This window comes from Heterodontus francisci, chromosome 3, assembly GCF_036365525.1.
Source record: "Heterodontus francisci isolate sHetFra1 chromosome 3, sHetFra1.hap1, whole genome shotgun sequence".
Lineage (NCBI taxonomy): Eukaryota > Metazoa > Chordata > Chondrichthyes > Heterodontiformes > Heterodontidae > Heterodontus > Heterodontus francisci.
This window is the reverse complement of record NC_090373.1, coordinates 156,869,623-156,941,711: the sequence shown is the minus strand read 5'-3', so window position 1 is coordinate 156,941,711 and position 72,089 is coordinate 156,869,623.

Below are 72,089 nucleotides of genomic sequence, written 5' to 3'. Positions count from 1 at the left end.
AGAGTGCCTCTCTAGACAACATGACTATGACTCAGCATTGTGGCTGAGATACTGAACGCTTGCACTGCCACCACACAGCCAAACAGACAACACAAACCACAGCAGACTTGCATGTTGTGTCTTTCTTCTTATGCACACTGCATCTGCTATAAGCTTAAAATGATCATTACCCTCATCATACGATGAATCATAAGCGATTTTCCGCAGTATTCACTGTCACTGAAAGAAAAAGGACTTTACTGTAAATGATTTAATTACTTTCCTGTAACCCTGTTTACTGTCTGCCCTCTTACCTGTATACATGACAGACTGACCAAACAGGCACAAATCAGTACTGACTAATAAACATGATGGAAAAAATCACTGATGTGTCATAGCTTTAGTACAATTAAATGGAAGGTGAAAGTCATGGGATGGGTTTAATTGATGCTATGACAAAATCAATTAAAAGATAACAAATGCAGTAAATCTGAAATAAAAACAGAAAGCACTGGAAAGACACAGCAACTCCATCGGAATCTGGAGAGGGGAAAAACAGGTTAATAGCACAGATGTAAACAAACAAATAAGGGTAAGATTTAAGAACTTGCACTCTTGTTGGGAAAGCATATGAGAAATTCGGACATGCAGGTCAGTGACCTTGACAGCATTTTCTGTCCTTTCAAATTTACATGTAAACTTTATCCTGTGCTCTATACCTGATTCATCAACCAATCTTTTGCATGTTCAGAAGTTCTCAATGACTTCACCTTCCAACTTGTGGGGAAATGATATTTTGAAGAGTTTGGCCAAATATTTGGTCAGGTATGGGATAAGCTTCCCATAAAATTTTCATATCAATTTACTTCCATTATATAAAAATCCTCTGAGCTTACAAATTATGCTGACTTATTGTTACACCATTGATTCTGAGTGATTTCCAGGGTTAGACTTCTTTAAATTATTGGCTGAGGCCTAGCAAGATTCTCACCTCCTTTGAAGGTGCTGATTCATGTTGTGTTACGATTCCACAGCAGTCGTTGTTCAATAGGAATGAAAGGAATAATAAAATAACTTTGATTGTCACGTTCAATGCAGAGAAATGCAAAGTGATTCATTTTGGTAGGAAGAACATGGACAGACAATATAAAATAAAGGGTACAATTCTAAAGGGGGTGCAGGAGCAGAGAGACCAGGTGTATTTGTGCATAAGTCATTGAAGGTGGCTGGACAGATTGAGAGAGCGGTTAATAAAGCAAACAGTATCCTAGGCTTTATTAATAGGGGATAGAGTACAAGAGCAAGGAGGTTCTATTGAACTTGTATAAGACACTAGTTCAGCCTCAGCTGGAGATTTGCTAACATGATAGATAAGGCAGTGTTTATTGATGTTATTTATATGGACTTCCAGAAGGAATTCGATACGATTCCACACAAGGAATTGTTAGCAAAAATGGAAGTGAATTTAATATGTGGCAACCTATTGACATGGGTGGGGAATTAGTTAGGAGGTAGATGAAAGTACAAATAATGGGTACACACACCAATTGGGAGGACGTGACGAGTGGTGTCCCCCCAGGAATTTATACTGGTGCCTTAGTTTTTCCCAATATTTAACAATGACATATGAGATAATAGTCGTATAGAAAGTCATTTTCTGAAAACACTAAGTTGGTAGCACAGTAAGTAGTGCAGATGGGAGCAGAAAGTTGCAAAGAGGCATTGATGGATTAAGTGAGTGGGAAAAACTGTGGCAGATGGAATTCAAAGTGTGAGGTCATCCACTTTAGACCTATGAAAGATATGTATTATCTAAATAGTGAGAAGCTATGAACTACGGAGGAGCAGAGAGATTTCAGGTCCGTACACAGAAATCGCCAAAATCGCAATCACTGACCTTGACCATTTGTATGAGGTCATTAAACTTCTTTCAGCACTGCATCCAGGTCCTCGAGGCTAGACTGCCGGCATTGACCACAGCAGCCATCTGCTCCCAGTGCCTTCTTAGGATCTGCCTGCAGGGTCTCCTGTGCACCTCTTGCACCAAAGCCTCCAGTGTGACATCCAAAAACCTTGGGCATGTTCTCTGGCCTGTTGCACTATTTCTATGGATTCTTTCTTATCCTCAACTCTTCTGTAACCAATTCCAGCCCCTGCTGCAACAAGAATGCATCTTGCCTTTAAGAGTAAAACAGTTAATGTTTCAAGTCTGTGACCTTTCATCAGAGGCAGTTCTAATTTTTTTCTCTCTACAGATGCTGCCTGGCCTGCTAAGTATTTCCAGCATTTTATGTTTTTGTTTCAGATTTCCAGCATCTGTGGTATTTTTCCTTTGTCTTTAAGAATTGGAATTTGATTTTAAGTAGTACAGGATAACATTGTGTTGCGAACCTCACACGAATTTGAGCCCCTTACTGAGGCGTGCAGCTACTCAACAGTGCATTCATTGCTGGGCTGCATGCCACAATCATGATTTTTAGCAAGCAACATGTCATTACGTGCTGCTAGTATCAGTTTGAACAGGCCGCAGGTTAATTGTGCATCACAGTCTCCACTCCCGATTTTGGGGGCTTTTCAACTTCTCCCCCCTCGTGTCTAGGAGTAAAACCAGATTGTCAGTGGGCAAGATTACTCAGGTCAGTTATACTACACACAGAAACACCAAGTTATGGAAAATTCTATTAGGGTTTCATGAGATCACAGATGAATATGGATAAGGAAAGCCATTCAATTCGTTTTAGTTTATCCATCAAGGAAATTCCTCCATTGCAACTTGCAATTGTTTTGTAAATAATTCTAAGGTTTTTGACTTCACTTGAAAGTTATATTCTCTGTGGCATCAATACTAAATTTACCTTTACTTTGTCCTAATCTCATATTTTATTTTGAAGAAATAGTTTGGATTTATATTTTCCAGACTGTCATATATCTGTATAAGATAACCTCTCAGTTAGGGACCTGGGTGGGAAGCTCTGACGAACAGATTGGCCTCCTGATTTTACTTTATTTGATTTCAATGGTCAGAATTATCCCCATACTTTCGAGGTTGAAAAGCCCAAGTCATTCCTGCAATTCATCATAGGTCTGATGTCTGACTAATGATCAACCTTGTGGCTTTTTTCTAAACTGCTTTCAGTGTTTGTATTTCTCCAGAAGTGGAGACAGTGCTCAAAGTGTAGTCTGACCAGAGAACGATACAGCGTGAGCACGACTTCCTCTGACCTGTACTCTACTGTTTTGGCTTTATCCACAAGCAAGGCTCTGAACTACCTCATAAAATAAAGGGTGTGATGTGTTCCTGGATGTGATACCAAATGCTGCTGCACTTCCTACAAAGTAAATATAGGGTTAAAATTCTCCAAAGCTGTCAATAATAATTGAAGGTGTTTGAGAAACACTCGTGGGTGGTGTGGCAATTGCATTTGACAGCAGTTTTATTTCCCCATCACTACACCCCTCTGGACACTGGAGAAACTTCCATAGTTTACCAATTACTTCAGCAAGTAAAGACTGTAAGTGTTAACAGAAAGGGAGCTTCAAATTTATTTAACAAGGTATATGGGTAGCAATTTGTAGAAATTAAATTTCAGCAATTACTGGATAACAGGTAGTAAATGTTTTGGTAATTACCAAGTCTTTAACCATAAAAAATACAAATAGGAGATAATCAATTATGCATCTTTGATAGCAAATAATAGATATAGCTCCAATTTTCTCTGTAATTGAATATCCTCGACATCTTTTGCTTCCATTTTGTCTTTAGACAATGTGACAGTGGTTGGGAAGCTTTGGTTTATAGCCAGGTTCAGCTTTGGAGAGTTCACTGGTATAGGAACCTATATGTTGTTCAGCGTCTGAGTCTCCATTCAGATCCTCATGGCTCAAATTGTGGTGACATCCTTCTTCTGCTCCATTGGGAAGTGGAGGTCTCTGGCCAACTTTTTATAGTGTTCATATATTATAGTAAATCCTGCAAATTTCCATACCAGCATATGAAAATGATGGACAGGAACAGGCATACTGGTTAATCCAGCCTGTCCTATTCAGTTGTCATGCCATATATCTAGAAATACATTCACTTCCCACCTGCCCAAAACCATGTAACTTGAACCCAGGAAAATTAGGCAATAAAACATAAATTCCTCTCTGCTCCTCTTATGCGATTGAAACTGGCTCAGGAGATAACATTAGCCCCAATTTACGTTATAGGAACCCTCCTAGATATCTGCGCTCCTCCAATTCTGGCCTCTTGCACACCTCCGATTTTAATCAGTCTACCATTTACGGCTGTGCCTTCAGCTGCCAATGACCGAAGCTCTGGTATTCCCTCCATAAACATCTCCACCATTAAGATGCTGCTTAAAACCTATCCCTTTGGCTAAGCCTGTGTTTGTTCCCTGATAACGTGGTTCAGTGTTTGATAACTTCCCTGTGAAGTGCCTTGGGACATCTTACTGCATTAAAGACGTTAAACACAAGTTGTTGTTGTTGATGATACCTACCTCTTATATGAGGTGAGTCAGAAGCAGATCTAGGGCTGACTATCTGTTCCACATATCCATCATTCCCTGGGTAAAGAACTATTGCCTAAATCCTAACTAATTTGGCCCTCACATACATCCTGGAATAACTGCTCGACATAAACACAATCTAGCCTCTTCGTTATTTTATAAACCTCAATTATACAACCCCAAGTCTATACTTCTTCAAAGTATAGTGACCCAGCTCATTGAGCCTATCTGGGTAATTAAGGTGTTTAAAACTAGAAATTAATCTTGTGGTCTTCCTTTGCACCTTTTCCAAGGCCTCAATGTCCCCTCCATATGAGATCAAAAATAGGCACAGTATTCCAATTGAACTCTAACCAAGGTCTTGTACAAGGACAAAATGATATGCTTTAATGATGCCCAGCACACACCTTTTTAAGTCTACAATTTGTTGTAACAGCCAGCTTGTGCTTTCTTGTTATAATTTTTCATGTAAGCCTTTCTGCTACTACAGCGGCTCTTGCTACAGTTTTCTAATACATCTTTGACTGTTTGCAACTCTATTTTTCATGTTAGGTTGATAGCTTCACAATTGCCTTGGTCCTGAATGGTTGACTTTTGGGACAAGCAGCCATAATTTCACATCTGATTTAATTCCTGTCCCCATGTTCTTTACTTATGCTGGAGTGTGGTTCCAGCCTGAAGGGAGAACATGAAGGCAGGATGTGTGAATGAGGACAGTGAGTATAATCAGCCTATTTTTCCATGGTGGGCATCAGAGTCAAGCCTGATCATTTCAATATTTTACAGCTACAGATGTGCATTTCCAGCAAGGTTCACTTAGGATGGCAATCAGGAGCAGGAACCCAGGAACATTTTTGAGATGACATTGCATTACTGTGTGAGGCTAGGGTCATTGGACATGGATGCCTGCAGCACCTGAAGATCATTATTGACTTCGAAGTTTGGTATTTCGACTTCTGGCCCCACTATAATGAACTAATTCAGCACAGACCAAGAGTTGAATTTGAGGCATTTTGGTCTGCATTGCTTAGCATCAACTAACCTGCTGAAGCTCCTGGATGCAAATTTGCTTTTAAGATTGGAATAAAAGTAATACAGATGTATAATCATACATATATTTTATAAAATTAGCATTCTGTTTGATGCAGAGCTGATCTTCAAACCCAATATTCTATCCACCACTTACTTTTTTTTTATTCATTCATCGGATGTGGGCGTCACTGGCTATGCCAGCATTTATTGCCCATCCCTAATTGCCCTTGAGAAGGTGGTGGTGAGCTGCCTTCTTGAACCGCTGCAGTCCATGTGGGGGAGGTACACCCACAGTGCTGTTAGGAAGGGAGTTCCAGGATTTTGACCCAGCGACAGTGAAGGAACGGCGATATAGTTCCAAGTCAGGATGGTATGTGACTTGGACGGGATCTTTCAGGTAGTGGTCTTCCCATGCATCTGTTGCTTTTGTCCTTCGAGGTGGTAGAGGTCGCGGGTTTGGAAGGTGCTGTCTAAGGAGCCTTGGTGCATTGCTGCAGTGCATCTTGTAGATGGTACACACTGCTGCCACTGTGCGTCGGTGGTGGAGGGACTGAATGTTTGTGCATGGTGTGCCAATCAAGCAGGCTGCTTTGTCCTGGATGGTGTCGAGCTTCTTGAGTGTTGTTGGAGCTGCACCCATCCAGGCAAGTGGAGAGTATTCCATCACACTCCTGACCTGTGCTTTGTAGATGGTGGACAGGCTTTGGGGAGTCAGGAGGTGAGTTACTCGCCGCAGGACTCCTAGCCTCTGACCTGCTCTTGTAGCCACGGTATTTATATGGCTACTCCAGTTCAGTTTCTGGTCAATGGTAGCCCCTAGGATGTTGATAGTGGGAGATTCAGCAATGGTAATGCCATTGAATGTCAAGGGGAGATGGTTAGATTCTCTCTTGTTGGAGATGGTCATTGCCTGGCACTTGTGTGGCACGAATGTTACTTGCCACTTATCAGCCCAAGCCTGGGTATTGTCCAGGTCTTGCTGCATTTCTATATGGACTGCTTCAGTATTTGAGGAGTCACGAATGGTGCTGAACATTGTGCAATCATCAGCGAACATCCCCATTTCTGACCTTATGATTGAAGGAAGGTCATTGATGAAGCAGCTGAAGATGATTGGGCCGAGGACACTACCCTGAGGAACTCCAGCAGTGATATCCTGGAGCTCAGATGATTGACCTCCGTCAATCACAGCCATCTTGCTTTGTGCTAGGTATGACTCTAACCAGCAGAGAGTTTTCCCCCTGATTCCCATTGACTCCAGTTTTGCTAGGGCTCCTTGATGCCATACTCGGTCAAATGCTGCCTTGATGTCAAGGGCAGTCACTCTCACCTCACCCCTTGAGTTCAGCTCTTTTGTCCATGTTTGAACCAAGGCTGTAATGAGGTCAGGAGCTGAGTGGCCCTGACGGAACCCAAACTGAGCGTCACTGAGCAGGTTATTGCTAAGCAAGTGCTGCTTGATGGCACTATTGATGACACCTTCCATCACTTTGCTGATGATTGAGAGTAGACTGATGGGGCGGTAATTGGCCAGGTTGGACTTGTCCTGCTTTTTGTGTACAGGACAGACCTGGGCAATTTTCTACATTGCCGGGTAGATGCCAGTGTTGTAGCTATACTGGAACAGCTTGGCTAGGGGTGCGGCAAGTTCTGGAGCACAGGTCTTCAGTATTATTGCCGGAATATTGTCAGGGCCCATAGCCTTTGCAGTATCCAGTGCCTTCAGTCGTTTCTTGATATCACGTGGAGTGAACTGAATTGGCTGAAGTCTGGCATTTGTGATGCTGGGGACTTCAGGCGGGGGCAGAGATGGATCATCAACTCGGCACTTCTGGCTGAAGATTGTTGCAAATACTTCTGCTTATCTTTTGCACTGATGTGCTGGGCTCCCCCATCATTGAAGATGGGGATATTTGTGGAGCCACCTCCTCCAGTTAGTTGTTTAATTGTCCACCACCATTCACGGCTGGATGTGGCAGGACTGCAGAGCTTAGATCTGACCCGTTGGTTATGGGATCGCTTAGCTCTGTCTATTGCATGCTGCTTACGCAGTTTTGCACGCAGATAGTCCTGGGTTGTAGCTTCACCAGGTTGACACCTCATTTTGAGGTATGCCTGGTGCTGCTCCTGGCATGCCCTCCTGCACTCTTCATTGAACCAGGGTTGGTCTCCTGGCTTGATGGTAATGGTAGAGTGGGGGATATGCCAGGCCATGAGGTTACAGATTGTGGTTGAGTACAATTCTGTTGCTGCTGATGGCCCTCATGGATGCCCAGTTTTGCATTGCTAGATCTGTTTGAAATCTATCCCATTTAGCACGGTGATAGTGCCACACAACACGATGGACGGAATCCTCAATGTGAAGGCAGGACTTCGTCTCCACAAGGACTGTGCGGTGGTCACTCCTACCAATACAGTCATGGACAGATGCATCTGCGGCAGGCAGATTGGTGAGGACAAGGTCAAGTATGTTTTTCCCTCTTGTTGGTTCCCCCACCACCTGCCGCAGACCCGGTCTAGCAGCTATGTCCTTTAGTACTCGGCCAGCTTGGTCAGTAGTGGTGCTACCGAGCCACTCTTGGTGATGGACATTGAAGTCCCCCACCCAGAGTACATTTTGTGCCCTTGCCACCCTGATTGCTTCCTCCAAGTGGTGTTCAACATGGAGGAGTACTGACTCATCAGCTGAGGGAGAGTGGTAGGTGGTAATGAGTAGGAGGTTTCCTTGCCCATGTTTGACCTGATGCCATGAGACTTCGTGCGGTCCAGAGTCGATGTTGAGGACTCCCAGGGCAACTCCCTCCCTACTGTAGACCACTGTCCCGCCACCTCTGCTGGGTCTGTCCTGCCGGTGGGACAGGACATACCCAGGGATGGTGATTGCAGTGTCTGTGACATTATCTGTAAGGTATGATTCCGTGAGTATGACTATGTCAGGCTGTTGCTTGACTAATCTGTGGGACAGCTCTCCCAACTTTGTCACAAGCCCCCAGATGTTAGTAGGGAGGACTTTGCAGGGTCGACAGGGCTCGGTTTGCCGTTCTTGTTTCCGGTGCCTAGGTCGATGCCGGCTGGTTCGTCCGATTTCATTCCTTTGTATTGACTTCTTTGTGGTTAGGTACAACTGAGTGGCTTGCTAGGCCATTTCAGAGGGCATGTAAGAGTTAGTGGTAGGGAAGCTGCTGGAGAAGATACTGAGGGATAGGATCTGTTCCCATTTGGAAGAAAATGGGCTTATCAGTGATAGGCAACATGGTTTTGTGCAGGGAAGGTCATGTCTTACCAACTTAATAGAATTCTTTGAGGAAGTGACAAAGTTGATTGATGAGGGAAGGGCTGTAGATGTCGTATACATGGACTTCAGTAAGGCGTTTGATAAGGTTCCCCATGGTAGGCTGATGGAGAAAGTGAAGGCGCATGGGGTCCAAGGTGTACTAGCTAGATAGATAAAGAACTGGCTGGGCAACAGGAGACAGAGAGTAGCAGTGGAAGGGAGTTTCTCAAAATGGAGACGTGTGACCAGTGGTGTTCCACAGGGATCCGTGCTGGGACCACTGTTGTTTGTGATATACATAAATGATTTGGAGGAAAGTATAGGTGGTCTGATTAGCAAGTTTGCAGACGACACTAAGATTGGTGGAGTAGCAGATAGTGAAGGGGACTGTCAGAGAATACAGCAGAATATAGATAGATTGGAGAGTTGGGCAGAGAAATGGCAGATGGAGTTCAATCAGGGCAAATGCGAGGTGATGCATTTTGGAAGATCCAATTCAAGAGTGAACTATACAGTAAATGGAAAAGTCCTGGGGAAAATTGATGTACAGAGAGATTTGGGTGTTCAGGTCCATTGTTCCCTGAAGGTGGCAACGCAGGTCAATAGAGTGGTCAAGAAGGCATACGGCATGCTTTCCTTCATCGGACGGGGTATTGAGTACAAGAGTTGGCAGGTCATGTTACAGTTGTATAGGACTTTGGTTCAGCCACATTTGGAATACTGCGTGCAGTTCTGGTCGCCACATTACCAAAAGGATGTAGATGCTTTGGAGAGGGTGCAGAGGAGGTTCACCAGGATGTTGCCTGGTATGGAGGGCGCTAGCTATGAAGAGAGGTTGAGTAGATTAGGATTATTTTCATTAGAAAGACGGAGGTTGAGGGGGGACCTGATTGAGGTGTACAAAATCATGAGAGGTATAGACAGGGTGGATAGCAAGAAGCTTTTTCCCAGAGTGGGGGATTCAAATACAAGGGGATACTTGTTCAAAGTGAAAGGGGAAAAGTTTAGGGGGGATATGCGTGGAAAGTTCTTTACGCAGAGTCTGGTGGGTGCATGGAACGCATTGCCAGCGGAGGTGGTAGATGCGGGCACGTTAGCGTCTTTTAAGATGAATCTGGACAGATACATGAATGGGCAGGAAGTAAAGCGATACAGACCCTTAGAAAATAGGTGACAGGTTTAGATAGAGGATTTGGATCGGCGTAGGCTTGGAGGGCCGAAGGGCCTGTTTCTGTGCTGTAATTTTCTTTGTTCTTTGTTCTTTAACCACTGTGGGTCTGGAGTCACATGTAGGCCAGACCAGGTCAGGACAGCAAATTTCCTTCCCTAAAGGACATTAGTAAACCAGATGGGCTTTTACAACAATCGACAATGGTTTCATGGCCATCATTAGACTAGCTTTTAATTCCAGATTTATTAATTAAATTCAAATTCCACCTTCTGCTGTGGTGGGATTCGAACCCATGTCCCCAAATCAATACCCTGGGTCCAGTGACAATACCACTAGGCCACCACCACCTCCAAATTCGATTTCTCCAGCATTCTATTACCAATTCTCTGAGCTCCACCCTCCATAAATTGAAAATCATTCAAAACTCTGCCACCCACCTACTGTCCCACACTAAACCTGCTCAACCCATTTTTGCATTAAAGGAACTATATAAGAGCAAGCTGTTGTGAATTTGTAATGAATTTGCTCTAATTTACTTTATGAACACACGTAACTGATATATTGATTGCTAACTTTGTTCAAACTATTTTAAGAAGTAATAAATGTGTTTCAGTTTTAAAATAATGTGCTTTAGTAGTGTTATTTAGCATACAGCTTTCAAGTGTTATACAGGGAGTGCTTATTTGACTTTTAAAGATATATAGACTGCATTTGACTTTTAAATTAAATAGTAATTTTCCTTGATGTTGCCACTGTATCTGAGCTTTTAATCAATCTTCTAATTACAAGATGGCTGGATTTCAGCTTTAAATTTACCTGTTTCACTGAGGACTTTCATTAACCAAGTTTACAATTATGAAACAAATTTAATAAGCTGTTAAAAAAGCGAACAAAGCACTGGGGTTCATTTCTGGATGGATAGAATTAAAAAGCAGAGATGTTATATTAAATTTGGATAGAACCTTGGTAAGACCACACTTAGAGGACGGCTCTGGACTGCATATCATGCCCTGGAGACATGAGTTCAAATCCCACAGCTGATGGAATTTAAATTCAATTAACTAATAAAAATTCATGTATTAAAAAAAATTTGGAATTGAAAGTGGTGAAATAGTGGTGCCATAACTATCATTGATTGTTGTAAAAACCTATCTGGTTCACTAATATCCTTTAGGGAAGGAAATCTTCCGTCCACACCTGATCTGGCCTACATGTGTCTCCAGACCCACATCAATGTGCTTGACTCTTAACTGCCCTCTGAAACGGTCTAGCAAGCCAGGCAATTAGGGATGGGCAACAAATGCTGGCCTTGCCACTGATGCCCACATCCCATAAAAGAATTTTTAAAAAATTATAAAAAGAATGTAGAGTCACAGAGAAGGTGCAAAAAAGATTTACCAGAATGATACCAGAATTGAAAGGTCATACCTATCAGGAAAGCGTGAACAGGCTGGGTCTCTTCTCTCCAGAAAAGAGAAAACTGAGGGCTGACCTGATCGAGCTCTAAGATTATGAAAGGGTTCGATAAGGTAGATTTAGAGAAGATGGGGGAGAAATTTGTTCATGTAGTGTTGCTTCTAGCAACGTTAGACTATGTCGACTCCCAGAGAGCAGACTACGCCACAGGCTGCTACCTGTGTGGACCAGGAGAAATTCATCAATGTTATCAACGAAGAAAGCTGCATGAGTTTACAGGTAGCGGCCTGCAGCACTGTCTGCTCACTGCTAGAAGCAACGTTGTGCAAACAAATTTCTCTCCCGAAGTTTTTGTTTGTGGGTGAGACCAGAACTAAACGATAGTCACTCATATAAATAGGGAATTCAGGAGCAACTTGTTGACCCAAAGAATAGTTCGAATATGGAACTTGTCACCACAAGGTGTAGTTAAAGTGAATAGCATAGATGTATTTAAGGGGAAGCTGGATAAACATGAGGGAAAAAGAAATAGAAGGATATACTGATATGGTTAGATGAAGAAGAATAGGAGGATATTCTTGTGGAGCATAAAAACCAGCATGGATCTGTTGGGCCAAATGGCCTGTTTCTGTATTGTAAATACTTTATAATACTTTGTAACTTCAGGGAGAATAGTTATATCAAGCTGAATTTTATTCGGGCGCTGCACTGCATGGCAGCACCCTTTAAACTCAGCAAGGTGCCTGCATTTAACGTCTGCTGCAGAGCCCCCATGATATTTCGCCTTGGGGCTCATTAGCATCACTGCGCCAAGTTGCCCCCCTCACCCAATATTACATGGGGAGAGGCAGGACATTCAGAGCAGTGAGAGACATTTCGACAGCCGTGCAGCAGGTGCTGGGGCCCTATTTAAAGCTCCCAAGCACCTGCTTCCTGACAGCTGTCCAAGAATACTTACCTGACTGCTGAAGAGTGGGGCTGCTGTTAATCTGGCAGCAAAGCAGAAAGTGCTGGATAAACCCAGCAGGTCAGGCAGCATATGTGGAGAGAGAAGCAGAGTTAACTTGTCCAAGTTCACAGACCTGAAAGTTAACTCTGCTTCTCTCTCCACAGATACTGCCTAACCTGCTGAGTTTCCCCAGCACTTTCCGCTTTGCTGCCACATACTTACCCTGCTGTGTTCCAGTGTCCTGTGAAGTGGCAATCCTCTTCTTTCACTCAAGTGTAACATTCCTTCTTGTAGGTTTACTGCACCTGGGTGAATAATCTTAAATTTGCACATTCCAGGACATGAGACTTAAATATACCATAAAAGGCAAATACACAACAGAAATAAAACCATAATTGAAGAATAATTACCGACTATGTGCATCTAATCATCTGACTGTGAAAAGCCGCAGACTAATATGCCTTTGGAATCCATATTCATTTCTCTGCTAACTGTTATGTAAAGATACATGTAACTGCAATTATACGATCTTTGTTCAAAAAAAAGAAAATATGTTCATATTCTAGCTGCATTGTCAACTAGAAATATTACACCAATAAATATGATCAGCTGCTGCAGAAGCAAAGAGTTTGTGAACAAGTGTCGATGTGTAATAGTTGAAAAAACATGACAACAGCACAATATCCCCACCAGTCCTACATTGGTTTTCAAACATGTGCAAGACAAACCTTGCAGCCAGAAGTTAGAACTGTTACATGGTGGAGTCACATTTACATTTAAAGGACCACAAACAAAAGCCGAGGATGGCAGAGGGGTACTCTAGGGTGGCCCCACAGTTCAGCGAAGTCTCCCTGTTCACTGTCCTCCAGGCTGTGCGGACAGGGTGGGAGGTCCTTTTCACCAGTGACAGTAAGAAGAGGCCCTCCCACCTGAGCACGGCAGTCTGGCTGGCGGTGGCAGAGTAGGTGAATAATCGTGGGGCCATCTGACGTCAAAGGATCTAATGCTGGAAGGGGATGAACGAGCACTCCTCCAGCCAGCCGGGCCCGCTAGGCCTCGTGTGCACAGGGTATGAGCGCCAAAGTCATCCACAGCCAAAGGGCAATCAGATCAGCAGCCTTCCTCCAGTCAGGCTGCTAATGCAGAAGTTGCACCAAGAAGGGGCAACTTCTCTGTTTACAGAGAACACACTGACACAAATGGGAATGCACGGGTGTCACAGCAATGTAAATATGTCTTTCAGTAAATGTTCCTCACCAATATATATGTCCTTTTCTTTGTGCGCATGATGTGTGCCAGCATGTAGCGCCAGTGTCACATCCCTTTGCACCGTTGGCCCTTCAGGAGAGCCAATGTATGCAATAACATTATTGCCATACCACCATTTTCATGAGCATCTCCACAGACTCAGTGACATTGACATTGGCTGAGTCAACTGCTGCTTCTAATGGTTTACACAGGGATGCTGCAGATGTGGACTGGTGAGCGAGGGTGATGTGTGGCTTGCAGAACTCATGTCGGTTCCTATGGAGCAGACAGTCTTTGTCTGATAAGCCACATCCGTACATCCGTACCTTACTGCTAGCCCTTCGTGCAGAGTCTGGGTGCCATCTTCCCCCCCATGCATACAAAAGTAGGGAGGTTATGTTTCAGTTATACAGGACATTGGTGAGACCACATCTGGAGTACTATGTACAGTATTGGTCTCCTTATTTAAGGAAGGATGTAAATGCATTGGAAGCAGTTCAGAGAATGATTACTAGACTAATACCTGGAATGGGCAGGTTGTCTTATGAGGAAAGGTTGGACAGGCTAGGCTTGTATCCGCTGGAGTTTAGGAGAGTAAAAGACAACTTGATTGAAACATATAAGATCCTGAGAGGTCTTGACAGGGTGAATGTGGAAAGGATGTTTCCCCTTGTGGGAGAATCTAGAACTAGAGGTCACTGTTTAAAAATAAGACAGAGATGAGGAGAAATCTTTCCTGTCAGAGGGTTGTGAGTCTTTGGAACTCTCTGCCTCAGAAGGTGCTGGAAGCAGAGTCTTTGAATATTTTTAAGGCAAAATTAGATAGATTCTTGATAAGCAAGGGGGTGAAAGGTTATTGGGGGTTGGCGGGAATGTGGAGTTGAGGTACAATCAGATCAGGCATGATCTTGTTGAATTGCGGAGTAGGCTCGAGGGGCCGAGTGGCCTACTCCTGTTCCTAATTCGTATGCTCGTATGTTCATGACCTCAGGACATTCCAAAGCACTTTACAGTTAATTAAGTACTTTTTTTTGAAGTGTAATGACTGTTGTAATGTAGGAAGTGTGGTAACCAATTTTCACACTGCAAGTTCCTTTCTGTAGAGCTTTAATATAGTAAAACATCCCACAGGAGCATGATCAGACAAATTTGACCAAGACAATGGAGGAGATATTAGGACAGATGACTAAAAACCTGATAAAAGAGATTTAAAAGGCATCTTAGAAGTGAATGGCGAGGTGGCAAAGGGAGATTTAGGGAAGGAATTCCAAATTTTAGGGCCCAATTAATTGTAGACATGGTGGAGTGAGAATTGAAGGAATGCAGAGACTTGAAGGGGTTTGTGGGGCAGGAGGAGGTTACAGAGATAGGGAAGGGTGATATCATGGTCAGATTTGAACACGAGGATGAGAATTTTAAAATTGAGTCATTGGTGAACTGGGACTCAATGGAGGTCAGTGAGCATAAGGGTGATGGGTGAACAGGATTTCGTGTGGATTAGGAAGCGGGCAGTAAAGTGTAGGATAAGATTATATTTATGGAGGATGGAACGTGGGCAGCTGGTCATTGGAAGAGTCGAGGTTGGACGTAACAAAGGTATGGATGATGGTTTCAGCAGCAGATGAGCTGAGGCAGGGATAGAGAAGGGTAATGTTACAGAGGTGGAAGTAGGCGCTATTTGTGATGTATTTTGTCAAATTATATTAATTTATTGTGCTTTACTGTAATACATTGGTGTGTTTGGTGTCAACGCAGCCTGCTTGATTGGCACCCCATCCACCACCTCAAACACTCTCCACCACCAGCGCACCTTGGCTGCAGTGTGTACCATCTAGAAGTTGCACTGCAGCAACTTGCTCAGACTTCTTCAACAGCGTCTTCAAAACCCATGACCTCTACTGCCTAGAAGGACAAGGACAGCAGGCGCATGAGAACCCAACACCTGCAAGTTTCCCTCCAAGTCATACAACATCCTGACTTTGTAATATATCACCATTCCTGCATAATCATTGGGTCAGGACCCTGGAACCCTCTACCTAACAGCACTGTGGGAGCACCTACACCACAGGGAGTGTAACGGCTCACCACCAACATCTCATGGGCAAATAAAGGCAGGAAATAAATGCTGACCTTGCCAGCGATGCTTTTCATGAACGAATTTTTAAAAAAACTACTTTTTACAGCACTAGCGAATGCTTAGTTGCCGAATGTCACAGTAATTCTGCCCCACCAACAGTCTGCAATACAATGAGGTGGTAATGAGGATGAAATTTGCCTACTGACAATTTCACAATGTTCAGCTCGATTCACAAGTCTTTCAATACTGCTGCGGCATTTGCCAGCTTACAGCAGGACCTGGATAATATCCAGCTTGGTTTGATGTGCGGCAGGTAACCATGGTGTCACATTAGTGGCAGGTAATGACCATATTGAACAAACAGAAGCCCAACCATCTTCCCTTGAACTTCAAAGGCACTACCATCTCAAATCCCTCACAATCAAAATCTTGGCCATTGACCAGAAGCTAAACTGAGACCAGCCATATTAACGCTATGGCTACAAGAGCAGACAGAGCTTGAATACTCTGCAATGAGTGATTTACCTTCAGACCTTTCAAAACCTCTCCACCATCTACGGGTTTCAATTAAGGAATGTGTCGGAATACTCACTACTCGTCTGGATGGGTGCAACTGCAACAACACTCAAGAAACTTGACACAACAGGACAGAGCAGTTCTGTCACCAGGCTCAGTGTCCAACTTTTCAGTCACTGGTGTATTGCCAACCGAGACAAGCTGTTGGCCAGGTTTCTGAACATCGTCAATAGCTGAATCTCTGAAGCACAATAATTGGTAGAACCAAAGTATATACAGAAATGTACATAACGAAAAGAATGAACTTGCGTGTGTACCGTGCTTTGCACATCTTCATGATGTCCCAAAGCTCTTCAAAGCCAAACAATTGAAACGTGTTCACTGTTGTTTTCTAGGCAAAAACAGCAACCAATTAGCAGACAACGAGGCCCATAAATAACAGGGAGATGTATAACCAGTTAATCATTTTTCTCATCTGATTGATGTATAAATGTTGACCAGAATATCAGGCATATTCCACTAAATAAGTGAAACCAAAGGCGAATTCTGAAAAGAAATAATTAGTTTCGTAAGGTTTTTTCCCCCAAAGTTTACGTCGGAATAACACCATTGAGGACCTCATGCTAAACCTGCTGGTATGAGGGGTGAGGGTAAGGGTATTTAATTTGCATGGGGCTCTTGGCAGACTGCTTGTCCTGAGTTGCCTTTATAATGGAGTTGCAGCTATAAAGATTTAAAAAAATAGCTTCTTGCCATCTTTGGGGGTCGAGGCCATGGTCCCAGCCTGCAACATTTCCCACCTCTCCAGACACAGATGGGCCCTCACTTCAGGCAGCCAGTATGCTGCCTCTTTTGACTCTGCTCAAACTTATGTCGGATGTCTTTAAGGATGAGGAAACAGGAATTCCCAATAGATCTGGATCCTGGTGGACTCAGTGGCTGTTCTGGTGGGAGAATCTGCTGGAAAGGACGAACAATTTTGCAATTTCTTTCCTCTGTCTGTGAGTAATGTCACGGGAGGTTACCCAGTTGTTAACAGTCTGGTGCTTGTAGCTGATCAGCATCAGACACTGTCTGCATTTGGAGTCTGTTTTTGGGCAATTTCTATACAGTTTCACATGCTACATGATGGCATGCTGGGAACTGACTCAGTAACTTCCTAAAATTAAAGTGTGTTCTGTCCTTCTACTGAATAAGGATTGTGGTATTCCAATCTACTGCACACATCAAAGTGATTCATCTTTCTCAAGATCTGACTCAGTTTTTCAAACTGCTTTTGAATACATGACTTTATATAAAATTTGTGTTGGTATGAAACAGCTCATTAATCATTGCATTCATTTTATTCTAATTCACAAGATAATTACAGATAAAGAAAGACAATGGGCCCATTTGCATGACCCTGAAGGCCCCCCCCATAACTGTATCCAATTGCTCCTTAAATAATCCCAGGGTTTCAATCTCCACCAATCTATGCAGGAATCCATTCCAAGTATTGATCACTCTTTGTATGAAGAAGAAATCCCTTTTACTAGTTGGGACCTGTAGCCCCTTGTCCTACTTTCACACTTCAATTAAAAGGCCCTGAATTTCCTTGATGTCAGTTACAGCACAGTTACGCCATTGTTGCGCCAAAAATTATGCCATTCACCAGCAGAGGGAGTTACATACAGGTTTCCTCAGTAATTTTAATAATAGATAAACAGGTGTAAATAATTCATGTATAAAATATGTGCAAGCAGCTCAACTCCTAAGAAAGTTGAGTGCAATAAAAAGCATAGCTGTTTGAAAGAAACTTTGCAGACTCCAGTCTTCAGTGCAGCCCTGAGAGACTGGCATGGTAATGTTGCACTTCTGCTTAAATTTCTCCATGCCATCTCTAACCCATATCTTTTTTCTACGTTGGCTGCACAATGGTACTACAAGAAATTCAATGACTTGACCAGGGCTGGCAAGGTAACACACTCAACACACTCTCCCTTTCTGGAATCACTCAGCAGGTCTGGCAGCATCCGTGGAAAGAGAAGCAGAGTTAACGTTTCGGGCCAGACCTGCTGAGTGATTCCAGCATTTCTTGTTTTTGTTTCAGATTTCCAGCATCCGCAGTATTTTGCTTTTATTACACTCTCCCTTTCTTCCTGTTCAAACACACAATGCAGCCTATTAAAGCAAGACTCATGTTATTAACTCTTCACACTACACTCTGGTTAAGGGGACCTACTAACTTTCTAGTTTGCACTATGCAACTCCCCATACATTCAAAAACAGTCCTGCATAACCCCAAAAACACCTTCCTCCGCTCTAACATCTTCACACCCGCCTCCCCCACATCTCCCACTTCACCCCTCCCATCACATTGCTCCATACCCAGCCTTACCCTATCACTGCAGGAGAAGCTGGCCCACAATACGAGGCAAAGGCAGGCCACCAAAGGGGACATACCAACACAGTGCTCTATCACCCACCAAGATGAGAAAGCCACGACTATCATGGGGACATATACTACTGTAGCTGTGCCAGAGACTGAGATCAACATCACCCTGCCAGGGTCAAGTCCGTATCCCTGCACTTATACCGACACCCTGTCAGCCCGAAGTACACATACTCATACACACAAACTTCCACTCCCTTGTCTCCTTTACAAAGGCATAAATTATTCAAGGACAGTAAGAATGGATTTGGTCAGGATAGGTGGTGTCTAACTTACTTAATTGAATTTTTTTTAGGAGGTAACAAGGGTGGCCTATGAGGCTAGCACATTTGATGTGATCTACGTGGATTTTAGCTTGGCTTTTGACAAGGTCCCAGATGGCAGACTGGTCAGAAAAATAAATACCTATGGGATCCAAAGGAAAGTGGCAAGTTGGATCTCAAATTGGCTCAGTGCAGGAAATAAAGGGTGTTTTTGTGACACAGAGGCTGTTTCCAATGGCATTAAACAGGACTCTGTACTGGGTCCCTTGCTTTGTGTGAGTTTTTTTATTCGTTCTTGGGATGTGAGCATCGCTGGCCAGGCCAGCATTTGTTTCCCACCCCTAATTTCCCTTGAGAAAAAGGTGTTGAGCTGCCTTCTTGAACCAGCACAGTTCATGTGGTGTAGGTACACCCACAGTGCTGTTAGAGAGGGAGTTCCAGGATTTTGACCCAGTGACAGTGAAGGAACGGCGATATAGGTCCAAGTCAGGATGGTGAGTGACTTGGAGGGGAATTTGCAAGTGGTGGTGTTCCCATGCATCTGCTTCCCTTGTCCTTCTAGATGGTAGAGGTTGAGGATTTGGAAGGCACTGTCTAAGAAGTCTTGGTGAGTTGCTGCAGTGCTTCTGCTACTGCGCATTGGTGGTGGAGGGAGTGAATGTTGAAGGTGGTAGATGGGGTGCCAATCAAGCAGGCTGTTTTGTCCTGGATGGTGTTGAGCTTCTTGAGTGTTGTTGGAGCTGCACTCATCCAGGCAAGTGGAGAGTATTCCATCACACTCCTGACTTGTGCCTTGTAGATGGTGGACAGACTTTGGGGAGTCAGGAGGTGAGTTACTCACCTCTGACCTGCTCTTGTAGCCACAATATTTATATTGCTGGCCCAGTTAAGTTTCTGATCCATGGTAACCCCAGATTGTTGATGGTGGGGGATTCAGCAATGGTAATGCCATTGAATGTCAAGGGGAGATGGTTAGATTCTCTCTTGTTGGAAATGGTCATTGCCTGGCACTTGTGTGGCGTGAATGTTACTTGTCACTTATCAGCCCAACCTGTTGTTCAGTCTTGCTGCATGCAGGCATGGACTGCTTCATTGTTTGAGGAGTTGCGAATGGTACGGAACACTGTGCAATCATCAGCGAGAATCCCACTTCTGACATTATGTTGGAGGGAAGGTAATTGATGAAGTAGCTGAAGATAGTAGGCCGAGGACACTACCCTGAGGAACTCCTCCAGCAATATTCTGGGGCCAAAATGATTGGCCTCCAAGAACCACAACAATCTTCCCTTGTGCTAGGTATGACTCCAAACAGTGGAGGGTTTTCCCTGATTCCCATTGACATCAATTTTTCTTGGGCTCCTGAAAGCCACATTCAGTCAAATGCTGTCTTGATGTCAAAGGCAGTCAGTCTTACCTCACCTCTGGGATTCAGCTCTTTTGTCCATGATTGGACCAAGGCTGTAATGAAGTCTGGAGCTGAATGGCCCTGGCAGAACCCAAACTGAGCATCGGTGAGCTGGTTGTTGCTGAGTCAGAGCTGCTTGATAACACTGTCAACGACACCTTGCATCATTTTGCTAATGATTGAAAGTAAACTGATGGGGTGCTAATTGGCTGGATTGGATTTGTCTTGTTTTTTATGGACAGGACATATCTGGGCAATTTTCCACATTGTCAGGTTGATGCCAGTGTTGTAGCTGTACTGGAACAGCTTGGCTAGGGGTATAGCTAGTTCTGGAGCTTAGGTCTTCAGTACTACAGCTGGGATTTTGTCAGGGTGCATAGCCTTTGCTGTATCTAGGTGCCTTCAGTTGTTTCTTAATATCACGTGGACCAAATCGAATTGGCTGGAGACTGGCATCTGTGATGGTGGGAACCTCAGGAGGAGGCCAAGATGGATCATCCACTCAGCACTTCTGCCTGAATATTGTTGCAAATGCTTCAGACTTGTCTTTTGCACTGATGTGCTGGGCTCCCCCATCATAGAGGATGGGGATGTTTTTGGAGCCTCCTCCTCCAGTATTCATGACTGGATGTGGCACTACTGCAAGATTTGATCTTATCCATTGGTTGTGGGATCACTTAGCTCTGTCTATAGCATGACGCTTCCACTGTTTAGCATGCATGTAATCCCATGTTGTACCTTCACCAGGTTGGCACTTCATTTTTAAGTATGACTGGTTCTGCTCCTGGCATGCTCTCCTACACTCCTCATTGAATCGGGGTTGGTTCCCAGGCTTGATGATCATGGTCAAATGAGGGATATGCCAGGCCTTGAGGTTACAGATTACGGGAGAATATAATTTTGCTGCTGCTGATGCTCAAGGCGCCTCATGGATGGCCAGTTTTGAGCTGCTAGATGTGTTCTGAGTCTATCCCATTTAGCACGGTGGTACCACCACACAACACAATGGAGGGTGTGGAGATGAGACTTGATCTCCACAAGGACTGTGTGATGGTCACTCCTACCATCTGTGACAGGTAGATCTGTGAGAACAAGGTCAAGTAGGTTTTTACCTCTTGTTGGTTCTCTCACCACCTGCCACAGGCCTAGTCTGGCAGACATGTCCTTCAGGATTTGGCCTGCTCAGTCCGTGGTGGTTATAAATCAGTGGTTTAGACTTAAAAATCGGAGGCATGATTAAGAAGTTTGCAGATGATACAAAAATTGGTTGTTTGGTTGGTCATAAGGAAGAAAGCTTTGGACTGCAGTAAGTTATCAATGCTCTGGTCAGGTGGGCAGAAAAGTGGCAAAGGGGATTCAATCCAGAGAAATGTGAGGTAATGCATTTGGCAAGGGAATGCACAGTAAATGGTAGGATAATGAGAAGTGTAGAGGAATAGAGAGACCTTGGAGTGCGTGTCCACAGATCCCTGAAGGTAGTAGGACAGATAGACAACGTGGTTAAGAAGGCATACTGGATACTTTAAAATAAAAACAAAAGGTGCTGGAAATACTCAGCAGGTCAGGCAGCATCTGTGGAGAGAGAAACAGAGTTAACGTTTCAGGTCATTGACCTTTCATCAGAACTGGCAAAGGTTAGAAATGTAATAGGTTTTAAGCAAATCAACTGAGAGTGGAGCAAAAGAAAACAAAAGGGAAGGTGTTGATAGGACAGAGGGTCACAGAGAATAACTGACCAGAAGATCATGGAGCAAAGGCAAAGGGTGTGTTAACGGTGTGGTGAAAGACAAAGCGTTAGTGCAGAGAGGGTTCTAAATGATAGGATAATGAACAGCCCTGGCCAAAAGCACATACATGAAAAAAAAACTGGGACAATGAGATGAAGAGTGAAAGGGTTTGCAAAGCATCAAACAGAATCGCCAACAATATCCCAGCACGGTATTCAGATGTTGCCCACCATGGAAGGTAGATTTTCTGATCAGTTAAGCTGCTATAATCAGGTGTGAATAATTTGAAAAGGAGTGAAGGGCTCTGGAAGATCTCTGTCCATTTTGTCCAGGGCCCAGTTTCCCAATAATAATTTTCAAGTGTGTCAGTTTACTGTTGGATCCAAGGGAACACCAATGGCCTAAATTCAAGAAATGTCATTCTCAGGTGTCCTGCACTCTATACAGATATTTTGGGATAAATTTCCATCTTCAGCAGTTAACATTAATGGATTGATAATCGTGTAAGGTACACACCTTCATCCTGATATGCAAAAACTCAAGAACAGAAGGGAGCTCAATTTTACAATGTTGCTGAAGTCCCAAACATGTCCATCCAGTTTCCTGGTGATTATGCCAGAAATGCACAGCTGCATCAATTTAACCATATAAAACAGATACCCCCATTTGCTAGATGCTGTTTTGGAAGAAAATCTAATTTAAGTAGACACATAGCTAGCTTGATAACAGGGTGGTGAGTGCCTGGAACTTGCTGCCGGGGGAGGTGGTGGAAGCAGGTACGATAATGACGTTTAAGAGGCATCTTGACAAATACATGAATAGGAAGCGAATAGAGGGATATGGTCCCCGGAAATGCAGAAGGTTTTAGTTTAGGCAGGCATCAAGATCGGCGCAGGCTTGGAGGACCGAATGGCCTGTTCCTGTGCTTTGTTGTTCTTTGACTCCGCTAGCTTTAGGTGAGTGATCTAGCTGCCTGTCCAGAATTCTTGCTTAAAGTTGGAAACCATGGAATTGCCTTCTGGTGGGTAAATAACCTGGGGTCTTTTAACTATCCATCTGGAGGGGTTTTCACTGAGTGGGTAGGGTTAAAATCGCAGCTCCCCAACCCTGTTTCTACCATCACCGCTACCCCCAACCAAGTCCAATTCCTTGCTCCCAGACTTTATATTGTTCCTCCACATTTGCTTGGCCTTTCTTCCCCTTCAGCCTTGCAAAAGACTGCTGATGGGTTGCAATGCCTTTTACAACTTTCTAAAGATTGTAAAAAGTTTTGAACTTCTCTCCACATGGCCACATCCCTTTGAATTTCATCTGCACTGTGATTTTCTGGTTCCCTGTACCAGGCCAAAGTTGCATTGAGAATAATTATGGAAATCAGCAGATCCACAAAAATTGTGTGGAAAGTAATTCTGGCTAAATTCACAGTAACATTTAATCATTCTGGATTGAACTTCGCCAAAACCAGAACACCTTTCTTAGACAACAATGCTTAGACTAATCTCAATTCTGACTATTGATGGTAGCATAGGGAGTTCAAATGTAAGGTAATGAGCATAGGAAGAAAAAAAATGAACCAGATAAGTATGCCATGAATGGTATTGAAATAGCTAAGGATGGAGTTCAAAAAGATCTCAAGCTTTCAGTAAACTTGGCATCCGTACACTGGCTCCCTGTAGTTACACACAGCACTGTGGGTGTACCTACACCAGAAGGGCTACAGCAGTACAAGAAGGCAGCTCACCACCATCTTCTCAAGGGCAATTAGGGATGGGCAATAAATGCTGGCCTTACCCGCAATGCCTATGTCCCATGAACAAATAAATACATTCCAAAGGTCCCTGGGATGAGAGGCTGAAAGGCAGAATAAATTGAGCCTATATTCTCTAGACTTTAAAAGAATGAGAGGCAATCTCATTGAAACATACAAGATTCTGAAAGATGTGGTCAAGAAATCTAAAACACGGGGGGCATAGTCTCTGGATAAGGGACCGATCATTTAGGACTAAGATAAGGAGAAATTACTTTACTCAAAGGGTTGTGAATCTTTGAAATTCTCTAGCCCAGAGGGTTGTGGATGCTTCATCGTGAATACATTTAAGGCTGGGATAGATAAATATTTGGTCTCTCAGGGTATCAAGGGATATGGCGAGCAGGCGGGAAAGGGGAGTTGAAGCCCAAGGTCAGCGATGATCATATTGAATGGCGGAGCAGGCTCAATGGACCATATAGTCTACTCCCGCTCCTATTTCTTGTGTGAAAGGTAGATGCTGAACCCATTTATCATGGAACTGCGATTCTGCTGCAGGGATGAGGGAGCTGGTTTTGGATATGTAAATGTAGGGTGCTCAAGCATAGACGTCTCTCGATCATGATCTGAACTAAACAAACACCAACTTGAAATTGGTGATACTGTCTAATTGGTGTGGAGCAACAGTTAATCAAGTAAGTAGGCTGCTGAATTATATTGCCAAGCAGTTGGAGGAAGCCAGGCTTAAGCTGTACAGCCAGACCACACCTTGAGTACTGCATCCAGTTCTGGTCACCTAGACACAAGGGAAACATTTAAGTGCTGGAGGCAGATGAGAGAATAATTATAATGTTGATTCTTTGGGCCAGATCTTCAAAGGGCCGCAGGGTCAGGATCCGGTGTGGATGCAGTTTCAAAATCGCTCTGGGATAGTTTGTAATTTTTGAAGGGCCAGCGGAGTGGGTGGAACGGGAAACCTGCTTGCCGCCAATTAAGGGCTCCTTAAGCTCCTTAAGGAGTTTGTTAAGGGGCCTGTCTGGTGCAGAATGGAATTTTTAAACTTTATTGTGGTGAAAACAAACAATTTTATGCATGTTAGTACACAACTGTCGGGTTCGCCACAGGCCAAATAAAGTTTATTTGTTTTTATCTTACAAATATTTTTTAATGGGTCTTCTTGCACTGGTACTAGCATTGGACCTTCATTTCTCCTGCTTGGCCCCTTTCATCCTTGTCGACGCTGCTGTCCTGTAAGGAGCTGCCTGCTCTCTTCGGCAAGGCCACAGCATCTCCCAATATGACTGCCGCCTGCCTTTGCCACTGACACCAGGCAGGCAGCTCCTGCCTCCTGGAAATGCTCGGTGCCACTAATTGGGTGTGAAGCTCGCCTCCCGCCCAATTAGGGCATTTACATATTAAAACATTGTAGCAAGAGCAACGCAACTGAGGCATGGGGTCAGGCCCCAGAATTCATTCGGGTGTTGGGTTCCCAGTCACGATTTGAAAATCCGGACCGTTGAATTAAAGATCAGAATTATGATGAAAGGCTCAAGAAGGCTCAGAGAAAGGTAGATTTAGGTCTGAAGACAGGAAGTTCTTCGCACAAAGAGTCATAGAGTCATTTACGGCATGGAAGGAGGCCATTTGGCCCATCAAGTCCATGCCAGCTCTCTGCGGAGCTATCCAGTCAGTCTCACTCTTCCGCTCGATCACCGTAGCCATGAAAGTTGATTTCCTTCAAGTGCCCATCCAATTAGCTTTTGAAATCATTGATTGTCTCTACTTCCACCAGCCTCATGGGCAGTGAGTTCCAGGTCATTACCATTCACTGCATAAAAAAGTTCTTCCTCATAATCCCCTTGCATTTCTTGCCCAATACCTTCAATCTGTTTCCCCTAGTCCTTGTACCATCAGTTAATGGGAACACTTTTTCCTTGTCTAGCTTATTTAAGGCTGTCACAATCTTGTACATCCCTGTCAAATCTCCCGTCAATCTGCTTTGCTCCAGGGAGAACAACCACAGCTTTTCCAATCTAACCTTGTAATTAAAATCCCCCATCCCTGGAATCATTCTGTTAAATCTCCTCTGCACCCTCTCAAGGACCCTCACATCTTTCCTAAAGTGTGGTGACCAGAATAGGACACAATGCTCTAGTTGGGGCCTAACGAGAGCTTTATACAGATTCAGCATAACTTCCCTGCTTTTGTGCTCTGCGCCTCTATTGATGAAGCCCAAGATCCTATATGCTTGGTCAACCACTCTCTCAATATGTCCTGCCATCTTCAAAGGGCAATGCACCCTCATGTCCCTCTGTTCTTGCACGCTTTTTACAACTGTGCCATTAAGTCTATATTGCCTCACCCTATCCCTTCTGCCAAAATGCATTACCTCACACTTGTCTGTATTAACTTCTGTCTGCCACCTGTCTGCCCATTCTGCTAGCCTATCTATGTCCTGTTGCAAGTGATTTGTATCATCCTCACTGTTTCCCACTCCTCCAAATTTGGTATCATTGGCAAATTTTGAAATTCTGCTCTGTATTCCAAGATCCAAATCATTGAAATATAGCAAAAAAAAGAGTGGTCCTAGCACTGACCCTTGGGGAACACCACTGTCTACCATCCTCCAGTCTGAAAAACAACCATTTACCACAGCTCGCTGTTTTCTGTCCTTGAGCCAATTTTGTATCCAATTGAATATTGATCCTTCTATCCGATGAGCCTCAATTTTGTTAACCAGCCTTCTATGTGCTACTTTATCAAACGCTTTCTTAAAATCCATATAAACAACCTCATTCCCTTCATCAACCTTCTCTGTTACTTCATCAAAAAATTCAATTAGATTAGTCAAACATGATCTCCCTTTTACAAATCCATGCTGGCTCTCCTTAATTAACTCAAACCTCTCCAAGTTCCTGTTGATTTTGTTCCCCTGATTATTGTTTCTAAAACCTTCCCACAAGAGCGATGAATATGTTGAATGGACTTCTGGGTCTAATAACAGGGATAAGGTTCTCAGCAGATTCATCTTATGTGCTGACTTAGTAAACCTCAGTGGGGTTGATAGTTGGAGGAAATAACACTGGGATCATTTAAACAGTTGTACATGGTGGCAGGTTAACTGTGGGATCTTTTTGAACAGATGAGCCTGAAAAAGTGCGTGCCCTTTCTAATCCATATTTATTTTGCAGAGTGAACAACTGTGAAAATTAAATAAAAGCAAAATACTGCAGATGCTGGAAATCTGAAATAAAAACAAGAAATGCTGGAAATATGCAGCAGGTCTGGCAGCATCTGTGGAGAGAGAAGCAGAGTTAACGTTTCAGGTTAGTGACCCTTCATCAGAAAATTACTTTGCTTGCTTATTATAGTCAGATATGTCCATTAATAATTGGCTGGGCTGGCATTTGAATCAACAGGCACTGTTCCATTTCAGTTTGATTAAGTGCAAACTGAACACTCTGGAGTAGTGGCAATTGCTGTACATGTTACCACAGCCAGCGGAAGTGAAATATTGCTCAACACAATCCAGGCAGCAGAGATTTTGCAATGCATCCTCCATGGGAATAACAGAAAACTGAAGTTAATCCAGAACCTCTGACGTTTTAAACAGTTTTATGTGTGTATTTGTATTTAGAGAAACAGTGGGTTGGGTGGGGGTTGTGTGTCTGTGCGCGGGGGTGGTGGGGGGCCGGTGGGTGTGGTGGCAGCAAATAGTTGAAAGAGAGTCCAGTCCATAGTGGGAAAGGAATCCACTAGATTTTTGGGATTTTGTCTATGTGACAAAAACAAAAGGAACAAATTTTCATTTGGAAAAAAATGTCCACATAGACAGGTGTGGGATGCGAGAGGGGAAATTGTTACCTGCCATTGACAGATATCACAAATGTAGGTGGTCACCACCCGTGATTTTCCGACCATTAATAGAAAATCATACAGTGCCCGCCCAAATTTTCCATCTGCATTTTTGGTGAATGAGGTGTCCCAGCAGCAGTACAAGTTCGGAATATTGCCCCTTGTTTAGTTTAGTTTAGTTTAGAGATACAGCACTGAAACAAGCCCTTCGGCCCACCGAGTCTGTGCCGACCATCAACCACCCATTTATACTAATCCGACACGAATTCTATATTCCTACCACATCCCCACCTTTCCCTATATTTCCCTACCACCTACCTATACTAGGGGCAATTGCTAATGGCCAATTTACCTACCAACCTGCAAGTCTTTGGCATGTGGGAGGAAACCGGAGCACCCGGAGGAAACCCACACAGACACAGGGAGAACTTGTCTGTCCACTTATGGACCACTGTGTTTCGCAGAAGGCTGTGTGCATTCGTGAGTGAACGCAGACCCCCTTCAATGATGCATTTCCAATTTTAAAACAAAAGCAAACCACTGCAGATGCTGGAAATCTGAAAGAAGAACAGAAAATGCTAGAAATACTCAGCAGGTCTGGCAGCATCTATGGAGAGAGAAAAAGAATTAAGGCTTCAGATCAATGACCTTTCCGATAAATAGTTCTAATGAAAGGTCATCAATCTGCAATGTAAACTGTTCCTTTCTTCACAGAAATTGGACAGACCACCCGGCATCGACCAAGGCACTAGAAATGACAATGGCAAACCCAGCCCTGTCGACCCTGCAAAGTCCTCCTAACTAACATCAGGGGGCTTGTGCCAAAGTTGGGAGAGCTGTCCCACAGACTAGTCAAGCAACAGCCTGACATAGTCATACTCACGGAATCGTACATGAAAGACAATGTCCCAGACACTGCCATCACCATCCCTGGGTACGTCCTGTCCCACCGGCAGGACAGACCCAGCAGAGGCGGCGGCACAGTGGTACACAGTAGGGAGGGAGTTGCCCTGGGAGTCCTCAACATGAACTCTGGACCCCATGAAGTCTCATGGCAGCAGGTCAAACACGGCCAAGGAAACCTCCTGCTGATTACCACCTACCGCCCTCCCTCAGCTGATGAGTCAGTACTCCTCCATGTAGAACACCACTTGGAGGAAGCACTGAAGGTGGCAAGGGCACAGAATGTACTCTGGGTGGGAGACTTCAACGTCCATCACCAAGAGTGGCTCGGTAGCACCACTACTGACCGAGCTGGCCGAGTCCTAAAGGACATATCTGCTAGAATGGGTATGCAGCAGGTGGTGAGGGTACCAACAAGAGGGGAAAACATATTTGACCTCGTCCTCACCAATCTACCTGCCACAGATGCATCTGTCCATGACAGTATTGGTAGGAGTGACCACCGCACAGTCCTTGTGGAGACAAAGTCCCGCCTTCACATTGAGGATGCACTCCTTTGTGTTGTGTGGCACCACCACCATGCTAAATAGGATAGATTTTGAACAGATCTAGCAATGCAAAACTGGGCATCCATGAAGCGCTGTGGGCCATCAACAGCAGCAGAATTGTACTCAACCACAATCTATAACCTCATGGCCTGGCATATCCCCCACTCTACCATTACCACCAAGCCAGGAGCAGCACCAGGCATACCTCAAAATGAGGTGTCAACCTGGTGAAGCTACAACACAGGACTATCTGCGTGCCAAATTGCATAAGCAGCATGAGATAGACAGAGCTAAGCGATCCCATAACCAACGGGTCAGATCTAAGCTCTGCAGTCCTGCCACATCCAGCCGTGAATGGTGGTGGACAATTAAACAACTAACTGGAGGGGGTGGCTCCACAAATATCCCCATCCTCAATGATGGGGGAGCCAAGCACATCAGTGCGAAAGATAAGGCTGAAGCATTTGCAACAATCTTCAGTCAGAAGTGCCGAGTTGATGATCCATCTCGGTCCCCTCCTGAAGTTCCCAGCATCACAGATGCCAGACTTCAGCCAATTCGATTCACTCCGCGTGATATCAAGAAACAATTGAAGGCACTGGATACTGCAAAGGCTATGGGCCCTGATAATATTCCGGCAATAGTACTGAAGACCTGTGCTCCAGAACTTGCCGCAGCCCTAGCCAAGCTGTTTCAGTACAGCTGCAACACTGGCATCTACTCTGCAATGTGGAAAATTGCCCAGGTATGTCCTGTACACAAAAAGCAGGACAAGTCCAACCTGGCCAATTACCGCCCCATCAGTCTACTCTCAATCATCAGCAAAGTGATGGAATGTGTCATCAACAGTGCCATCAAGCGGCACTTGCTTAGCAATAACCTGCTCAGTGATGCTCAGTTTGGGTTCCGCCAGGGCCACTCAGCTCCTGACCTCATTACAGCCTTGGTTCAAACATGGACAAAAGAGCTGAACTCAAGAGGTGAGGTGAGAGTGACTGTCCTTGACATCAAGGCAGCATTTGACTGAGTATGGCATCAAGGAGCCCTAGCAAAAAAGTCAATGGGAATCAGGGGGAAAACTCTCTGCTGGTTGGAGTCATACCTAGCACAAAGGAAGATGGCTGTGGTTGTTGGAGGTCAATCATTTGAGCTCCAGGACATCACTGCAAGAGTTCCTCAGGGTAGTGTCCTAGGCCCAACCATCTTCAGCTGCTTGATCAATGACCTTCCTTCAATCATAAGGTCAGAAGTGGGGATGTTCGCTGATGATTGCACAATATTCAGCACCATTTGCGACTCCTCAAATTCTGAAGCAGTCTGTGTAGAAATGCAGCAAGACCTGGACAATATCCAGGCTTGGGCTGATCAGTGGCAAGTAACATTCGTGCCACACAAGTGCCAGGCAATGACCATCTCCAACAAGAGAGAATCTAACCATCTCCCCTTGACATTCAATGGTATTACCATCGCTGAACCCCCACTATCAACATCCTAGGGGCTACCCTGGACCAGAAACTGAACTGGAGTTCAGTAGCCATATAAATACCGTGGCTCCAAGAGCAGGTCAGAGGCTAGGAGTCCTGCGGTGAGTAACTCACCTCCTGACTCCCCAAAGTCTGTCCACCATCTACAAGGCACAAGTCAGGAGTGTGATGGAATACTCTCCACTTGCCTGGATGGGTGCAGCTCCAACAACACTCAAGAAGCTCGACACCATCCAGAGCAAAGCAGCCTGCTTGATTGGCGCACCATGCATAAACATTCACTCCCTCCACCACCGACGCATAGTGGCAGCAGTGTGTACCATCTACAAGATGCACTGCAGCAATGCACCAAGACTCCTTAGACAGCACCTTCCAAACCTGCGACCTCTACCAACTAGAAGGACAAGGGCAGCACATACATGGGAACACCACCACCTGCAAGTTCCCCTCCAAGTCACACACCATTATGACTTGGAACTATATCGCCGTTCCTTCACTGTCGCTGGGTCAAAATCCTGGAACTCCCTTCCTAACAGCACTGTGGGTGTACCTACCCCACATGGACTGCAGCGGTTCAAGAAGGCAGCTCACCACCACCTTCTCAAGGGCAATTAGGGATGGGCAATAAATGCTGGCCTGGCCTGGCCAGTGACGCCCACATCCCATGAATGAATAAAAAAAAATAAAAAAATAAAAAAAAGATGCTGCCTGACCTGTTTTTGTTTCAACTTAGTAACAAGTTCAACTTATTGCGTGCAGTTCTGGTCACCGCATTATAGGAAGGATGTGGAAGCTATGGAAAGGGTGCAGAGGAGATTTACTAGGATGTTGCCTGGTATGGAGGGAAGGTCTTACGAGGAAAGGCTGAGGGACTTGATGTTGTTTTCATTGGAGAGAAGGAGGAGGAGAGGTGACTTAATAGAGACATATAAGATAATCAGAGGGTTAGATAGGGTGGATAGTGAGAGTCTTTTGCCTCGGATGGTGATGGCAAACACGAGGGGACATAGCTTTAAGTTGAGGGGTGATAGATATAGGACAGATGTCAGAGGTAGTTTCGTTACTCAGAGAATAGTAGGGGCGTGGAACGCCCTGCCTGCAACAGTAGTAGACTCGCCAACTTTAAGGGCATTTAAGTGGTCATTGGATAGACATATGGATGAAAATGGAATAGTGTAGGTCAGATGGTTTCACAGGTCGGCGCAACATCGAGGGCCGAAGGGCCTGTACTGCGCTGTAATGTTCTAATTCTAATTCATTCTCTGATCTCACTCCAATACCACACTACAAAAAGAAAGTACTTTACTGGGTGTGAAGCATTTCAGGATATCTCAAGGATGTGACAAGGCACTTCATATGCATGACTTTTTCTTTCTTTCGTGCATGTGCGATCAAACTTGCTTTGAACATGTGCTAGTCCTTTCTTTAAAAAAAAATCCCACCCCGTTCTTTGTTTTGGACTGGACCAACGGGGCAACCCTACACTGGTCACTGGATAGTGATTTGCAACAGGGACCCTCATCACTTTGGTCATCCTGAGTCTACCCGTGCCCAGGTTAGTTGTAATGCTCCAACTGTCAGCCCGACTGAGATCAACTAACTCAGCACGTAAGATGGATCAGCCCTAGGCTTTTTGGGACCAGGCAACTTACTTTCCTGAAAGGCCGTTCTGTCAGATGGGAATTGCTCTAACTGCCAGGGTGATTAAGGTGTTTTTCACTTACAGTTACAGTTCTGCTGCTTTGAATAGTGTAGATGTAGCTGTATGTCTGCATCAAAACAGTAAAATATATGTAAATAGGTAGGGAAAAACTATCAGGTGCTTTAAAATGTTATGTTTTCTGTTTTTAACTCTTTCACTGCCTTAGTTTGTGGTATTTATTAACACAGGGAGATGTCTGAAAGTGTTTAAAGCTGTGATGATAGTTTTGAATCTCAAGCTTTTCTTTAACCATTTTCTCCAATTTCTCCCCTTCGCACCCCTGACACATTCCCTCTTCTAAAAACATTGAGTTCACATTGCTAGTCTTTGGGTCCCATCGGTCCTCAAGTACCTCAGCTGAGTGAAATTGTGTGTGAGAACCCAGGCAGTGAGTATTGCAGGCTATTCAAAAATGAGGGGCATTAAAGCCAAGTCATATAGAACCACAGACAAATTATGGCACAGAAGGATGTCATTCATCCCATCGTGTCCGTGACGCCTGAAAAAATAAATTAGCCGCCCAATCTAATCCCACCTTCCAGCACCTGGTCCATAGCCTTGCAGGTTACAACACTTCAGACACATGTCCAGGTATCTTTTAAATGAGTTGAGGGTTTCTGCCTCCACCACTGTTCCCGGCAATGAATTCCAGCCACCCACCACCCTCTGGGTGAAAAGGTATTTCCTCATGTCCCCTCTAATCCTTCTACTAATCACCTTAATTGACCTCTCCACTCGGGAAAACAGGTCCTTCCTGTCTATTCTATATAGGCCCATCATAATTTTGTACACCTCAATTAAGTCACCCCTCAGCATCCTCTGTTTTAAGGATGTTGGGTGACCGCCTCGCAGAACACCTCCACTCAGTCCGAAAGCATGACTCCGAGCTTCTGGTTGCTTGCCACACCCCCCTGCTCTCATGCCCACATGTCTGTCCTGGGCTTGCTGCAGTGTTCCAGTGAACATCAATGTGGACTTGAGGAACAGCATCTCATTTACCGTTTGGGCACGCTACAGCCTGCCGGACTGAACATTAAGTTTAATGATGGTTTATTCTATTTTAATTTGTTTCATCATTCAGTTTTTTACCATGGCCTACCCACTGTGTTTTTTTTATGGTTGTGCTTTGGGCCAGGGCTGTTCATTTTTCTATCAATTAACACCCTCTCTGCACTAACGCTTTGTCTTTCAACACACCATTAACGTACCATTTGCCTTTGCTCCATGACCTGCTAGTCAGTTATTCTCTGTGACCCTCTGTCCTATCAACAACTTGCCCTTTGTTATCTCTTGCCCCACTCCCACTTTATTTGCTTAAAACCTATTACATTTCTAACATTTGGCAGTTCTGATGAAGGGACACTGACCTGAAACGTTAACTCTTCTTTGCTCTCCACAGATGCTGCCAGACTTGCTGAGTATTTCCAGCATTTCTTGTTTTTATTATCTAAGGAAAACAACCCTAGCCTATCCAATCTTTCCTCATAGCTGCAACTTTCAAACCCTGGCAACATTCTTGTAAATCTCCTCTGTACTCTCTCCAGAGCAATTATGTCCTTTCTATAATGTGGTGACCAGAACTGTACGCAATATTCCAGCTGTGGCCTAACCAGCATTTTTACAGTTCCAGCATTGCATCCCTGCTTTTGTATTCTATACCTTGGCCAATAAAGGAAATCATTCCATATGCCTTCTTCACCACTCTATCTACCTGTCCTGCCACCTTCAGGGACCTGTGGGCATACACTTCAAGGTCTCTCACTTTTTCTACCCCTTTACCCCCCACCCTGACTGTAGGTGAATCAGTGCAGGGGCTGAATTTTCTCAGGGCTTCTTCCACTCTGAAGTGCTGTGAAACTCTGGCCTGGAATTTAGCCTGAAGGCGAGTTCTGTGTGGGAAGGGAGGACCTAGGAGATTAGGTAGGTGTACTGGGGGAGCGAGATAGATAAGGGAGTTGGGGGAGGGAGGGGTCTTTGGTGAGTCTGGATTGGAGGGCCCAATTGTGGGAGGGGGATTCTGATGGTGATCCGGGTGTTCCTGATCATGGTGTCTTAAACGTTCTAGAACAAATGCAAATTTAGTATCATGGAGACAAAGATGACATTTTCAGCTCCCTGCATAGCAACAACAACTAATTTTTTCAATACATTGGGACAGCATGGCCCATGAGTACCAGTAGCCAATAATCCCTCATCCAAATGGCCAATCGTCATGTGTGAGCTTAGATATTGAGCTTTAGCAAAGGTCAAGAGCATGGATCTTGATTGACCTTTCTTTCCTGAGCCAAACCAAGCTAAGGTCATTTGTAGTCAGCATGTTAGCCTTATTACAAAGGGATTGGAGTATAAGCCTGAACAAGTCTAACTACAATTGTACAGAACCTTGGTGAGACCACACCTAGAGGTACTGTGCACAGTTTTGGTTTCTTTACCGAAGGAAGGACATACTAACCTTGGAGGGAATGCAATGAAGGACATTAGATTCCTGAGATGAAAGGATTTTGCTATGATGAAAGTTTGAGTAGATGGAAACTATATTCCCTGAAACTTAGATGAATGAGAGATCATCTAATTGAAGAATGACAATGTAAATGCTGGGGTAATGTTTCCCCTGGCTGGGGAGTCTAGAACGTAGGGGAGATTCAAACATACAAACATACTAACATACCAACATATGAATTAGGAGCAGGAGTAGGCCACCCGCCCTTGAGCCTGCTCCGCCATTCAATAAGATCATGGTTGATCTGATGGTAACCTCGGCTCCACACTTCCACCTACCCCCGATAACCTTTCATCCCCTTGCTTATCAAGAATCTATCTACCTCTGCCTGAAAAATATTTAAAGACTCTGCTTCCACTGCCTTTTGAGCAAGAGCGTTCCAAAGATTCATGGCCCTCTGAGAGAAAAAAATTCTCCTCATCTCTGTCTTAAATGGGCGACCCCTTATTTTTAAACAGTGACCCCTAGTTCTAGATTCTCCCACAAGGAGAAACATCCTTTCCACATTCACCCAGCCAAGACCCATCAGAATCATATATGTTTCAATCAAGTCGCCTCTTCCCCTCCTAAACTCCAGCAGATACAAGCCTAGCCTGTCCAACATTGCCTCATAAGACAACCTGCCCAGTCTGAGTATTAGTCTAGTAAACCTTCTCTGAACTGCTTCTAACACATTTAAATCTTTCCTAAATAAGGAAACCAATACAGTACACAGTACTCCAGATGTGGTCTCACCATTGCCCTGTATAACTGAAGCATAACCTCCCTACTTTTGTATTCAATTCTCCTCACAATAAATGATAACATTCTATTAACTTTCCTAATTACTTGCTGTACCTGCACACTAAGCTTTTGCGATTCATGCACTAGGCCACCCAGATCCCTCTGCATCACTTTTTTTTTAATGTCGAGGGGGCCTTTATTCTTCAGGCCCCCTTTATATACACACTTATATTTTTAAAATAACTTTATTAAAACCAGATAAATAAACAAAAAAAACTCAAATTAAAATGCCATTCTCGGCGTCGACAATGCACTCCAGTCCCTGCGGTGCCCACCGGTCGCGGAAGGCCTCAAGCGTACCGGCGGACACCGCATGCTCCTTTTCCAGGGACACCCGGGCGCGAACGTAACCGCGGAAGAGGGGCAGGCAATCGGGGAGGACGGACCCCCCGACGGCCCGCAACCTGGACCTGTGAATTGCCACCTTGGCCAGGCCCAGGAGCAGACCGACGAGGAGATCCTCCTCCCGGCCCAAGCCCCTCCGCACCGGGTGCCCAAAGATCAGGAGCGTGGGACTGAAGTGCAGCCAGAATTTGAGGAGCAGCCCCTTCAGATACTCAAATAGGGGCTGCAACCTCTCACACTCCATATAAATGTGGAACACGGACTCGTCCAGGCCGCAGAAAGTACAGCTGGCCTGGGAGTCCGTGAACCTACTTAAAAGCCTATTGCACGGGACTGCTCTGCATCTCAGAGCTGTGCAATCTCTCACCATTTAGATAACATGCTTCTTTTTTAATTCTTCCTGCCAAAATGGACAATTTCACATTTTCCCACATTATATTCCATTTGCCAGATCTTTGCTCACTCACTTAACCTATCTATATCCATTTGTAGCCCCCTTATGTCCTCTTCACAACTTACTTTCCTGCCTATCTTTGTGTCATCAGCAAATTTAGCAACCATACCTTCAGTCCCTTCATCCAAGTCATTATATAAACTGTAAAAAGTTGAGGCTCCAGCTCTGATCTCTGCGGCACACCACTCGTTACATCTTTCCAACCAGAAAATGATCCATTTATGCCTACTCTGTTTCCTTTTAGCTAGCCAATCTTCTATCCATGCCAATATGTTACCCCCTACACCATGAGCATTTATTTTCCACAATAACCTTTGATGTGGCACCTTATCAAATGCCTTCTGGAAATCTAAGTACAGTACATCAACCTTTATCCACAGCACATGTTACTTCTTCAAAGAGCAGGACAGAGGAGGTCCCGAAGAGTGGCCGCAGTTGCAGCCATTAAAAAGTGGGAGATAGGAGGACCTGGAGTCTGGCAGCGGCGGCAGCCATTAAAGAGCTAGCCTGTCCAGTCTACCAGAGTGGAACGACTGAGAAAGAAATCAGTGTGATCACAGGAAAGTTGATAGTTGATTGGTCGGTGACAGTTTTTCTCATTTATATTTCAAAAACTCAGGTAGTTGTAGTAATTATGTTTTATTTACTAATAGTAGTAACGCATAATAGATTGGCTGATGAGTATTTCCTGTAAACTAATTAATGAAATAAATAAATATTTAAAACACAATAAAGATGGCAGGGCAGGTGATGTGTTGTAGCTGCAGTATGTGGGAGCTAGACGGCACCAGTGTGATCCACAGCAACCACATCTGTAGTAAGTGTTTGTGGTTCAAGGAGCTTCTGCTCAGAGTCATTGAGCTGGAGTCCGAGCTGCAGACACTGTGATGCATCAGGGAGGGGGAATGTTACCTCGACACTTTGTACCAGGAGATGGTCACACCCCTTAGGATAGTGTCATCGATTTGGTCAATGGTCAGGGAGAGGAGAGTGTGGCTGCAGCTGAGGTAGATAAGGGGACCCAGAGGGCAGGAGTGCAGGAGCCTCAGCCGTCGTGATTTTCCAACAGATTCAAGGTTCTTTCAGCTTATTTGGATGAGGGTGGAGGCTGTAGGGTGGATGAGCAACCTGACCATGGCACCGTGGTACAGGAAGCCATCATTCAAGTGGTGGGGGTGGGGGAGCATAAAGGAATGTAGCCACTAAAACGTCACAGTCTGTGCCACTAAAACGTCACAGTCTGCGACGTCAGGCAGCTGTCAGGACTAAAGATGGCGCTGCTCAAATAATCACACGAAGGCAGCCTAAAAACATGGCAGCACACAATGACCGGAGGGAGGGAGGGAGCGGGCCAGGGAGGGAGGGTTAGGGTGAGGGTGGTTTTATTTTAATAAAAAAAAGTCAACAGATGAAACTCCCCACCGAACTCTCCGGGTGAGGGGGGTGAAGCGAGCAGGCGGCGGGGGGCGGTGCTGAGGAGTGCGCACCTGTCACCACCAAGGTCTTTGGCCGTGCTCTCCCCGCTACCCCCCCCCCACCCCCGCACTCCCCCCACCCCACCCGCGCTCTCCCACACCCCCGCTCTCTGCCCGCGTTACGCAATTTAGAAAGACCAGAAAGCTAGGAAAAAGGTGGAGGGGTGGCTCTTTTAATTAATGATCATATTAGCACATTAGAGAGGGATGACCTAAGTTGAGGAAACCAGGATGTAGAAGCAGTTTGGGTAGAGATGAGAAACGATGAAGGCAAGAAGTCACTTTTGGGAGTCGTGCACACAATGAGCTCATCTGCACATGCGCCAACCACTCCTGGCAATGCAGAACGCAGCGCATGTGCAGAGAGTAGGAGCCAATCTGCACTTGTGCACAGTTTGGCGCAGTCTGATGGCGTCAGTTGTCAGCTGCGTTGTCAATAATCACTTTGTTTTCTTTAAGTTTGATACTATCTTTAACTTATTTAGTTAATCACGGATAGTGGGTCCTCCATGGAAATTTTCTTTCCCATTGGAATGTATCTATTCTGTGTATTCTGAAATATCCCCTTAAATGTCTGCCATTGCATCTCTATTGACCTATCCCTTAACCTAATTTGCCAGTTCACTTTAGCTAGTTCCACTTTCATGCCCTCATAATTGCCCTTTTTTAAGTTTAAAATACTAGTCTTGGACCCATTCTAGTCTCCCTCAAACTGAATGCAAAATTCAATCATATCATTATTGCTGCCAGCTAGGGGTGCCTTCACTATGAGGTCATCAATTAATCCTAGCTCATTGCACAATACCAGGACTAATATAGCCTGCTCTCTGATTGGCTCCAGAATGTGCTGTTCTAAGAAACTATCCCAAAAACATTCAATGAACTCCTCATCTAGGCTACCTTTGCCCATCTGATTTTTCCAGTCCATGAACGGGGGATTAGATTAGGCGGCTAGGTTTTTCAGCTGGCACGGACACAATGGGCTGAATGGCCTCCTTCTGTGCCATAATTGTTCTATGGTACTATGATTCTATTTGTAGATTAAAATTCCCCATGATTATCACCATGTCTTTCTGACAAGCTCCCATTATTTCTTCCTTTATACCCTGTCCTGCCAAGTGGTTACTGTTAGGTGGCCTGTACACGACTCCCACAAGTGACTTCTTGCCTTCATAGTTTCTCATCTCTACCCAAACTGCTTCTACATCTTGGTTTCCTGAACTTAGGTCATCCCTCTCTAATGTGCTAATATGATCATTAATTAAAAGAGCCACCCCTCCACCATTTCCTAGCTTTCTGGTCTTTCTAAATGTCATGTACCCTTCAATATTCAGGTCCCAATCTGTGTCATCCTGCAGCCATGTCTCTGTAATGTCTATCATATTGTACTTATTTATTTCTATTTGCGCTATCAGTTCATCTGTTTTGTTTCGAATGCTATGTGCATTCAGATACATAGCCTTTAGTTTTGTCCTTTTATTATTTTTATAACCTCTAGCCTTGACTGCTGTTGGTGGTGTAATGATAATGTCACGAGTCTAGTAACCCAGAGGTCCATGCTAATGTCTTGGGAACTTGAGTTCAAATCCCACCCTGGCAGCTAGTGGAGTTTAAATTCAGTTAATGAAATAATCTGTAGCTGAAAGTCAGTCTTAGTAATGGCACCATGAAACTGTCATTGATTGTTGTAAAAACCCATCTGGTTCACTAATGTCCTTCCTTTAGGGAAGGAAATCTTCTGCCCTTACCTGGTCTGGCCTAAATGTGACTCCAGGTCCACAGCAATATGGTTGACTCTTAAATGCCCTCTGAAATGGCCTAGTAAGCCATTCAGTTCAAGGGCAGTTAGGGATGGACAACAAATGCTGGCCTTACCACATTCCATGAAAGGAAAAAGAAAGGTTACAGACTCAGAATAAGAGGCTAGCCATTTAGAAGTGAGATGAGGAGAAATTTCTTCATGCAAAGGGTTGTGGACCTTTGGAATTCTCTATCCCAGAGGGCTGTAGATGCTCAGTCATTATACATATTCAAGACAGAGATCAACAAATTTTTGGATACTAAGGGAGTTCAGCGATATGGGGATAGTGTGGGAAAGTGTATTTGAGGTAGGAAATCAGCCATGATCTTATTGAATGGCAGAGTAAGCTCAAAGGACTGAATGGCCTACCTCTGCTCCTATTTCTTACATTCTTATGTTCCTATGTAGTGCACTACTGTTATCTGGCTAAAATCAGCTCATAGAACAAAGGTCAGCAAGTAGAATATCCTGACTTTTGTCCCAGGAGAAGGATGATTTCCCTAGGCATGAAGGTCAGCATAAGGAGTTAGAAAAACATATCACTAATGCCTACCTCCAGATCTCTACTGAAGGGTTGGGAGGTGTAGGTTGAATCTAGAAAGGTATGTTCCTGTTCTTATTTTCTCCAGCTCCAGGATGTTTTCAGGCAATTGAGGCTTTCTTTTCCTGATCTTGAAGGCCTCCACGCAGCTGCAGGCTACGAGTGTTCAAATATCCTGCCCCTTCCGCTGACGGCAAGTCCCGGATTGGAAATACTGGTGCTCCTGTCCAGGGTCAGGGCATCAAGCACTCAGGAAAACCTGCAGTCAATGCTGAAACTCTGGCTGGAGTTTTATCTGGGCGACGGGGGTCTCAACCATCGGCTAAAGCGCTGGTGAGAGCCCCACGTCGCCGCCTCTAGGGAAGGCCTGCTGAATTATGTGCCAATTAGGCACTTAAGTGGAGAGTGGCAGGCGTTCCCTGGGATTAAAAACCCTGGTGATCGAAGTCCTGCATACTGAGAGCTGTTGGCCAGCTCTTTAACTGAGCAGTGCCACTGCAGAGGTGGTGGTTGCTGCCAGTACTGGGCCCACCAGAAGCGCTGGACCCAGACCACAGGTAAGTGAGAGCGGGAGGGGTTTCACGGGATGAGGTCGCGGGGGAGAGGGCGAGCTCCCCTTCCCGATGCCAGGTCCCTTTATCGGCACTAAGTGTCTTGCTTGGCATGCTCCACCTGCGGCGACAGGCCCGCCCACCGCTGGGCTAATACTGACGGCAGCGGGATGTGGCCCTTAATTGAGCATTAGTTGCCCAATTAAGGGCCTCAACTGGTAGTGGAGCGTGAAGGCCGTTTATAGGCCTTCCTGCCCCGGACTTAATTTGGGTGGAGGCAGGAAGGTGGAGGCAGGAAGGTGGGGGGGATACCCCCCCTTCCACCCACCACCATTTCGCCCAATTAAATGCTCTACCTGCCTCGAAACATAATGCTGGGAAGAGCATAAAATTGAGGGGAGATTTAATAGAGGTGTACAAGATTAAGGCAGGCTTGGATAAGTTAGACAAGGAAAAACTGCTCACATTAACTAATGGTACAAGAATTAGGGGACACAGATTGGAAGTTTTGGGCAGAGATGCAGGAGGAATATGAAGAAGAACTTTGTCAAGCAGTGGGTGGTAATGACCCGGAACCTGCTGCCCACGCAGGTGATGAAAGCAGAGACAATGATTTCAAAAGGAAATTGGACGGCCACTTAAAGGAAATAAACTTGCAGGGCTACGGAGATCAAGCGGGAGAGTGGGATTGACTAGCTAGCTCCGTGGAGAGCCGGCATGGACTCGATGGGCCGAATGGCCTCCTTCTGTGCTGTAAATGACTCTATGATGACATGAGGAAAAGTTTTTTTATGCACTGAGGATTAGGATCTGGAATGCACTGCCTGAGAGTATGGTGGAGGCAGATTCAATCATGGCTTTCAAAAGTGAATTGGATAATTATCTGAAGAGAAAAACTTTGCAGGGCAATGGGGATAAGCCAGGAGAGTGGGGATAGCTGAATTGCTCTTGCAGGGAGCTGGCACAGATATGATGCACCAAATGGCCTCCCTCTGTGCTATAACCATTCTATGATTCTATTCTATAAAGCTCCCCGGGCTTGGGTAAATAGGGCATATCCCTGCAAAGAGAGAGAGAGTGCAAATAATATTAGGAAATAGCAATCTTATTTATGTGAATTTCACAATAGTTTGGTTTGGAAACTTTTAACCTTGTTGATGCATTTCCATACATGGCTGACCAAAAAACGATATGTATCCATCTCCCTAAACCTCCAAGATTGACAGTCAGGAGCTGGGGTGGGGGAAGGAAAAATTAGTTTTGCTTCAAAAACTGCCCCAAAATGGGTGGCATGCTTCGTACGCATGCCTGAAAACAGAGACCTGAGGCTTGTTCGAAATTGGGCCTTGGGCCTCATCTCCATAATACCAGTAGCTGCGGAAAGCAATTGGACTTCCTAAAACAGCTTACTGGTCGGGGTCTTCCACAAGGTTGGACAGCTAAGTTGGTAGCTGCAAGTGTCCTTAGAGCAGATGGTGCAGCTTGGCATCTACCACTCTGCTGGCCCAAACACTAAGAATGCATGTTCAAATGATCATTTCCAGTTGATCTGCCATAGTCTGCAGAAATAGTGACCTCTTGGCAGGCAATGGAGGTTCTGGAAAAATCAGGAGGTAAGAAGACAAAAATCAGGCCCATGTCTATTGAACAGTACAACACTGGACTACACTTCTTCCTGATCAGAATTAGACCCAAAATAAAAGAAACATTTATAAAAATGCTGTAGCATTTATAATACATTTCTAAAATAACCTTTGAATTTTCTAGCTCCTCTGATGTTCTTAGGTATTTATCATTGTTAAGAAGCCTCCAGAACTGACAAAAATTAAATATTTTCTCAGCCTTAAGATTGCAGTTGTGATCAAAATTGGGTTACAAAAGGAATTGACATGGGTAGGATAAGGTTTATGGCTTGCAACCGCATGATATACACAGCAGCAGACAATATTGTTTTCTTCTTATTTCACTGACTTGCTTTGTAACAATAGAACTTGGGTTCTGCTGTCTTTTATTTGCCCTGCAGTTTGTCTTAGACTTCCTTTTGGCAATCAGCAGGCAGCTTCAAGGAATGTAATTGTTGATAATTAATGTCCCGTTTTGTGTCGGACTCAAAGAAAATGTTAAACCTGGAGTGTACGGAAGACTGACTTTAAAAACAAAAACAGAAATGCGAGTCATTGACCTTTAGTAACTTCACAAAGTATGAGGCGTTAAGTACAGAATGAAAAGACTGAAGGTATAGAGGTGTTTGTTTTCAGTTAGTTTGGGGTGTCTGTTGAGGAAGATAAATAGTGCTTCCCAGTAGCTCAAATGGTTGAGTGCTTGACTCCCAACAAAAAGGTCATGGGTCCCAGGGTTATCTGCCATTCAAAGTCACTTAGGATTTTAATTTCATTTGGCTAAATGTTTGTGTAAAATACCTCTGTACAGCATTTTAATACAGTCCTTAAAAATATCAAAGGAATTTTACACGAATACATTGACCAGCCAGCTAACAGAGGAAATTAAACCTCTTAGTTGCATAAATTTTATCATTTTCAGCTGGGCTGATAGATGAGAAACTATGTGATGAGGATGTATTCTTTCTTGAGGTGCGAAAAAATGTAAAACTTACATTTATATAGCACCTTTTTGTGAGCACAGGACATCCCAAAGTGCTTTACAGCTAATGAACTACTTTTGAAATGCAGTTACTGTTGTAACATAGGAAACAGAGCAGCCAATTTGCACACAGCAAGCTCCCACAAACAGCAATATGATAATGCCCAAATAATCTGTTTTTGGGGTGTTGATTGAGGGAGAGATATTGGCCAGCACACTAGGGATAACTCCCCGACAAATAGTGCCATGGGATCTTTTATCCACCTGAGAGGGCAGACAAAGCTTTAATTAAACATCTCATCCAAAAGCCAGCACATCCGACAGTGCAGCACTCCCTCAATACTGCACTGAAGTGTCAGCTTTAATTTTTGTGCTCAAGACTTCAAGACTTGAATCCACAGTATTCTGACTCAGAGGTGAGAGTGCTACCAACTGAGCCACAGCTGACACGCTGAGAAAGAATAGATACTTTTCATCAACTTTCCGCAAATGATTTGCTTCTCTCAATGCCCTATTGTGGAATGGGATTTACACCATTCATGGATCTGTGTGTAGCACTCTGAAATAAAAACAAAACAATTCCAAGAATAACAGCAGGTCTGTCAGCATTTGTAAAGAGAAAAGACAGGTTATGACATTTTTGGATGTACCCTTCATCAGCACTCAGGGTGCACATCTAAAACATCACTGGAACATTTTGCTATGTTAAAAGGTGCTATATAAATGCAGGTTGTTGTTGTATTACCAACATTTTCCATTTTTTATTTCAGATTTGCAGTATTTGCAGCTTTTCCTTCTTACTTTGCTATATGGAAGTCTGAAAGTACAGCAGAGTAAAATATGCTTTATTGAACATTTGGTCATACCGGATGCACTGAAAACAGATTGTAATGAAGTCTGAGTTTGTGAGAAAAAACCTTCTTTCACTTTTTCACTCTCTCTTTCCATTGCGTCCAAACTCGCAGGAAAAAAACCCTGGCCCTACCTGAATGTCAGCTGATGGTGCACAAATCAAAATTAACCTTATATTCGTGCAAACTTCGTCGGAAATTGAGTAAACTCTTTCTAATAGATTGTTGACATTCTAAAATTTTGCCAAAGTGGGAACAAGATGACAATTTTGAAAACATTAACAGTAAAAATGACTAATACTACATGTTACATCACACAAGAAATGAATACAGTCGGTGGGTATGTTTCCTGTTTTGTAGCTGTGCCTCAGAGAGTGTGGTTTCACTTTTTGTTCCAGAATTCATTGCATTACAACCTTCTTCAGACGCTATTTTCTTAGAGTGATACAGCATAGAAGGAAGCCATTCGGCCTGCCATGCCTGTGCTGGCTCTTTAAAAGAGCTATCCAATAAGTCCTACATATATAATGCATTCAAGGGGAAGCTAGATAAACACATGAGGGAAAAAGGAATAGAAGGTTGTGCTGACAGGGTTTGATGAAAAGGGGTCAGGGGAGGCTTATGTGGAGCATAAGCATCATATGGACTAGTTTGGCCGAATAGCCTGTTCCTGTGCTTAACATTTTACCTAATTCCACCTACCCCAATGTGCTTTTTTCCTCTAAACCACACACTTTCCACTTGTCCAATCTGCTCCCAGGATCCTGCTTCTGCTGCTTAGGATCCAATTGCTGGAGGAAACACGGGTTAACTTAAGCTTCAGAAGCTCTTCTTCCTGTGGGAAACTCTTTGGTTTTCTACTAGTCACTTCCACCAATAGCCTAATTGAACTTTCTATTAATTGAGAGTGTCGACCTGAGCCTTAACACCCATAATGGAATACCTTCCTGCGTTCTTGTGACGTACGACAGAAATAATCAGCAATCTCAACAAGAGATACAAAGATCTTGCCCAATAATTTCTCTCTGTTGGATCCTCCCATTGCAGAGTTTTGTGCACCAGGAATGCAACATCAGGATTTTGGCTTACATGCTCCATAATTTCTGTCCACGTGCACCAGGACTATTACCCCATTCTTTAAAATACTGTGTCAGATTTTGAGTTAGAAGCTGCTATATAACTGCAAGGATTATTACTAGTTATGACTCAAATTCCCCAACTTGTGTCACAACTGCTCAAGTTGGTCCAATTCCTGCTACCATTAGAAAAATCCTAGGCTGTTGAGCCATGTTTCCAGCTTCGAGATTCGTTCTGCTGAGCAACAAAACTCCAACTGTGAATAGCAGTATGTTTGTTTTACTTTCATCACTCTCCTGTTCCTTATAAGTTTTGTTCTCATTAAAATCGGTGCAATGGAATAGGACACTTTACATTTTGGGAACCCATTATCAGCATCAAGCATTGCAAGGTCAGTGACAGTACAATTAGATCTAGAGTAAAGCTCCCTCTACTCTGTCTCAAGAATGCTCCCCAGTCCAAATTTCCCAGTAAATTTTCCGTTTCCCACATCCACAATCTTATGGGGTCTTTGAGTGAGACTGCCAGTTTGTGATGAATTCACCCCTGTCTCAGCTCATCTGCTGCTGAAACCCTCATTCGTACCTTCATTACCTCTAGACTTGACTATTCCAATGCATTCCTGACTGGTCTCCCACATTCTACTCTTTGTAAACTTGAGGTCATTCAAAACTCTGCTGCCAGTGTCTTAACTCGTACTAAGTCCCATTCTCCTATCACCTCTTTGCTCACTGACCTGCATTGGCTCCCAGTCAAGCAAAGTCTTGATTTGAAAATTCTCATCTTTGTTTTCATATCCCTCCATGGCCTTGCCCCTCCCTATCTCTGTAATCTCCATCAGCCCCACAACTCTCCAAGATATCTGCGCTCCTCTAATTTTGGCCTATTGTGCATCCCCGATTTTAATTGCGCCACCGTTGGTGGCTGTGCCGTCATTTGCCTAGGCCCTAAGCTCTGGAATTCTCTCCCTAAACCTCTCTGCCTCTCCACTACATTTTCCTCCTTTAAAACACTCCTTAAATGCTATCTCTTTGACCAAGCTTTTGGTCATCTGACCTAATGTCTCTTATGTGGCTCGGTGCCATACTTTGTTTTATAATGCTCCTTGGGATGTTTTATTATGTTAATGGGGCTATATAAACAGAACATAAACTAAAATCCAAAAACAAGCAAGCTGATTATTGGGCACCGTGGATGAATAAAGGAATATTGAATCTAATGAAAAAGACATGTAAGAAATATTTAGACACTAGAGGAGAGGAGGTCAAAAGGGAATATGAAGAACTTAGGAGAGAAGTTTAAAAACATCAGGAAGGCAAAGAGAAATTACAAAATCAAATTATTAAGGAAGGTAAAAAAGAAATAAAGTGTTCTATAGACACCTAAGTAACAAAAGAAAAATTAAAGCAGGGACAGGGCCACTAAAGGATAAGCAAGATAATCTCATAGATAATGTAAGAGAAATGTCAGAAATATTGAAATAGTACTTTGCCTCAGTTTTTCCTGAAGATGATCACAAAATAGACACTTCACTGGAAGATGTGCTTAAATAGAATATTAATACAGTTGGGATAGAATGGGAGAAAATAATTAACAAACTAGCAAAACTAAAAGAAGATAAAAGCTTTGGATGATTTTCGCCCATGCATGCCCAAGGAAACTAGCCATTTGACCCAACTGTCTGTGCTGGTATTATACTCCACATAAGTCTTCTCTCATTCCAGCTACCTCATCTCAGCCATTCTGCATATTTTTCTATTCCTTTTTCTCTCATGTACTCATCTAATTTCCTTTTGAAAGTATCTAAGATATTTGCCACTTGCTGTGGTAGCAAATGCCACATTCTGACCATTCTCTGAGTAAAGAAATTTCTTCTTATTTCCTTATTGGATTTATCAGTAATTATCTTGTATTTATGGCCCCTAGTTTTAGATTCTCCTACAAGTGGAAACATTTTCTCCACACCTCTGCATATGCGATAAACACACACAACTAGAGACAAAGGAGGAGAAAGAAGGGGAAAGGTTTGAAGTAATAGCTGGAGTTCAGTTACTGGCATTGGGTTTGATGTAAAGTCTTTGATTGAAGATAAGTCCTGCAGTTCTCGTTGGGGCCTAGTGCACGCTTTCAAACTTGTTTCACTGGTCTTCTGTTATGAGGCTTGAGTTACTTCTGTTGGTCCCTGGAACTTTGCATGAGAGAGAGAGAGAGAGAGAGAGAGATAAAGAGAGACCTTCTCTGTTGCCTTCAAATTGCAGTCTGTTCCTTTCTGTGCGTCACAATTCAAACAACCCCCAGGCTGCCAGCAGGTTAGTCATGTGACTAGTTCCTTATTTACAGCAGCTTCGCCTGTGAGATTTTGTGGATTCCTTCAAGCTTGGCAGACACTCTCAGTTGGTGAGGGGTGGGGGTGGGGTGGCGCGCGGGTGGGGGGGTGGGGGGGTGTTGGTGGAATGCTGGCTCTTACACATTCAATGTCTCTTGATCAAAATCCAGCTGGCTAATTGAATTAGGGAGTGCTCCAGTCTTCTTCAGGCAACTATCTTTTAGAATGCAAATGTGCAGCCATGTTTTCAGCCACTATTGTGGTCCTTTTAAACAAGTTATTTCAATTCCAGGAACAGGTCAAAAATAATGTTCCATATGACAAAATTAATATGTCTCATTTTTTGGCAGGTGTGGTTTTCATTATACGCTGATGAGCAAAAGGATAATGAGGACCAAATCATCCAAAAGTCCTAACTACATAATACTGCTGTCTCTTAGGATCAGTTTCCAATAGGTGTCCAAGTCCAGTTTCGCTCATTTACTAGCAGTTAGAAGGTTATAGATTGAAGCCTCATTCCTTGACTTCAACAGATAACTAACTGGTGCAGTAAGAAGGCTATATTGCATTGTCAAAGGTGTTACGCCAATGTGCTTTGATGAATAATAGTTTTCTTCAATCCACTGACTGCAGATCTGAATATATATATTTTTTAAAAGACCAACTAAAAGGATGACTTTGCTAGCAGCTTCAGATGGCTACCTAATTTGTGACACTGTATCCTACACTGCAATGATTGTGAGGAGGGAGACGAAGGCTAGGATTTAATCCTTGGCGGATGGGAGCCGGCCACCAACAGAAAAGTCGGTGATGGACCCGCTTCCGCCTGGCCTGGGGATCTGACCTGTATTTTGCAGGTCGTCAGCCTTTAATTTTTCTGAGGTGGGACCTCCAGGAAGTCCCGCCTCAGCGAGCTGCCAGCAGGCCGGCAACTCTCTGTTCCAGCAGCACCACCGGGAGCAGTGGCCACTGCTGGGACTGCAGCCCAGCCTGCAGAAGAAGGTGTCGCGGAGCCCCAGACCTAAGGTAAGTTTTTGTTGCCTCGCCCGGGTGATCTGTCACACCACGACGAGGCAAGTGTTGGTTGATTCGGCAGACGGAGGGTGTATTGGGGGAGGCTGGGACAGCGGGGGCGGCCCTCCATTGGGCACAGGGTTCCTGATCAGAAGGCCCCCCCCCACCAGGTCGTCAGAAAGCCGCCTGCTTTTGTCAGGCGGTTTTTCTCAGGTCTAGGATGCCCGCTTGCCACGTGTAAAATCCCCGTGGAGGTGGGCAAAGGCCCTTAAGTGATCGTTAAATGGCCACTTAAGGGCCTTGATTGGCCTGGGGCGGGTGGGCCATTTTTCGCCACCGCCATCCTGCGCAAAGTGGCGGCGGAGGCGGGAGCCGGTTGGGAAGGTCCTCCCGAGCCTCCCGCTCCAATTTACACCACCCCCCTGCCACCATCCCGATCTTTGGTGGGGGGATGTAAAATTCAGCCCAAAATGTCTGCTCATGCGCCAGCAAGAACCAAGACCCAGGAAGTTTAAAGGAAATACCTGTTCTTTTTAGCAGGAGAATTACTGCTAACTGTTATGTTTTGACTGTCATGTGACAATCCCCCCTCCCCCGCCCCCATCTGTGGTTTTAAGCATGTGTCATTCTGCAGCAGAGAGAGAAGCAGCTTCTGGATTCTGACATGTGTAGACCCTAAGTGAGGGTCCCTCTCTCTCTCTCTCTCTCTCTCTCCATTCCAACTTGAAAACTTTCAAATCCTGCCTGTTGACTGACCACCTCTGCATACTCCGGCTACAATCAGAAACCCCGTTGGAGGAAATCATCTGCATTGCTGTCTCCAAGAGACCCACTGAATGAGCCATCTACCTCTTCAAACTAAAAACGTCAGGACCACTGAATTCAGCTAGAGGCCAGCCGAATCACCAAATGCCACAGACTGAATACACTTTTGTTTTATGGACTCAAACTCAACCAATCTACCTTTCCCCAATGTGTACCCTATTTGTGTGTGTAAACCTCCAGTGTGTGTGTGAGTGAAAGTTTGTATGTTGTTTATTCTTTTTGTTAGCTCGGTTTAGGTACAATACAGTTAACCGCTTTCTTTGTTAACTCAAGAAAACCTGTCCTATTGGTTTTTATTATGATCATAGCAAGTAAGTAATCAAAAACCTATTGAATTGTCCACTACATCCACTTTAAGAAAGAATTAAACCTGTTGCGGTCAAACAAGGAGAGGGAAAAGCAGGAAGCCCTTCAACCCCCCATCACTTGCAGAGGTGACATCCTTTGGATGAGGTATTAACCTGGCACAACCCTCTAAAGCCTGGCTACCCGACCTGAACCCGACCAAACATGTGTCGGATTCGGGTCAGGTTGGGTCTATATTCTGTGCCCAGCATTCGGGCTCGGGTCGGGTCGGGTCAGGTTCGAGTGGCTGTGTTTGGGTTTTGTTTTGTATTGTTTTTGTTTTAATCTACGTTTTGACATGATTTTTTCTGTACTAATAACATGTTTGATATTTTTGGGTCGGATCGAGCATGAAAAAAATGGAAGGACTCAGGCCCGGATTGGCAGTGGTCGGGTCGGGTTTTAATTTTATACCCGAGCCAGGCTTTACAACCCTCTGCCTTTTCAGGTGGGCATTAAGCATCCATGAGACTATTTGAAGAATGGCAGGAAGTTCTCTCAGTGTCCTGTTTTCTATCTCTCAGTAACAGCATAACTTGTTCATTCAGTGTACGGCGAGTAATTTGTGACATTTCTGAGAGTAGTGCTAAGGCACTATTAAAATGCAAATTCTTTCATTTACTGTTTTAAGCAATGAGCCATCGAGGAAGCAAGAGTTTTGACCATTTAAATTAAGAATGATAGAAATTGCCTCTTCTACTATTACAATGTATGCTGAAAGTGCCTTAGTGTAAACATTGCTTGGTGTCAGACCTTACAGACTTGTTCAACACTGCAGCTCCTTTTGCTGAACTAAGCTAACAGGAGGGAGGTAAATTTCTACTTTTATAAACATCCTAAAATAAAGGCACAAAAGCATTTTCACTTTAAAACTGTCATCCTTCATTGTGTAAAATAGAGGATGTCATGAATAAATGTGAGTAAATACATTTTTATAGCCTACAAACTAGCGATATCTATACAACATAATTTTGACCCCCACTGATGAGGTCGTTTTTATCAGCAAAATGTAACATTGCATCTCATGCTTTACTAATCTTGTTTACTCCATTGAATAAAATTAACTCTTAAAAGTGTTAGTCATATTTGTTGTGCTGTCCGTGTGAATTTCCTGTTTATTCAGCAGGGTAAGAGTTTTAAGATGGATTATAAACAATAAATATCCTGTTGGAGTGGCCCTGTTTACAGCAAAGTGTCAAAGTCACCTATTTTATTGCAACACATGGCACCAATTCACAGAATATCCTGTTTATGTAGATTTGCTCATTCAACATGACATTTCTTTTCAGTTGAACAATTTCTGGTAGCTTATTGCAACATGAAAGTTGTTTACCAGGATTACCCTACATCAAGCATACCTTGGGGTTTTAGGGCTTTCCCAAATTATACGAACTAACATGGGAATCATAAGTCAATGGTACAGCCATTTTCCCTTGAGCTTTTTCTCTGTTTTCCTTTTAACTTCCCTTCCTGCATCTCTAGAAGTCTTTGACCATTTTCTGCGGCATGGTTCCATGGCTGCCTTACCTCTTGGTACCTTGACCAAGTCGCAAATCTTCCTGTGTGAGCCTGGACCTGGCTACTTAACAGCGCAGTCTATCACAGCCCAGCCCTGTTCTGTTCACATCTAACAGTCAGACACAAAGGGGGCATTTGTAAGTTTGCACAGATGTTTTGCACAGCCTGCCCAATGTCATTGATGAGAGGCCTGACTAATATTAATATGTCATCAGTGAATTTCTTGTGCGTTTGTAGTGGACAGGCAGCTTACCTGAGGGTAGTAGCTTCTCAGCTGAGCTGAATTGCCAAAGTCCATTGGGAATGCAAGCAGTAGCCATGAGATATGTCATAAAGACTGCTGGTTAAGCCTGCAGAGTCATGAGATATAACACATACCATGAGTGGGTGATCTGATAACATATGTTACAAAGTCAACTCATCTCACAAACTGATGCAAAAATTATAAGGTGCTCTGGTGACACTACTGTGAAATTGTTTTCTCTCAGTGTCATTTGTTTGCATAAGTGATTTTATCATCATTTTCATGAAAATTCACTCCATGGCAATTATATCATTATATGTGCTTAACATACACACACTTACACAAGGTTGATACAAAAGGTCAGTTGATCCATTTTAACTCATTCATCCAGAAATAGTCTAAAATCTTCCCCTCACAACTACCAACTATACCTTCAGTAATTCCAGGATGTTTGCTTCCAATCCCTAGCCAGGCCTACACATGTTATTCTGCCTGATAGTGATCAGTTTCCCCTGCTTTAAATATGTGTTGCCTATTAGTAACTAGAAAATACTGAAGCTGCCATTAAAGCTGTTAAAAGATGCATTCGTCTTCCATGATTACTTTGTCAGGCTTGTTCCCATTGACACATTGTTTTGAATATTTATGGCGAAGAGGGGAGGGTCTGTGTGCAGGCATTATAGCCAAAGAGCCCATTAAGGTCAGGGCCATGGAGGTCTTGACGAACTTAACAGCAGGGTCTCATTAACATTTTTTTGTTCAGTTTCCCACCTAGCAGCTGGCTAAATGGGCAGCCTGTCCAGCAGCGGGGAGGGAACATTAATGCCAGAAGACCATAGCTGGGGACACGCCGGGCAGTCCTCAGTAATGGAGAAGGAGGAGGGAAGCACAAACAAGAGTGGGGAGAGAAGTCAGCAATGGGGGGGTCGGGGGGGGCGGGGTTTGGTAGGGGTGGCTGTTATGATCGAGAATGGGGCAGAGAGGCTGGTGATTGGGGCTGGGAGGGGGAAGCTGGCAATCGGGGTTGGAGGAGATAGGCTGGCGATAGGGTCTGGGGGAAAGAGGCTGGTGATCGGGGCTGGGGGAGACAGGCTGGTGATCGGGGCTGGAGAGAGAGGCTGGAGATCGGGGCTGGGGAGAGAGGCTGGTGATCGGGGCTGGGGGAGAGAGGCTGGTGATCGGTGCTGGGGGAGACAGGCTGGTGATTGGGGCTGGGGGAGACAGGCTGGTGATCGGGGCTGGGGGAGGGAGGCTGGTGATCGGGGCTGGGGAGAGAGGCTGCTGATCGGGGCTGGGGAGAGAGGTTGTGGGAGACAGGCTGGTGATTGGGGCTGGCGGAGAGAGGTTGGTGATCGCGGCTGGGGGAGACAGGCTGGTGATCGGGGCTGGGGAGAGAGGCTGGAGATCGGGGCTGGGGAGAGAGGCTGGTGATCGGGGCTGGGGGAGAGAGGCTGGTGATCGGTGCTGGGGGAGACAGGCTGGTGATTGGGGCTCGGGGAGACAGGCTGGTGATCGGGGCTGGGGGAGAAAGGCTGGTGATTGGTGCTGGGTGAGACAGGCTGGTGTTCGGGGCTGGGGAAGAGAGGCTGGTGATCGGGGCTGGGGAAGAGAGGCTGGTGATCGGGGCTGGGGAAGAGACGCTGGGGGAGACAGGCTGGTGATCGGGGCTGGGGGAGAAAGGCTGCGGGAGACAGGCAGGAGATCGGGGATGGGGAGGGAGGCTGGTGATCGGGGCTGAGGAAGAGACGCTGGGGGAGACAGGCTGGTGATCGGGGCTGGGGGAGAAAGGCTGCGGGAGACAGGCTGGTGATTGGGGTTGGGGGAGAGAGGCTGGAGGAGACACGCTGGTGATTAGGTTTGGGGGAGAGAGGCTGGTGATCGGGGCTGGGGGAGACAGGCTGGTGATCGGGGTTGGGGGAGACAGGCTGGTGTTCGGGGTTGGGGGAGAGAGGCTGGTGATCGGGGCTGGGGAAGAGAGGCTGTTGATCGGGGCTGGGGAAGAAAGGCTAGGGGAGACAGGCTGGTGATCGGGGCTGGAGGAGAGAGGCTGGTGATCGGGGCTGGGGGAGAGAGGCTGGAGATCGGGTCTGGGGGAAAGAGGCTGGTGATCGGGGCTGGGAGAGACAGGCTGGTGATCGGGGCTAGAGAGAGAAGCTGGTGATCGGGGCTGGGGGAGACAGGCTGGTAATCGGGGCTGGGGGAGAGAGGCTGGTGATCGGGGCTGGGGGAGGGAGGCTGTTGATCGGGGCTGGGGAGAGAGGCTGGTGATCGGGGCTGGGGGAGAGAGGCTGGTGATCGGTGCTGGGGGAGAGAGGCTGGTGATCGGGGCTGGGGGAGAGAGGCTGGTGATTGGGGCTGGGGGAGACAGGCTGGTGATCGGGGCTGGGGAAGAGAGGCTGGTGATTGGTGCTGGGGGAGAAAGGCTGCGGGAGACAGGCAGGAGATCGGGGATGGGGAGGGAGGCTGGTGATCGGGGCTGAGGAAGAGACGCTGGGGGAGACAGGCTGGTGATCAGGGCTGGGAGAGAAAGGCTGGTGATCGGGGCTGGTGAAGAGAGGCTGGTGATCGGGGCTGGGGAAGAGACGCTGGGGGAGACAGGCTGGTGATCGGAGCTGGGGGAGAAAGGCTGCGGGAGACAGGCAGGAGATCGGGGATGGGGAGGGAGGCTGGTGATCGGGGCTGTGGAAGAGACGCTGGGGGAGACAGGCTGGTGATCAGGGCTGGGAGAGAAAGGCTGCGGGAGACAGGCTGGTGATCAGGTTTGGGGGAGAGAGGCTGGTGATCGGGGCTGGGGGAGACAGCCTGGTGAGGACAGGCTCGTGATCGGGGTTGGAGAGAGAGGCTGGTGTTCGGGGCTGGGGGAGAAAGGCTGGGGGAGACAGGCTGGTGATCGGGGCTGGGGAGAGAGGCTGGTGATCGAAGCTGGGGGAGACAGGCGGATGATCGGGGTTGGGGGAGACAGGCTGGTGATCGGGGTTGGGGGAGAGAGGCTGGTGATCGGGGCTGGGGAAGAGAGGCTGGTGATCGGGGCTGGGGCAGACAGGCTGGTGTCCGGGGCTGGGGGAGAGTGGCTGGTGATCGGGGCTGGAGGAGAGAGGCTGGTGATCGGGGCTGGGGGAGAGAGGCTGGTGATCGGGGCTTGGGGAGAAAGGCTGGTGATCGGGGCTGGGGCAGACAGGCTGGTGATTGGGGTTGGGGGAGACAGGCTGGTGTCCGGGGTTGGGGGAGAGAGGCTGGTGATCGGGGCTGGGGAAGAGAGGCTGTTGATCGGGGCTGGGGAAGAAAGGCCAGGGGAGAGAGGCTGGTGATCGGGGCTGGGGGAGACAGCCTGGTGAGGACAGGCTCGTGATCGGGGTTGGAGAGAGAGGCTGGTGTTCGGGGCTGGGGGAGAAAGGCTGGGGGAGACAGGCTGGTGATCGGGGCTGGGGAGAGAGGCTGGTGATCGAAGCTGGGGGAGACAGGCGGATGATCGGGGTTGGGGGAGACAGGCTGGTGATCGGGGTTGGGGGAGAGAGGCTGGTGATCGGGGCTGGGGAAGAGAGGCTGGTGATCGGGGCTTGGGGAGAAAGGCTGGTGATCGGGGCTGGGGCAGACAGGCTGGTGATTGGGGTTGGGGGAGACAGGCTGGTGTCCGGGGTTGGGGGAGAGAGGCTGGTGATCGGGGCTGGGGAAGAGAGGCTGTTGATCGGGGCTGGGGAAGAAAGGCCAGGGGAGACAGGCTGGTGATCGGGGTTAGTGGAGACAGACTGTGATCTGGGTTGAGGAAGAGACACTGGGGGAGACAGGCTGGTGATTGGGGCTTGGGGAGAAAGGCTGGTGATCGGGGCTTGGGGAGACAGGCTGGTGATTGGGGCTTGGGGAGAAAGGCTGGTGATCGGGGCTGGGGGAGAGAGGCTGGTGATCGGGGCTTGGGGAGAAAGGCTGGTGATCGGGGCTGGGGCAGACAGGCTGGTGATTGGGGTTGGGGGAGACAGGCTGGTGTCCGGGGTTGGGGGAGAGAGGCTGGTGATCGGGGCTGGGGAAGAGAGGCTGTTGATCGGGGCTGGGGAAGAAAGGCCAGGGGAGACAGGCTGGTGATCGGGGTTAGTGGAGACAGACTGTGATCTGGGTTGAGGAAGAGACACTGGGGGAGACAGGCTGGTGATTGGGGTTGGGGGAGAGAGGCTGGTGATCGGGGCTGGGGAAGAGAGGCTGTTGATCGGGGCTGGGGAAGAAAGGCTCGGGGAGACAGGCTGGTGATCGGGGCTGGGGAAGAGACGCTGCGGGAGACAGGCAGGTAATCGGGGATGGGGAGAGAGGCTGGTGATCGGGGCTGGGGGAAAGAAGCTGGGGGAGACAGGCTGGTGATCAGGGCTGGGGGAGACAGGCTGGTGATCGGGGCTGGGGAGAGAGGCTGGTGATCGGGGCTGGGGGAGAGAAGCTGGGGGAGACAGGCTGGTGATCAGGGCTGCGGGAGAGAGGCTGGTGATCGAGGCTGGGGAGAGAGACTGTTGATCGGGGCCGGGGGAGAGACGCTGGGGGAGACAGGCTGGTGATCGGGGATGGGGAGAGAGGCTGGTGAAGGGGCTGGGGGAGAGGGGCTGGGGGAGTGAGACTGGTGAAGGGGCTGGGGAAGAAAGGCTCGGGGAGACAGGCTGGTGATCGGGGATGAGGAAGAGACGCTGGGGGAGAGAGGCTGGTGATCGGGGCTGGGGAAGAGACGCTGCGGGAGACAGGCAGGTAATCGGGGATGGGGAGAGAGGCTGGTGATCGGGGCTGGGGGAAAGAAGCTGGGGGAGACAGGCTGGTGATCGGGGCTGGGGGAGACAGGCTGGTGATCGGGGCTGGGGAGAGAGGCTGGTGATCGGGGCTGGGGGAGAGAAGCTGGGGGAGACAGGCTGGTGATCAGGGCTGCGGGAGAGAGGCTGGTGATCGGCGCTGGGGGAGAGAGGCTGGTGATCGGGGCTGGGGGAGACAGGCTGGTGATCGAGGCTGGGGAGAGAGACTGTTGATCGGGGCCGGGGGAGAGACGCTGGGGGAGACAGGCTGGTGATCGGGGATGGGGAGAGAGGCTGGTGAAGGGGCTGGGGGAGAGGGGCTGGGGGAGTGAGACTGGTGAAGGGGCTGGGGGAGAGGGGCTGGGGGAGTGAGACTGGTGAAGGGGCTGAGGGAGAGGGGCTGGGGGAGACACGCTGGTGATCGGGGTTGGGGGAGCGAGGCTGGTGATTGGGGCTGGGGTAGAGAGGCTGGGGGAGACAGGCTGTTGATCGGGGCTGGGGAGAGAGGCTGGTGATCGGGTCTGGGGGAGAGAGGCTGGTGATCGGGGCTGGGGAGAGAGGCTGGTGATTAGGGCTGGGGGAGAGAGACTGGTAATTGGGGATGGGGGAGAGGGGCTGGGGGAGACAGGCTGGAGATTGGGGCTGGGGAGAGAGGCTGATGATCGGGGCTGGGGGACAGAGGCTGGGGGAGACAGGCTGGTGGTTGGGGCTGGGGAGAGAGGCTGGTGATCGGGGCTGGGGGAGAAAGGCTGCGGGAGACAGGCTGGTAATCGGGGTTGGGGAAGAGAGGCTGGTGATCGGGGCTGGGGAAGAAAGGCTGCGGGAGACAGGCTCGTGATCGGGGTTAGGGGAGACAGGCTAGTGATCGGGGATGAGGAAGAGACGCTGGGGGAGACAGGCAGGTAATCGGGGATGGGGAGAGAGGCTGGTGATCGGGGTTGAGGAAGAGACGCTGGGGGAGACAGGCTGCGGGAGTCAGGCTGGTGATCAGGGTTGGGGGAGAGAGGCAGGTGATCGGGGTTGGGGGAGAGAGGTTGGTGATCGGGGCTGGGGAAGAGAGGCCATTGATTGGGGCTGGGGAAGAAAGGCTAGTGGAGACAGGCTGGTGATCGGGGTTAGGGGAGACTGGCCGGTGATCGGGGATGAGGAAGAGACGCTGGGGGAGACAGGCTGGTGATCGGGGTTGGGGGAGACAGGCTGGTGATCGGGGTTGGGGGAGAGAAGCTGGTGATCGGGGCTGGGGAAGAGAGGCTGTTGATCGGGGCTGGGGAAGAAAGGCGAGGGGAGACAGGCTGGTGATCGGGGATGGGGAGAGAGGCTGGTGATCGGGGCTGGGGGAGAGAAGCTGGGGGAGACAGGCTGGTGATCGGGGCTGCGGGAGACAGGCTGGTGATCAGCGTTGTGGGAGAGAGGCTGGTGATCGGGGCAGGGGGAGAGATGCTGGTGATCGGGGCTGGGGGAGACAGGCTGGTGATCGGGGCTGGGGGAGAAAGACTGCGGGAGACAGGCTGGAGAGCGGGGATGGGGAGAGAGCCTGGTGATCGGGGCTGAGGAAGAGACGCTGGGGGAGACAGGCTGGTGATCGGGGCTGGGGGAGAGAAGCTGGGGGAGACAGGCTGGTGCTCGGGGCTGCGGGAGAGAGGCTGGTGATCGGCGCTGGGGGAGAGAGGCTGGTGATCGGGGCTGGGGGAGACAGGCTGGTGCTCGGGGCTGGGGAGAGAGGCTGTTGATCGGGGCCGGGGGAGAGACGCTGGGGGAGAGAGACTGGTGATCGGGGCTGGGGGGAGAAAGGCTGGTGATTGGGGCTGGGGAGAGAGGCTGGTGATCGGGACGGGGAGAGAGGCTGGTGATTGGGGCTGGGGGAGAGACGCTGGGGGAGACAGGCTGGTGATCAGGGATGGGGAGAGAGGCTGGCGATCGGGGTTGAGGAAGAGACGCTGGGGGAGACAGTCTGGTGATCGGGGCTGGGGGAGAAAGGCTGCGGGAGTCAGGCTGGTGATCGGGCTTGGGGGAGAGAGGTTGGGGGAGAGAGGTTGGTAATCGGGGCTGGGGGAGAGTGGCTGGTGATCGGGGCTGGGGGAGACAGGCTGGTGATCGGGGATGGGGAGAGAGGCTGGCGATCGGGGTTGAGGAAGAGACGCTGGGGGAGACAGTCTGGTGATCGGGGCTGGGGGAGAAAGGCTGGGGGAGACAGGCTGGTGATCGGGGTTGGGGGATAGAGGCTGGTGATCGGGGCATGGGGTGAGAGGCTGGTCACTGGGGCTGGGGGAGAGAGGCTGGGGGAGACAGGCTGGTGATCGGGGCTCGGGAGAGAGGCTGGTGATCAGGGATGGGGGAGCGAGGCTGGGGGAGAGAGGCTGGTTATCGGGGCTGTGGAGACAGGCTGGTGATCGGGGCTGGGGAGAGAGCCTGGTAATCGGGGCTGTGGGGAGAGGCTGGTGATCGGGGCTGGGGAGAACGGCTGGTGATCGGGGCTTGGGGAGAGCGGCTGTTGATCAGGGCTGGTTGAGAGAGGTTGGTGATTGGGTCTGGGGGAGACAGGCTGGGGGAGACAGGCTGGTGTTCGTGGTTGGGGGAGAAAGGCTGGTGATCGCGCTTGGGTTAGAGAGGCTGATAATCGGGGCTGGGGAAGAGAGGCTTGTGATCGGGTCTGGGGGAGAGGCTGGTGATCGGAGCTGGGGAGAATGGCTGGTGATCGGGGCTTGGGGAGAGCGGCTGTTGATCAGGGCTGGTTGAGAGAGGTTGGTGATCGGGGCTGGGGGAGACAGGCTGGGGGAGACAGGCTGGTGATCGGGGTTGGGGGAGAAAGGCTGGTGATCGCGCTTGGGTTAGAGAGGCTGATAATCGGGGCTGGGGAAGAGTGGCTTGTGATCGGGGCTGGGGGAGAGGCTGGTGATCGGGGCTGGGGGAGACTGGCTGGTGATTGTGGCTGGGGAACAGATGCTGGTGATTGGAGCTGTGGGAGAGAGGATGGTGATCGGGGCTGGAGGAGAGAGGCTGGGGGAGAGAGGCTGGTCATTGGGGCTGGGGAGAGAGGCTGGTGATCGGGGCTGGGGGAGACAGTCTGGTGGAGACAGGCTCGTGATCGGGGCTGGGGAGAGAGGCTGGAGTTCGTGGCTGGGGGAGAGAGGCTGGGGGAGACAGGCTGGTGATCGGGGCTGGGGGAGAGAGGCTGGTGATCGGGGCTGTGAAGAGAGGCTGGTGTTCGGGGTTGGGGGAGAGAGGCTGGTGATCGGGGCTGGGGAAGAGAGGCTGGTGATCGGGGCTGGGGAAGAGACGCTGCGGGAGACTGGCAGGTAATCGGGGATGGGGAGAGAGGCTGGTGATCGGGGCTGGGGGAAAGAAGCTGGGGGAGACAGGCTGGTGATCGGGGCTGGGGAAGAGACGCTGCGGGAGACTGGCAGGTAATCGGGGATGGGGAGAGAGGCTGGTGATCGGGGCTGGGGGAAAGAAGCTGGGGGAGACAGGCTGGTGATCGGGGCTGGGGGAGACAGGCTGGTGATCGGGGCTGGGGAGAGAGGCTGGTGATCGGGGCTGGGGGAGAGAAGCAGGGGGAGACAGGCTGGTGATCAGGGCTGCGGGAGAGAGGCTGGTGATCGGCGCTGGGGGAGAGAGGCTGGTGATCGGGGCTGGGGGAGACAGGCTGGTGATTGAGGCTGGGGAGAGAGACTGTTGATCGGGGCCGGGGGAGTGACGCTGGGGGAGACAGGCTGGTGATCGGGGATGGGGAGAGAGGCTGGTGAAGGGGCTGGGGGAGAGGGGCTGGGGGAGTGAGACTGGTGAAGGGGCTGGGGGAGAGGGGCTGGGGGAGTGAGACTGGTGAAGGGGCTGAGGGAGAGGGGCTGGGGGAGACACGCTGGTGATCGGGGTTGGGGGAGCGAGGCTGGTGATTGGGGCTGGGGTAGAGAGGCTGGGGGAGACAGGCTGTTGATCGGGGCTGGGGAGAGAGGCTGGTGATCGGGTCTGGGGGAGAGAGGCTGGTGATCGGGGCTGGGGAGAGAGGCTGGTGATTAGGGCTGGGGGAGAGAGACTGGTAATTGGGGCTGGGGGAGAGGGGCTGGGGGAGACAGGCTGGAGATTGGGGCTGGGGAGAGAGGCTGATGATCGGGGCTGGGGGACAGAGGCTGGGGGAGACAGGCTGGTAATCGGGGTTGGGGAAGAGAGGCTGGTGATCGGGGCTGGGGGAGAAAGGCTGCGGGAGACAGGCTGGTAATCGGGGTTGGGGAAGAGAGGCTGGTGATCGGGGCTGGGGGAGACAGTCTGGTGGAGACAGGCTCGTGATCGGGGTTGGGAGAGAGAGGCTGGAGTTCGTGGCTGGTGGAGAGAGGCTGGGGGAGACAGGCTGGTGATCATGGCTGGGGGAGAGAGGCTGGTGATCGGGGCTGTGAAGAGAGGCTGGTGTTCGGGGTTGTGGGAGAGAGGCTGGTGATCGGGGATGGGGAGAGAGGCTGGTGATCGGGGCTGGGGGAGACAGGCTGGTGATCGGGGCTGGGGGAGAAAGACTGCGGGAGACAGGCTGGTGATCGGGGCTGGGGGAGAGAAGCTGGGGGAGACAGGCTGGTGATCGGGGCTGCGGGAGAGAGGCTGGTGATCGGCGCTGGGGGAGAGACGCTGGGGGAGACAGGCTGGTGATCAGGGATGGGGAGAGAGGCTGGCGATCGGGGTTGAGGAAGAGACGCTGGGGGAGACAGTCTGGTGATCGGGGCTGGGGGAGAAAGGCTGCGGGAGTAAGGCTGGTGATCGGGCTTGGGGGAGAGAGGTTGGGGGAGAGAGGTTGGTGATCGGGGCTGGGGAAGAGAGCCTGTTGATCGGGGCAGGGGAAGAAAGGCTAGTGGAGACAGGCTGGTGATCGGGGTTAGGGGAGACTGGCTGGTGATCGGGGTTGGGGGAGAGAGGCTGGTGATCGGGGCTGGGGAAGAGAGGCTGTTGATCGGGGCGGGGGAAGAAAGGCTAGGGGAGACAGGCTGGTGATCGTGGTTAGGGGAGACAGGCTCCTGATCGGGGATGAAGAAGAGACGCTGGGGGAGACAGGCAGGTAATCGGGGATGGGGAGAGAGGCTGGTGATCGGGGCTGGGGGAGAGAAGCTGGGGGAGAGAGGCTGGTGATCGGGGCTGGGGAAGAGACGCTGCGGGAGACAGGCAGGTAATCGGGGATGGGGAGAGAGGCTGGTGATCGGGGCTGGGGGAGAGAAGCTGGGGGAGAGAGGCTGGTGATCGGGGCTGGGGGAGAGAAGCTGGGGGAGAGAGGCTGGTGATCGGGGCAGAGGGAGAGTGGCTGGTGATCGGGGCTGGGGGAGACAGGCTGGTGATCGGGGATGGGGAGAGAGGCTGGCGATCGGGGTTGAGGAAGAGACGCTGGGGGAGACAGGCGTGTGATCGGGGCTGGAGGAGAGAGGCTGGGGGAGACAGGCTGGTGATTGGGGCTGGGGAGAGAGGCTGGTGATCGGGGCTGGGGGAGACAGTCTGGTGGAGACAGGCTCGTGATCGGGGTTGGGAGAGAGAGGCTGGAGTTCGTGGCTGGGGGAGAGAGGCTGGGGGAGACAGGCTGGTGATCGGGGCTGGGGGAGAGAGGCTGGTGATCGGGGCTGTGAAGAGAGGCTGGTGTTCGGGGTTGGGGGAGAGAGGCTGGTGATCGGGGCTGGGGAAGAGAGGCTGGTGATCGGGGCTGGGGAAGAGACGCTGCGGGAGACTGGCAGGTAATCGGGGATGGGGAGAGAGGCTGGTGATCGGGGCTGGGGGAAAGAAGCTGGGGGAGACAGGCTGGTGATCGGGGGTGGGGGAGACAGGCTGGTGATCGGGGCTGGGGAGAGAGGCTGGTGATCGGGGCTGGGGGAGAGAAGCAGGGGGAGACAGGCTGGTGATCAGGGCTGCGGGAGAGAGGCTGGTGATCGGTGCTGGGGGAGAGAGGCTGGTGATCGGGGCTGGGGGAGACAGGCTGGTGATCGAGGCTGGGGAGAGAGACTGTTGATCGGGGCCGGGGGAGAGACGCTGGGGGAGACAGGCTGGTGATCGGGGATGGGGAGAGAGGCTGGTGAAGGGGCTGGGGGAGAGGGGCTGGGGGAGTGAGACTGGTGAAGGGGCTGGGGGAGAGGGGCTGGGGGAGTGAGACTGGTGAAGGGGCTGAGGGAGAGGGGCTGGGGGAGACACGCTGGTGATCGGGGTTGGGGGAGCGAGGCTGGTGATTGGGGCTGGGGTAGAGAGGCTGGTGATCGGGGCTGGGGAGAGAGGCTGGTGATTAGGGCTGGGGGAGAGAGACTGGTAATTGGGGATGGGGGAGAGGGGCTGGGGGAGACAGGCTGGAGATTGGGGCTGGGGAGAGAGGCTGATGATCGGGGCTGGGGGACAGAGGCTGGGGGAGACAGGCTGGTGGTTGGGGCTGGGGAGAGAGGCTGGTGATCGGGGCTGGGGGAGAAAGGCTGCGGGAGACAGGCTGGTAATCGGGGTTGGGGAAGAGAGGCTGGTGATCGGGGCTGGGGGAGACAGTCTGGTGGAGACAGGCTCGTGATCGGGGTTGGGAGAGAGAGGCTGGAGTTCGTGGCTGGTGGAGAGAGGCTGGGGGAGACAGGCTGGTGATCGGGGCTGGGGGAGAGAGGCTGGTGATCGGGGCTGTGAAGAGAGGCTGGTGTTCGGGGTTGGGGGAGAGAGGCTGGTGATCGGGGCTGGGGAAGAGAGGCTGTTGATCGGGGCTGGGGAAGAAAGGCTAGAGGAGACAGGCTGGTGATCGGGGTTAGGGGAGACAAGCTGGTGATCGGGGATGAGGAAGAGACGCTGCGGGAGACAGGCAGGTAATCGGGGATGGGGAGAGAGGCTGGTGATCGGGGCTGGGGGAGACAGGCTGGTGATCGGGGCTGGGGAAGAGACGCTGCGGGAGACAGGCAGGTAATCGGGGATGGGGAGAGAGGCTGGTGATCGGGGCTGGGGGATACAGGCTGGTGATCGGGGATGCGGAGAGAGGCTGGCGATCGGGGTTGAGGAAGAGACGCTGGGGGAGACAGGCTGTGGGAGTCAGGCTGGTGATCAGGGTTGGGGGAGAGAGGCAGGTGATCGGGGTTGGGGAAGAGAGGCTGTTGATTGGGGCTGGGGAAGAAAGGCTAGTGGAGACAGGCTGGTGATCGGGGTTAGGGGAGACTGGCTGGTGATCGGGGATGAGGAAGAGACGCTGGGGGAGACAGGCTGGTGATCGGGGTTGGGGGAGACTGGCTGGTGATCGGGGATGAGGAAGAGACGCTGGGGGAGACAGGCTGGTGATCGGGGTTGGGGGAGACTGGCTGGTGATCGGGGATGAGGAAGAGACGCTGGGGGAGACAGGCTGGTGATCGGGGTTGGGGGAGACTGGCTGGTGATCGGGGTTGGGGGAGAGAAGCTGGTGATCGGGGCTGGGGAAGAGAGGCTGTTGATCGGGGCTGGGGAAGAAAGGCTAGGGGAGACAGGCTGGTGATCGGGGATGGGGAGAGAGGCTGGTGATCGGGGCTGGGGGAGAGAAGCTGGGGGAGACAGGCTGGTGATCGGGGCTGCGGGAGACAGGCTGGTGATCGGCGTTGTGGGAGAGAGGCTGGTGATCGGGGCAGGGGGAGAGATGCTGGTGATCGGGGCTGGGGGAGACAGGCTGGTGATCGGGGCTGGGGGAGAAAGACTGCGGGAGACAGGCTGGAGAGTGGGGATGGGGAGAGAGCCTGGTGATCGGGGCTGAGGAAGAGACGCTGGGGGAGACAGGCTGGTGATCGGGGCTGGGGGAGAGAAGCTGGGGGAGACAGGCTGGTGATCGGGGCTGCGGGAGACAGGCTGGTGATCGGCGTTGTGGGAGAGAGGCTGGTGATCGGGGCAGGGGAGAGATGCTGGTGATCGGGGCTGGGGGAGACAGGCTGGTGATCGGGGCTGGGGGAGAAAGACTGCGGGAGACAGGCTGGAGAGTGGGGATGGGGAGAGAGCCTGGTGATCGGGGCTGAGGAAGAGACGCTGGGGGAGACAGGCTGGTGATCGGGGCTGGGGGAGAGAAGCTGGGGGAGACAGGCTGGTGATCGGGGCTGCGGGAGAGAGGCTGGTGATCGGCGCTGGGGGAGAGACGCTGGGGGAGACAGGCTGGTGATCAGGGATGGGGAGAGAGGCTGGCGATCGGGGTTGAGGAAGAGACGCTGGGGGAGACAGTCTGGTGATCGGGGCTGGGGGAGAAAGGCTGCGGGAGTAAGGCTGGTGATCGGGCTTGGGGGAGAGAGGTTGGGGGAGAGAGGTTGGTGATCGGGGCTGGGGAAGAGAGGCTGTTGATCGGGGCAGGGGAAGAAAGGCTAGTGGAGACAGGCTGGTGATCGGGGTTAGGGGAGACTGGCTGGTGATCGGGGTTGGGGGAGAGAGGCTGGTGATCGGGGCTGGGGAAGAGAGGCTGTTGATCGGGGCGGGGGAAGAAAGGCTAGGGGAGACAGGCTGGTGATCGTGGTTAGGGGAGACAGGCTCCTGATCGGGGATGAAGAAGAGACGCTGGGGGAGACAGGCAGGTAATCGGGGATGGGGAGAGAGGTGATCGGGGCTGGGGGAGAGAAGCTGGGGGAGACAGGCTGCTGATCGGGGCTGGGGAAGAGACGCTGCGGGAGACAGGCAGGTAATCGGGGATGGGGAGAGAGGCTGGTGATCGGGGCTGGGGGAGAGAAGCTGGGGGAGAGAGGCTGGTGATCGGGGCTGGGGGAGAGAAGCTGGGGGAGAGAGGCTGGTGATCGGGGCAGAGGGAGAGTGGCTGGTGATCGGGGCTGGGGGAGACAGGCTGGTGATCGGGGATGGGGAGAGAGGCTGGCGATCGGGGTTGAGGAAGAGACGCTGGGGGAGACAGTCTGGTGATCGGGGCTGGGGGAGAAAGGCTGGGGGAGACAGGCTGGTGATCGGGGTTGGGGGATAGAGGCTGGTGATCGGGGCATGGGGTGAGAGGCTGGTCACTGGGGCTGGGGGAGAGAGGCTGGGGGAGACAGGCTGGTGATCGGGGCTGGGGAGAGAGGCTGGTGATCAGGGATGGGGGAGCGAGGCTGGGGGAGAGAGGCTGGTTATCGGGGCTGTGGAGAGAGGCTGGTGATCGGGGCTGGGGAGAGAGCATGGTAATCGGGGCTGTGGGGAGAGGCTGGTGATCGGGGCTGGGGAGAATGGCTGGTGATCGGGGCTTGGGGAGAGCGGCTGTTGATCAGGGCTGGTTGAGAGAGGTTGGTGATTGGGTCTGGGGGAGACAGGCTGGGGGAGACAGGCTGGTGTTCGTGGTTGGGGGAGAAAGGCTGGTGATCGCGCTTGGGTTAGAGAGGCTGATAATCGGGGCTGGGGAAGAGAGGCTTGTGATCGGGGCTGGGGGAGAGGCTGGTGATCGGGGCTGGGGGAGACTGGCTGGTGATTGTGGCTGGGGGACAGATGCTGGTGATTGGAGCTGTGGGAGAGAGGATGGTGATCGGGGCTGGAGGAGAGAGGCTGGGGGAGAGAGGCTGGTCATTGGGGCTGGGGAGAGAGGCTTGTGATCGGGGCTGGGGGAGACAGGCGAGTGATCGGGGCTGGAGGAGAGAGGCTGGGGGAGACAGGCTGGTGATTGGGGCTGGGGAGAGAGGCTGGTGATCGGGGCTGGGGGAGAAAGGCTGCGGGAGACAGGCTGGTAATCGGGGTTGGGGAAGAGAGGCTGGTGATCGGGGCTGGGGGAGACAGTCTGGTGGAGACAGGCTCGTGATCGGGGTTGGGAGAGAGAGGCTGGAGTTCGTGGCTGGGGGAGAGAGGCTGGGGGAGACAGGCTGGTGATCGGGGCTGGGGGAGAGAGGCTGGTGATCGGGGCTGTGAAGAGAGGCTGTTGATCGGGGCTGGGGAAGAAAGGCTAGAGGAGACAGGCTGGTGATCGGGGTTAGGGGAGACAAGCTGGTGATCGGGGATGAGGAAGAGACGCTGGGGGAGACAGGCAGGTAATCGGGGATGGGGAGAGAGGCTGGTGATTGGGGCTGGGGGAGAGAAGCTGGGGGAGACAGGCTGGTGATCGGGGCTGGGGAAGAGACGCTGCGGGAGACAGGCAGGTAATCGGGGATGGGGAGAGAGGCTGGTGATCGGGGCTGGGGGAGACAGGCAGGTAATCGGGGATGGGGAGAGAGGCTGGTGATCGGGGCTGGGGAGAGAGGCAGGTGATCGGGGTTGGGGGAGAGAGGCTGTTGATTGGGGCTGGGGAAGAAAGGCTAGTGGAGACAGGCTGGTGATCGGGGTTAGGGGAGACTGGCTGGTGATCGGGGATGAGGAAGAGACGCTGGGGGAGACAGGCTGGTGATCGGGGTTGGGGGAGACAGGCTGGTGATCGGGGTTGGGGGAGAGAAGCTGGTGATCGGGGCTGGGGAAGAGAGGCTGTTGATCGGGGCTGGGAAAGAAAGGCTAGGGGAGACAGGCTGGTGATCGGGGATGGGGAGAGAGGCTGGTGATCGGGGCTGGGGGAGAGAAGCTGGGGGAGACAGGCTGGTGATCGGGGCTGCGGGAGACAGGCTGGTGATAGGCGTTGTGGGAGAGAGGCTAGTGATCGGGGCAGGGGGAGAGATGCTGGTGATCGGGGCTGGGGGAGACAGGCTGGTGATCGGGGCTGGGGGAGAAAGACTGCGGGAGACAGGCTGGAGAGCGGGGATGGGGAGAGAGCCTGGTGATCGGGGCTGAGGAAGAGACGCTGGGGGAGACAGGCTGGTGATCGGGGCTGGGGGAGAGAAGCTGGGGGAGACTGGCTGGTGATCGGGGCTGCGGGAGAGAGGCTGGTGATCGGCGCTAGGGGAGAAAGGCTGGTGATCGGGGCTGGGGGAGACAGGCTGGTGCTCGGGGCTGGGGAGAGAGGCTGTTGATCGGGGACGGGGGAGAGACGCTGGGGGAGAGAGGCTGGTGATCGGGGCTGGGGGGAGAAAGGCTGGTGATTGGGGCTGGGGGAGAGACGCTGGGGGAGACAGGCTGGTGATCAGGGATGGGGAGAGAGGCTGGCGATCGGGGTTGAGGAAGAGACGCTGGGGGAGACAGTCTGGTGATCGGGGCTGGGGGAGAAAGGCTGCGGGAGTCAGGCTGGTGATCGGGCTTGGGGGAGAGAGGTTGGGGGAGAGAGGTTGGTGATCGGGGCTGGGGAAGAGAGGCTGTTGATCGGGGCAGGGGAAGAAAGGCTAGTGGAGACAGGCTGGTGATCGGGGTTAGGGGAGACTGGCTGGTGATCGGGGTTGGGGGAGAGAGGCTGGTGATCGGGGCTGGGGAAGAGAGGCTGTTGATCGGGGCTGGGGAAGAAAGGCTAGGAGAGACAGGCTGGTGATCGTGGTTCGGGGAGACAGGCTGGTGATCTGGAATGAGGAAGAGACGCTGAGGGAGACAGGTTGGAAATCGGGGATGGGGAGAGAGGCTGGTGATCGGGGCTGGGGGAGAGAGGCTGGGGGAGACAGGCTGGTGATCGGGGCTGCGGGAGAGAGGCTGGTGATCGGCGTTGGGGGAGGGAGGCTGGTGATCGGGGCAGGGGGAGAGATGCTGGTGATCGGGGCTGGGGGAGACAGGCTGGTGATCGGGGCTGGGGAGAGAGGCTGTTGATCGGGGCCGGGGGAGAGACGCTGGGGTAGACAGGCTGGTGATCGGGGCTGGGGGAGAAAGGCTGCGGGAGACAGGCTGGAGAGCGGGGATGGGGAGAGAGGCTGGTGATCGGGGCTGAGGAAGAGACGCTGGGGGTGACAGGCTGGTGATCGGGGCTGGGGGAGAAAGGCTGCGGGAGACAGGCTGGTGATCGGGGTTGTGAAGAGGCTGGTGATTGGGGCTGGGGTAGAGAGGCTGTGGGAGACAGGCTGGTTATTGGGGCTGGGGAGAGAGGCTGGTGATCGGGACGTGGAGTGAGGCTGGTGATTGGGGCTGGGGGAGGGACGCTGGGGGAGACAGGCTGGTGATCAGGGATGGGGAGAGAGGCTGGCGATCAGGGTTGAGGAAGAGACGCTGGGGGAGACAGTCTGGTGATCGGGGCTGGGGGAGAAAGGCTGCGGGAGTCAGGCTGGTGATCGGGCTTGGGGGAGAGAGGTTGGGGGAGAGAGGTTGGTGATCGGGGCTGGGGAAGAGAGGCTGTTGATCGGGGCAGGGGAAGAAAGGCTAGTGGAGACAGGCTGGTGATCGGGGTTAGGGGAGACTGGCTGGTGATCGGGGTTGGGGGAGAGAGGCTGGTGATCGGGGCTGGGGAAGAGAGGCTGTTGATCGGGGCTGGGGAAGAAAGGCTAGGGGAGACAGGCTGGTGATCGTGGTTAGGGGAGACAGGCTGGTGATCTGGAATGAGGAAGAGACGCTGGGGGAGACAGGTTGGAAATCGGGGATGGGGAGAGAGGCTGGTGATCGGGGCTGGGGGAGAGAGGCTGGGGGAGACAGGCTGGTGATCGGGGCTGCGGGAGAGAGGCTGGTGATCGGCGTTGGGGGAGAGAGGCTGGTGATCGGGGCAGGGGGAGAGATGCTGGTGATCGGGGCATGGGGAGACAGGCTGGTGATCGGGGCTGGGGAGAGAGGCTGTTGATCGGGGCCGGGGGAGAGACACTGGGGTAGACAGGCTGGTGATCGGGGCTGGGGGAGAAAGGCTGCGGGAGACAGGCTGGAGAGCGGGGATGGGGAGAGAGGCTGGTGATCGAGGCTGAGGAAGAGACGCTGGGGGTGACAGGCTGGTGATCGGGGCTGGGGGAGAGAGGCTGGGGGAGACAGGCTGGTGATCGACGCTGCGGGAGAGAGGCTGGTGATCGGGGTTGAGGAAGAGACGCTGGGGGAGACAGTCTGGTGATCGGGGCTGGGGGAGAAAGGCTGCGGGAGTCAGGCTGGTGATCGGGCTTGGGGGAGAGAGGTTGGGGGAGAGAGGTTGGTGATCGGGGCTGGGGAAGAGAGGCTGTTGATCGGGGCAGGGGAAGAAAGGCTAGTGGAGACAGGCTGGTGATCGGGGTTAGGGGAGACTGGCTGGTGATCGGGGTTGGGGGAGAGAGGCTGGTGATCGGGGCTGGGGAAGAGAGGCTGTTGATCGGGGCTGGGGAAGAAAGGCTAGGGGAGACAGGCTGGTGATCGTGGTTAGGGGAGACAGGCTAGTGATCTGGAATGAGGAAGAGACGCTGGGGGAGACAGGTTGGAAATCGGGGATGGGGAGAGAGGCTGGTGATCGGGGCTGGGGGAGAGAGGCTGGGGGAGACAGGCTGGTGATCGGGGCTGCGGGAGAGAGGCTGGTGATCGGCGTTGGGGGAGAGAGGCTGGTGATCGGGGCAGGGGGAGAGATGCTGGTGATCGGGGCTGGGGGAGACAGGCTGGTGATCGGGGCTGGGGAGAGAGGCTGTTGATCGGGGCCGGGGGAGAGACGCTGGGGTAGACAGGCTGGTGATCGGTGCTGGGGGAGAATGGCTGCGGGAGACAGGCTGGAGAGCGGGGATGGGGAGAGAGGCTGGTGATCGGGGCTGAGGAAGAGACGCGGGGGGTGACAGGCTGGTGATCGGGGCTGGGGGAGAAAGGCTGCGGGAGACAGGCTGGTGATCGGGGTTGTGAAGAGAGGCTGGTGATTGGGGCTGGGGTAGAGAGGCTGTGGGAGACAGGCTGGTTATTGGGGCTGGGGAGAGAGGCGGGTGATCGGGGCAGGGGGAGAAAGGCTGCTGATTGGGGCTGGGTGGAGAGGCTGGTGATCGGGACTGGGGGAGAGAGGCTGGTGATCAGAGTTATGGGGGAGAGGCTGGTGATCGGGGCTGGGGGAGAGAGGCTAGTGATTGGGGCTGGGGAAGACAGCCTGGTGGAGACAGGCTTGTGATCGGAGTTGGGAGAGAAAGGCTGGTGATCGGGGCAGGGGGAGAGAGGCTGGTGATCGGGGCTGGGGGAGACAGGCTGGTGATCGGGGATGGGGAGAGAGGCTGGCGATCGGGGTTGAGGAAGAGACGCTGGGGGAGAGAGGCTGGTGATCGGGGCTGGGGGAGAAAGGCTGGGGGAGACAGGCTGGTGATCGGGGTTGGGGGATAGAGGCTGGTGATCGGGGCATGGGGTGAGAGGCTGGTCACTGGGGCTGGGGGAGAGAGGCTGGGGGAGACAGGCTGGTGATCGGGGCTGGGGAGAGAGGCTGGTGATCAGGGATGGGGGAGCGAGGCTGGGGGAGAGAGGCTGGTTATCGGGGCTGTGGAGAGAGGCTGGTGATCGGGGCTGGGGAGAGAGCCTGGTAATCGGGGCTGTGGGGAGAGGCTGGTGATCGGGGCTGGGGAGAATGGCTGGTGATCGGGGCTTGGGGAGAGCGGCTGTTGATCAGGGCTGGTTGAGAGAGGTTGGTGATTGGGTCTGGGGGAGACAGGCTGGGGGAGACAGGCTGGTGTTCGTGGTTGGGGGAGAAAGGCTGGTGATCGCGCTTGGGTTAGAGAGGCTGATAATCGGGGCTGGGGAAGAGAGGCTTGTGATCGGGTCTGGGGGAGAGGCTGGTGATCGGGGCTGGGGGAGACTGGCTGGTGATTGTGGCTGGGGGACAGATGCTGGTGATTGGAGCTGTGGGAGAGAGGATGGTGATCGGGGCTGGAGGAGAGAGGCTGGGGGAGAGAGGCTGGTGATTGGGGCTGGGGAGAGAGGCTTGTAATCGGGGCTGGGGGAGACAGGCATGTGATCGGGGCTGGAGGAGAGAGGCTGGGGGAGACAGGCTGGTGATCGTGGCTATGGGAGAGAGGCTGGTGATCGGGGCTGGGGGAGAGAGGCTGGTGATTGTGGTTGGGGGAGAGAGGCTGGGGGAGACTGGCTTGTGATTGGGGTTGAGGGAGAAAGGCTGGGGGAGACAGGCTGGTGATTGTGGTTGGGGGAGAGAGGTTGGTGATCGGGGCTGGGGGAGAGAGGTTGGGGGAGAGAGGCTGGTGATTGGGTCTGGGGGATAGAGGCTGGTGATCGGTCGCTGGGGAGACAGGCTGGTGATTGGGGCTGGGGAGACAGACTGGTGATCGGGGCTGGGGAGAGTGGCTGGTGATCGGTATTGGGGGAGAGAGGCTGGTGATCAGGGCTGGGGGAGAAAGGCTGGTGATCGGGGCTGGGGAGAGTGGCTGGTGATCGGTATTGGGGGAGAGAGGCTGGTGATCGGGGCTGGGGGAGAAAGGCTGGGGGAGACAGGCTGGTGATTGGGGCTGGGGAGAGGCTGGTGATCGGTGGCTGGGGGAGACAGGCTGGTGATTGGGGCTGTGGAAAGAGGCTGGTGATCGGGGCTGGGGAGAGAGTCTGGTGATCGGGGCTTGGGAGAGAGGCTGGGGGAGAGAGGCTGGTGATCGGAGCTGGGGAGAGAGGCTGGGAATCGGGGCTGTGGGAAGGAGGCTGGGGGAGATAGGCTGGTGATTGGAGCTGGGGAGAGAGGCTGTGGATCGGGGCTGCGGGAGAGAGGCTGGGGGAGACAGACTGGTGATCGGGGCTGGGGAGAGAGTCTGGTGATCGAGGCTGGGGGAGAGAGGCTGGGGATCGGGGCTGTGGGAGAGAGGCTGGTGATTGGGGCTGGGGAAAGCGGCTTGTGATCGGGGCTGGGGGAGAGAGGCTGGTGATCGGGGCTGGGAAAGCGGCTTGTGATCGGGGCTGTGGGAGACAGGCTGGTGATTGGGGCTGGGGAAAGCGGCTTGTGATCGGGGCTGGGGGAGAGAGGCTGGTGATCAGGGCTGGTTGAGAGAGGTTGGTGATTGGGTCTGGGGGAGACAGGCTGGGGGAGACAGGCTGGTGTTCGTGGTTGGGGGAGAAAGGCTGGTGATCGCGCATGGGGTAGAGAGGCTGATAATCGGGGCTGGGGAAGAGATGCCGGGGGAGAGCGGCTGGTGATCGGGGTTTAGGGGAGACAGGCTGGTGATCGGGGCTGGGGAACAGAGGCTGGGGGAGACAGGCTGGTGATCGCGGCTGAGGAGAGAG